Source organism: Nerophis ophidion, linkage group LG01 (genome assembly GCF_033978795.1).
Source record: "Nerophis ophidion isolate RoL-2023_Sa linkage group LG01, RoL_Noph_v1.0, whole genome shotgun sequence".
Lineage (NCBI taxonomy): Eukaryota > Metazoa > Chordata > Actinopteri > Syngnathiformes > Syngnathidae > Nerophis > Nerophis ophidion.
In genome coordinates this window covers 6,963,341-7,035,429 of record NC_084611.1, presented here as the reverse complement: position 1 = coordinate 7,035,429, position 72,089 = coordinate 6,963,341, and the positions used below count along the sequence as shown (strand labels likewise).

The following is a 72,089-nucleotide window of genomic DNA, read 5'->3' as shown; positions in this document are numbered from 1 at the left end:
GGGAGATTAAACACACTAATTTGATCAAAAAAGGCATTTCTACCCATAAATATTTTTGTACTAAAAACTCTGCAGACACTTTTTTTTTAAAATAATTTTTGAATTTGTGGATAAAAACATTTTGTCCTTGAAATAATCATTAAACTTCTTGAATGTGTTGGTACACAATATTTTACAGTACCTCAAGTTCGAACTGCACTTTAATGTACTTTTATTCAATTCAAAACTCCACAATCGATGCACCGCTTGCCTTTTTCCAAGCAATGGTAAAAAGTTCTGACATTTTCAAGTCATTAAAGAATATAAATCATTTATTGTTTGAAAATATTGTTTAGTAAATGTTAACTTGAAATAAAAGTATTCAGTACACAACTTTTAATTTATTTCCTGCTGAATATTTGTGATGACAAGCAAAAAAAGGGAAAAAAGGTTGTTCTTTTAACCCCCACAGAATGTACAGTAAAATACACAAAACTGTGGTCCTAAAACCAGGTACGGACCAAAGCGTGGGTTACCTGTACCGTTACACCTCTAGTAAACACAATTATGGATGTGAACAAAATGACAGTTGTCAGCTGTGAGCATATATTACCTCCATCAAACATGGCGGAAATGTCTGTTACAAGATACTGTGCTAGTAAATAGTAGGGATGCAACTGTACTCGCTGTTATCCTGCACGGGACAATCCGCCGTTATATAATTAAAAAAAATGATATTAATCGAGATTGGGTGGTATTTACTTTGTCATTTTTTTGTTTAGCACTTAGCAATGGTGCTTCTTGCTTTATCTGCTTATCACTCAGCTTCTAAAACTTGTAACTCATCCTCCTTATATTCAGGCTCAAAAATATGAGATTCTGGATCATAATTTTTTCACAAAGTATTCTTTGATGGCACTCATGAAGTCTGCCTTTATTATTAGTAGTTGGTGGTGTTGTTGAAGGAAATAGCGAGCGTTGTGATGAGTCTGTGAAAAGAATGCACCGCCATTTGCTTAATCTTAAAGGGGAACATTATCACAATTTCTGAAGGGTTAAAGGGGATCATTATCACAATTTCAAAAGGGTTAAAAACAATAAAAATCAGTTCCCAGTGGCTTGTTGTATTTTTGGAAGTTTTTTTTCCAAATTTTACCGGTCCCGGAATATCCCTAAAAAAAGCTTTAAAGAGCCTTATTTTCGCTATCTTCGAAACCACTATCCATTTCCCTGTGACGTCACACAGTGCTGCCAATACAAACAACATGGCGGTTACCACAGCAAGATATAGCGACATTAGCTCGGATTCAGACTCGGATTTCAGCGGCTTAAGCGATTCAACAGATTACACATGTATTGAAAGAGATGGTCGGAGTATGGAGGCAGATAGCGAAAACGAAATTGAAGAAGAAATTGAAGCTATTGAGCGAATAGCTATTGACGCTATTCGGCCATAGCGTGGGTGTACCTAATGAAGTGGCCCATAGCATGGCTGCCTTATTAGCATCGCCGGTAAAATGTGCGGACCAAACGATCAGGACTTTCGCATCTTGTGACACTGGAGCAACTTAAATCCGTCGATTGGTAAGTGTTTGTTTCGCATTAAATGTGGGTATCTAGTTTCAAATGTACATACAGCTAGCGTAAATAGCATGTTAGCATAGGTTAGCATAGCATGTTAGCATCGATTAGCTGGCAGTCATGCTGCGACCAAATATGTCTGATTAGCACATAAGTCAACAACATCAACAAAACTCACCTTTGTGATTTCGTTGACTATCGTTGCAAACGCATCTGCAGGTTATCCATACATCTCTGTGCCATGTCTGTCTTAGCATCGCCGGTCAAATGTGGAGACACTCTGGTACATTCAATGGGGGTCTGGCGGCAGATTTCTTGCCAGTGGTGCAACTTGAATCCCTCCCTGTTAGTGTTGTTACACCCTCCGACAACACACCGACGAGGCATGATGTCTCCAAGGTTCCAAAAAATAGTCGAAAAAACGGAAAATAACAGACCTGAGACCCGGTGTTTGTAATGTGAAAATGAAAATGGCGGGTGTGTTACCTCGGTGACGTCACATTCTGACGTCATCGCTAAAAGACCGATAAATAGAAAGGCGTTTGATTTGCCAAATTCACCCATTTAGAGTTCGGAAATCGGTTAAAAAAATACATGGTCCTTTTTCTGCACCATCAAGGTATATATTGATGCTTGCATAGGTCTGCTGATAATGTTCCCCTTTAAAACCAATAAAAATAAGTTCCCAGTGGCTTAATTTATTTTTCGAAGTTTTTCTCAAAATTTTACCCATCACGCAATGTCCCGAAAAACGGCTTCAAAGTGCCTGATTTTCTCCATCGGTAAATCCACCCGTCCATTATCCTGTGACGTCACAGCGTGAAACTACCAGAAACTAACTTGGCGGGTAGCACAGAAAGGTATAGCGATAGTAGCTCGGATTCAGACTGGGATTTCAGCGGCGTAAACGATTCAACAGATTACCCATGTATTGAAACGGATGGTTGGAGTTTGGAGGCAGGTAGCGAAAACGAAATTGAAGAAGAAACTGAAGCTATCGAGCCATTGCGCTTCTAACCGTATACAAGCGAAACCGACGAAAACGACACGACAGACAGCGACACGGGAGGAAGCGAGGACGAAAAATAAGCCATAGCCATATAACATACAGATAGTGTGTCATGAGATATACATTGAATTAAGAGGACTTAAAGGAAACTAAATGAGCTCAAATATAGCTACAAATGTGGCATAATAATGCACACTACGAAGGTCCTGAGTAGTCCTGGGTTCAGTCCCGGGCTCTGGATCTTTCTGTGTGGAGTTTGCATGTTCTCCCCGTGAATGCGTGGGTTCCCTCCGGGTACTCAGGCTTCCTCCCAATTCCAAAAACATGCACCTGGGGATAGGTTGACTGGCAACACTAAATGGTCCCTAGTGTGTGAATGTGAGTGTGAATGTTGTCTGTCTATCTGTGTTGGCCCTGCGATGAGGTGGCGACTTGTCCAGGGTGTACACCGCTTTCCGCCCGATTGTAGCTGAGCGGCGCCGGGGGAGGGAGCGAGAGAGACACACACACAGTGACAGAGAGAGCAAGCAGGCGGGCGAGCGAGGAAGTGAGGTAGAGTGCATGCGGGTCTAGTCCAAAAGCGGCAAAACATTTCTCTGCTTGCATCATGCAAGTGACGTCAATGTTCGTCCCTCGAGAGCCACATACCACACCGTGATTGGTAGATTCCTTCAGCTCCGCACACAACGCTGTTAAGGGGCATTCATAAAAAACTTGCGGGGCGCGCTAACATTAAACTTTCATATTAAGGTGGGGGCCGCAGAATAACGTCTCGCGGGCTGCATGTTTCAAATCGCTGTTGTAAGGCAACCCTGGCAGAGCGGTGCAGAGCGGCGGCTCCCTGTTTAAAGTCTCACCTTTATTGTTAGTTTAGAAGCCCAAATACCTCCATATTGCACTTCACACACCCTCTTTATTAACCAGTAGAATTGTCCTTTGTTGCCTTTCTTCCTCTCCATGATGTTATTGCTTGTATGCACTTTGTGTGTGCGTTTTGACACACTCAACATCATGCGCCTCGGCTCTGTTCAATTTTTAGTACCAAAATACTTTATTAGTAGCAGTATACTGTACAACACTACTACACACACATACAGTACATTGAAGAAAGTGTGTTTTTGTTGTTTGTGTCTTGCAGACGTCCAGCAGCTGATGGGTAATCCAGAAGAAGTTTCCCCTCAGTCAGGGGGGAGCTCCACTTTGAAGCAGGAGACTCCACAACCACCCTGCATTAAAAAGGAAGAGGAGGAACTCTGCATCACTCAGGAGGGAGAGTGTCTTCTAGGACGAGAGGAAGCTGATTACACCAAGTTGCAACTGACTGTTGTCTCTGTGAAGACTGAAGATGATGAAGAGAAACCACAAGTAGACAACCTCTTAGCTCCACTATCAGATAGTGAGGCTGAAGACGAGGTTGAAGAACCTTTGAGCAGCGATACAGACTGTGAAGGTGATATGAGGACTCACACTGACAACAAACACTCTGAATGCTCCTCAAAGAAGAGAGGTAAAACATGTTTGAGCTGCTCAGTTTGTACTGAAAGTTTTGCTAAAAAGAGACATTTTACTCAACACATGAGAACACACGCAGGAAAAAAAACATTTAACTGTTCAATCTGTGGCAAAAGCTTTTCTAAAAGTAGCCAATTGACTCAACACATGAGAACACACACAGGAGTAAAACCGTTTAAGTGTTCAGTTTGTGGCAAAAGCTTTTCTCAAAATAGCTCTTTGACTCAACACATGAGAACACACACAGGAGAAAAAACATTCATTTGTTCAGTTTGTGACGAGAGCTATTCCCGAAATACCTCTTTGACTCAACATATGAGAACGCACACAGGTGAAAAACCATTCAATTGTTTAGTTTGTGGTAACAGCTTCTCTCAAAATAGCTCCTTGAAGCGACACATGAGAACACACACACGAGAAAAACCCTCTAATTGTTCAGTTTGTGGCGATAGCTTTTCTCAAAAAAGCCATTTAACTCGACACATGAGAACACACACAGGAGAAAAACCATTTAAGTGTTCAGTTTGTGGCAAAAGCTTTTCTCAAAATACCAATTTGACTAAACACATGAGAACACACACAGGTGAAAAAACATTCATTTGTTCAGTTTGTGACGAAAGCTTTTCCCGAAATACTGATTTGACTCAACATCTGAGAACACACACAGGTGAAGAATCATTTAATTGTTCAGTCTGTGGCGATAGCTTTTCTCAAAAAAGCCATGTTACCCGACACATGAGAACACACACAGGAGAAAAACCATTTAAGTGTTCAGGTTGTGGCAAAAGCTTTTCTCAAAATAGCTCTTTGACTCAACACATGAGAATGCACACAGGAGAAAAGCCATTTATTTGTTCAGTTTGTGACGAAAGCTTTTCCCGAAATTCCTATTTGACTCAACATATGAGAACACACACAGGTGAAAAACCATACAAGTGTTCAGTTTGTGGCAAAAACTTTTGTCGAAATATCCATTTGACTGTACATATGAGAACACACACAGGTGAAAAACCATACAAGTGTTCAGTTTGTGGCAAAAGCTTTTCTGTGAAGAGAATATTGACTCGACACATGAGAACACACTGGACTAAGACCATTTAATTGTTTAGTTTGTGGCAAAAGCTTTCCTGTAAACAGCTCTCTGTGTCGACACACAACAACACACGCTGTAGAAAAACATTTTAGTTTTTTCAGTGTGCCGTAAAAAGTTCCCACATAATGCAGACCCAGCAAAAAACATAAGAACACTAAGGGAAAATAAGCAATTAGCTGTTTAGTTTGTGGTATGTTGCTCATATGTGGCGACATCCACCCTACCCAGGACCTCCTCACTGCTTCTTTCACAAATATCTGAGGTATTCATACAAACTTGGATTATTTGAAGTATAATCTTATCCACTCATGTCCCCATGTCTTCTCTGTATCTGAAACCTTCCTAAACAGTAAGATAAATGATGCTTCAAGTGCTTGGTTACTCTTTCAGTTTAGAGACCCGGACTAAAGTGTAAAGTTTGTGCACGCTCAAAAACCTGCGCTACACCCTTTATCACTGCAAATTTGAGACGTGAAAATGTGCACTGCTTCACGGCAGCTGCATAGCTCTCATACGCACACTTCTACAGGCTGTGGATACTTAATGGGGAACATTATCACAATTTCTGAAGGGTTAATTCCAATAATTATCAGTTCCCTGTGGCTTATTTTATTTTTTTTATGTTTTTCCAAAATTTTACCCATCCTGGTATATCCCTAAAAAAATCTTTAAAGTGCCTGATTTTCATTATCTGTGAAGCCATCGTCCATTTTCCTGTGACGTCATCCAGTGATGCCAGTACGGATAGCACAGCAAGATATAGCGACATTAGCTCGGATTCAAGCTCGGATTCAAACTCGGATTTCAGCGGCTTAAGCGATTCAACAGATTACGCATGAATTGAAACGGATGGTTGGAGTATGGAGGCAGATAGCGAAAAGGAAATTGAAGAAGAAATTGAAGCTATTGAGCGAATAGCTATTGACGCTATTCGGCCATGTTTGCCTTAGCATCGCCGGTAAAATGTGCAGACCAACGATCGGAAGATGCGCATCTTGTGAAACTGGCTCAACTTAAATCCGGCGATTGTCAAGTGTTTGTTTGGCATTAAATGTGGATGTAAATATAGTTTCAAATGTACATACAGCTAGCCTAAATAGCATGTTAGCATTGATTAGCTGGCAGTCACGCCGCGACCAAATATGTCTGATTAGCACATAAGTCAACAACATCAACAAAACTCACCTTTGTGATTTAGTTGACTATCGTTGGAAATGCATCTGCAGGTTATCCATACATCTCTGTGCCATGTCTGCTTTAGCATCGCCAGTAAAATGTGAAGACACTCCGGCACATTCAATGGGGGTCTGGCGGCAGATTTCTTTGACTTTATCGTTGAAAATGCATCTGCTTTGAGTGTCGCAGGACATCCACACAATCTTGCCATCTCTGTGGTAGCATAGCTTTTGTCGGTAAAGTGTGCGGAACAAACGACTGACCATTTCGTTGGCTTTCCCCACACCCTCTCATTTTGAACACATTTCGTCCAATTTCTTGCCACTTTCGCATCTTCGGGCCAGTGGTGCAACTTGAATCCCTCCCTGTTAGTGTTGTTACACCCTCCGACAACACACCGACGAGGCATGATGTCTCCAAGGTTCCAAAAAATAGTCGAAAAAAACGGAAATTAACAGATTTGAGAGCCGGTGTTTGTAATGTGTTTGAGAAAATGGCGGCTTTATTACCGAGGTGACGTCATGTTCTGACGTCATCGCTCCCAGAGCGATAAACAGAAAGGCGTTTAATTCGCCAAAATTCACCCATTAAGAGTTCGGTAATCGGTTAAAAAAATATATGGTCTTTTTTCTGCACCATCAAGGTATATATTGACGCTTACATAGGTCTGCTGATAATGTTCCCCTTTAAGTGATGCTGGGTAACTGTTCGCATAAAAAAAATGTCAACTTTTACTCCTCAAACTGATTGATGTGCAAATCAGAGACATATGAACAATCATAGTTGGTGAAAATAAATAAACACAATGCTTAACGATAAGTTCTTATGGTGGTATTTCCTTGGATTAATTCATGCAAGTTTATTTTAACTACATTTTTATTACAAACCCATGTCAATTGAGTGGGGAATATAACTTGGTCACGTTGTTGGGGGGACAATTAATATGTGAGGGAATTAAGGAAGCAGCATGAGACAACAAGTGTTTGATGTGGAAGACGTTAATGGAGTCTCGGATTGAAAATAAACTTTATCTCCTTGGAGTTTATGAAGCCAACGAGGTATGATTACTTCTGATATGTTTGTCAAATCTATGTGTTTTCTTTTTTTGGATGTCAGACTAATTGTAAGTTTTGTTTGCTTATTTTATTACTTCTGACGGCATTATATTTGGCATCGTTGGTAACGTGAAGAAGACGTGGCTGAAATAAATGTCTGTGAGAAAAACGAACAACTTGAGCCTTGATGAAGACCTCGGAGGGAGTAAGTCTGCAGCTCAATAGTTCAAAAACAGTGGTCATTAAAATAGGTACCCCACACCTGATCAACACAAGCCCACAGCTTTGATCTAAATTCTCTGCCTTCTTTTTTTTAATTGCACTGCTTGGCTATCTGTTTTATCCAGTGATGTCATGTTTTTATTTCTATTTTGTCTCTGTTTCTGTTCAATCTAGTGTTTTTCATGGTTTTATTTCAAGATACAAGATTGTTTGTTGTCATATGCACAGTTAAACAGACAGTTTGCCGTATAATGAAAATCTTACTTTGCTAGTCCACCCTTCAACAAGTCAAACGGTACTTAGCTAAAAACGAAAAATGTTATATACAAGGCACAGCGAGGAACATTATATTATTGCATATTCTGATTCACAGTCAACAGTATAAATATGCAGGTGACACCGTGACCCCAAAGGGAATAAGCGGTAGAAAATGGATGGATGGCATTGAGTCACAGCAGCAATTAAAAGTGTCTTTAGTGATCTAAGGTGAAAAGTGTCTACAGTGATGGTTCATGGTTCCGGGGTGAAGCTTTTTCTCTAGTGACTCTAAGCACTTTACATAGTGAAACCCAATATCTAAGTTACACTTAAACCAGTGTGGGTGGCACTGGGAGCAGGTGGGTAAAGTGTCTTGCCCAAGGACACAACGGCAGTGACTAGGATGGCGGAAGTGGGGGTCGAACCTGGAACTCTCAAGTTGCTGGCACAGCCACTCGACCAACCGACCTGTACCCCATGGGTGGCCATGGTAGCTGTGTTTTGGTGAAGTGAAGTGAATTATATTTATATAGCGCTTTTCTCTAGTGACTCAAAGCACTTTACATAGTGAAACCCAATATCTAAGTTACATTTAAACCAGTGTGGGTGGCACTGGGAGCAGGTGGGTAAAGTGTCTTGTTCAAGGACACAACGGCAGTGACTAGGATGGCAGAAGCAGGATTCGAACCTGCAACCCTCAAGTTGTTGGCAGGGCCACTCTACCAACCGAGCTAAACCGAGCTAAATGTTCAGTAACTGTAAATGGAAAGTAACTCTAAGGTAACTAAATGTTCAGTAACTATAAATGGAAAGTAACTTTAAGGTAACTAAATGTTCAGTAACTGCAAATGGAAAGTAACTGCAAGGTAATTGTAAATGGAAAGTAACTATCCATAAGGTAACTGTAAATGGAAAGTAAGTGTATCTAGGAAGTAATTGTAACTGGAAAGCAACTAGCTGGAAAGTAATAGTAACTGCAACATAGCTATAACTGGAAAGTAACTGTAACTGGAAAGTAATTATTACCGGAAAGTAATTATTACCGCAAAATAACTACTTGCAAAATAGATGTAACTGGACAAAAGCTACTTGGATGTTAATGGTAACTGGAAAGTAACTGTAACTGGAAAGTAAATAGCTGGAAAATGACTAACTCTAAGGCAATTGTAACTGAAAAGTAATACTTTAACTGGAAAGTATTTGTAACCGGAAAGTAGCTAACTATAAAGTAACTAATTGGAAAGTAACTGACTGGAAAATAACTAACTTTAAGGCAATTGAAACTGGATAGTCATGGTAACTGTAACTGGATAGTAATGATAACTGTAACTGGAAAGTAATTGTTAACGGAAAATAATGGTAACTGGAAAGTAACTAACTGGTCAAAGGATAAAACTAGAATTTCAATTTTAATTTTCTATTATATATTCAAACTTTTTTTATATATATCTATATACTTTGTAGCGCTTTGAGATTTAAAAAAATGTAAAGTGTGTTCAAAATTCATTATTATTATTATTATTATTTGTGATGAGGTGGCGACCTGTCCAGGGTGTAAGCGCACCTTCCGCCCGAATGGAGATGAGATAGGCTCCAGCTCCCCCCGCTACCCCAAAAGGGACTAGCGGTAGAAAACGGATGGGCGGATATTATTATTATTATTATTATTATCAATACAACATTGTCGATTTTTGTTTAATTTCTATCTCCAAAGTATTTTGATATCAAAAATGTTTTCGCGATAAGGAGCACTTCAGTAATGAGGCAGAAATGTAAGAAAAGATGAAAAGGCCCGCTGCTTATTTTTAAAATGTGTTTTTTTTTTAAAGCGCAGTTGTCGATTGTGTGTGACCGGAAGTTGCACATTTCTGGCGCATGCGTAAACACATCGAAAGCGGAAGTTCCAAGATGGCGGACTAAGCGGCGTGGCTTTCCGGAGAAGTTTCACATTTACGATCTTATAGATTCAAAAATAGCATCAAATACCTCAACTATTCGCCTTTTCTTAAGCCCAGGAAACGGACTTTGAGTGTGGGGCGACGGCGTGTTAGCTGAAGTGAAGATTGAAGACGTGATAGAAGATGGACGACTACTGCTATGCTAAGATGGTGACGTCATGTCAAAGAGAAAGTGAAAGAGAATCAGCGCCACCAACGGAGAACAATCTGAAAAGCGAAGATGAAGGTGAGTGTGTTGCGTTCACTCATTTGAAAGCTATTTGACTTCCAAGCCCTAAAAACAGAAATTATCCGACTTTGTTGAACAATGTAAACAAAGAACCTCGATCCAAAATGGCGGAAATGTCTGTTAGAAGTTACCGCAGTAGTAAACAGTAGGCAAGCAACGATACTTGGTATAATCCTGCGTGAATCCGCCTTTATTGATTGTGATCCTGTGTGTGTGTGTGTGTGTTAGTGAACTACTGTGTTCGTCCTCACTGGGAGATGAAACACCCACTAATTTAATCAGTAAAAGGCATTTTTACATGTAAATATTTTCGTACTAAAAACTCTGCAAACAATCTTTTTTAAATATTTATTTTAGTTTGTGGATAAAAACATGTTCCCCTGAAATAATCATTAAACTTGTTAAATGTGTTGGTACACAATATTTTACAGTACCTCAAGTGAACCTCATTGGCACACATGTTTGTAAGCTAGAAACTGACATTTGGGCTTTATGTTGTTGTTTTTTATTATTTTGTTTTTTAGTGGTTTAGTGTTTTGTTTTTAATGTTTTGTATTGTGTTTTTATGTGTTTAATGGATCTTAAAGGCCTACTGAAATGAGATTTTCTTATTCAAACGGGGATAGCAGGTCCATTCTATGTGTCATACTTCATCATTTCGCGATATTGCCATATTTTTGCTGAAAGGATTTAGTAGAGAACATCCACGATAAAGTTCGCAACTTTCGGTGCTAAAAGAAAAGCCCTGCCTCCACCAGAAGTCGCAGACAATGACGTCACACGTGTGAGGGCTCCTCACATCCTCACATTGTTTTTAATGGGAGCCTCCAACAAAAAGTGCTATTCGGACCGAGAAAACGACAATTTCTCCATTAATTTGAGCGAGGATGAACGATTCGTGTTTGAGGATATTGATAGCGACGGACTAGAAAGAAAAATGATTAAAAAAAAACAAGTAAAAAAAAAAAACGCGATTTCATTGGGACGGAGTCCGATGTTTTTAGACACATTTACTAAGATAATTCTGGGAAATCCCTTATCTTTCTATTGTGTTGCTAGTGTTTTAGTGAGTTTATCTTACCTGATAGTCGGAGGGGTGTCTCCACGGGTGTCTTGACGCCAATGTCTTAGGGGAGTCGCTTTATGGACGGCACAAGCTCAGCTTTTCTCCGGTAAGAAGCGACTTTTTACCACAATTTTTTCACCGAAACCTGCTGGTTGACATTCCGTCGTGATTCATGTTTGCTTGACCGCGCTCTGATCCATAGTAAAGTTTCACCTCCAGGAATTTTAAACAAGGAATCACCGTGTGTTTGTGTGGCTAAAGGCTAAAGCTTCCCAACTCCATCTTTCTACTGTGACTTCTCCAATATTAATTGAACAAATTGCAAAAGATTCAGCAACACAGATGTCCAAAATACTGTGTAATTATGCCGTTAAAGCAGACGACTTTTAGCTGTGTGTGTGTGCAGCGCTCATATTTCCTTAAAACCTGTGACGTCTCGCGTACACGTCATCATTACACAACGTTTTCAAGACGAAACTCCCAGGAAATTTAAAATTGTAATTTAGTAAACTAAAAAGGCCGTATTGGCATGTGTTGCAATGTTAATATTTCATCATTGATATATAAACTATCAGACTGCGTGGTGGGGGCCTTTAAAGGGGAACATTATCACAATTTCAAAAGGGTTAAAAACAATAAAAATCAGTTCCCAGTGGCTTGTTGTATTTTTTGAAGTTTTTTTCAAAATTTTACCGGTCTCGGAATATCCCTAAATAAAGCTTTAAAGTGCCTTATTTTCGCTCTCTGCGAAGACACTGGCCATTTCCCTGTGACGTCACACAGTGCTGCCAATGTAAACAAACAATGGGAATACCACAGCAAGATATAGTGACATTAGCTCGGATTCAAACTCGGATTTCAGCGACTTAAGCGATTCAACAGATTACGCATGTATTGAAACAGATGGTTGGAGTATGAAAGTATTGAAGAAGAAACTGAAGCTATTGAGCGAATAGCTATTGACGCTATTCATAGCCATAGCATGGCCGAATAGCTGCGTTAGCATCGCCGGTAAAATGTGCGGACCAAACGATCAGGACTTTCTCATCTTGTGACACTGGAGCAACTTAAATCCGTCGATTGGTAAGTGTTTTTTTTGCATTAAATGTGGGTGGAAGGAAACGTAATATAGTTGCAAATGCATCTGCAGGTTATCCATACATCTCTGTGCCATGTCTGTCATCGCCGGTCAAATGTGGAGACACTCTGGCACATTCAATGGGGGTCTGGCGGCAGACACTTTGGCATCTTGGGGCCAGTGGTGCAACTTGAATCCCTCCCTGTTAGTGTTGTTACACCCTCCGACAACACACCGACGAGGCATGATGTCTCCAAGGTTCCAACAAATAGTCGAAAAAACGGAAAATAACAGAGCAGAGACCCGGTGTTTGTAATGTGTTGAAAATGCAAATGGTGGGTGTGTTACCTCGGTGACGTCACATTCTGACATCATCTCTTCTAGCGTGATAAACAGAAAGGCGTTTAATTTGCCAAAATTCACCCATTTGGAGTTCGGAAATCGGTTAAAAAAATATATGGTCTTTTTTCTGCACCATCAAGGTATATATTGACGCTTACATAGGTCTGCTGATAATGTTCCCCTTTAACTACAGTTCCCAGTAGTGTGGCGTTAGTCTCGCTCCTGGGAACCCGTACTGATTCCTGTAGCTTAGCTCTTTTTCGACCCATGTAGTGACGTAGCGTCCATCAAACGCTACAAAGAGAGAAAATAGACTACTAATCAAGGGCTTTCGGAAAAAATATTTCTATAATCATTTTAATTTATTGTTACTATGATTGTTATTTTACGTATTATTTATTTGTTACTAATGTATATCTGGTTGTTCTTTTAAATTACACTTAAAATTGAGTATCGGTGGTACTGTTTTTAAGTTTTCAAATCAATAAACAATGGTGTTATTTATCGTGATTCCAAAATCACACAAAATAATTGTGATTATTATGTTTTGCCATAATTGTCCAGCCCCAGGCGAGGTATTGGCAAGGACTTCGCGATAAACTTTGTATCACAGTACTTGAGTCACGATACAATAGTCTATTGTAATATTGTGACATGGAGTTTTACTGCCATTTTTACAATGTTTCTGAAAAATGTAAATTTAAAGAACTTAAATGAAATGTGGTAAATACGTACACTAGATACCAGTTATAATTTATTGGATGAATTGTGTCAAAAATAAAGTAAATTAAATGATAATTATGTTTCTTCCATTTAAAAGTTCTCTACTTCTTGACTACAGATAGATATTATATTTTTTAATCTAACAAATCTGTATTTTAGTATTGTCGAAGCAGATGTTTTCTACTTTCTGTGATTCTAGCTGAACTTTTCTGAGTCAAAGCCAAGTCATGTAAACATTGATCCATCATTCTGGCAAGGCACTAAATGAATGGCCATGAAACACTACACACCAGGGTGGTCCCCATACCAGTCATTTAGTACCGGTACTAAATGTATAGATACTTTTCCAGATAAAGGGAACTCGGAAAAATGGCTTTATTCTAAACAGAAAATCTTACACTACATTAAACACTCACAGTCACAGAAGAATTTGACAAGGTTAAAATATAAATTAAAATGTATTAAACACATTGGACTTTTCTTCTTGCACTCTTAAGAACAATCTACAATTTTCCATATTACATATAATCTGCTATAATTAAGGATTAGAATAGTATATGAATTAAGTTTTACTGACATATTAAATGATTCTTGATTTATAGTTGCCACTCCTGGTCTGTGCTTTAAGAAAAATACACTTATTAACTAAGTACTAAAATTGAAACTGTGGATAAATGTACACAGATAAGCCATGTAGCAGGTAAAACACATTTATTAAATACAAAACACAAATTGTAGGAATTTGTTACAAAATGTAGTCATTTGACTTGCATTAGTTGACTGCTAATTGGTCAGTTTTAACTGTGCTAATATTTGTCATCAAGTTCTACGTATCTACATGTGCACAGCAGGGGAGCTGGTTAACTTCTGAGAGTAGTATGTGTGTTTGTGACAATGTCAACCTGTTGTCTGAGTGACGTCAGTGAGTGAGCGGGCGAGTGAAGAGAGAGCAGCAGGACAGGTGTAACAACTACATTATACCTGTCACTATTTAAACTCCTTGTGCAGATCTGAATGCTTATTATTTAAATGTTGACCTAAGTCTGAAGCAAAGGTGCTAATACTAATCACCACATTTGGTGAGGTGTGTTTTAAAGCAGCTGTTGTGAGAGTAGCATATGTGTGTATGCACCTTTAAAGGGGAACATTATCAGCAGACCTATGTAAGCGTCAATATATACCTTGATGGTGCAGAAAAAAGACCATGTATTTTTTTAACCGATTTCCAAACTCTAAATGGGTGAATTTTGGCAAATTAAACGCCTTTCTGTTTATCGCTCTTTTAGCGATGACGTCAGAACGTGACGTCATCGAGGTAACACACCCACCATATTCATTTTCAACACATTACAAACACCGGGTCTCAGCTCCGTTATTTTCTGTTTTTTCGACTATTTTTTGGAACCTTGGAGACATCATGCCTCGTCGGTGTGTTGTCGGAGGGTGTAACAACACTAACAGGGAGGGATTCAAGTTGCACCACTGGCAAGAAATCTGCCGCCAGACCCCCATTGAATGTACCAGAGTGTCTGCACATTTTACCGGCGATGCTAAGACAGACATGGCACAGAGATGTATGGATAACCTGCAGATGCATTTGCAACCATTAAGTCAACGAAATCACAAAGGTGAGTTTTGTTGATGTTGTTGACTTATGTGCTAATCAGACATATTTGGTCACGGCATGACTGCCAGCTAATCAATGCTAACATGCTACGCTAATCGATGCTAACATGCTATTTACGCTAGCTGTATGTACATTTGAAACTAGATACCCACATTTAATGCGAAACAAACACTTACCAATCGACAGATTTAAGTTGCTCCAGTGTCACAAAATGCGGAAGTCCTGATCGTTTGGTCCGCACATTTTACCAACGATGCTAATAAGGCAGCCATGCTATGGGCCACTTCATTAGGTACACCCACGCTATGGCCAAATAGCGTCAATAGTTATTCGCTCAATAGCTTCAATTTCTTCTTCAATTTCGTTTTCGCTATCTGCCTCCATACTCCAACCATCAGTTTCAATACATGCATAATCTGTTGAATCGCTTAAACCATCGAAATCCGAGTCTGAATCCGAGCTAATGTCGCTATATCTTGCTGTGGTAACCGCCATGTTGTTTGTATTGGCAGCACTGTATGACGTCACAGGGAAATGGATAGTGGTTTCAAAGATAGCGAAAATAAGGCACTTTAAAGCTTTATTTAGGGATATTCCGGGACCGGTAAAATTTTGAAAAAAATGTCAAAAAAATACAGCAAGCCGCTGGGAACTGATTTTTATTGTTTTTAACCATTTGAAATTGTGATAATGTTCCCCTTTAAGACTGGCAGTGTGTGGGGTGAGTGACTTCAGTAAGTAAGGAGATGTAGTGGTAGCATGTGCAGGAGTGTTAATAGCATGGTGGATGTCCGCTTGTGCCCTGTGGAAATAATAAATAAAGTGAGCAAGTTGTAACTAATCGACGGCCTCGTCCTTCCGACCAAAGAGCGGAGCTTTATGGACCCAGTGTTACCCCCGACAAAACATGGGCCCTGGAGAGAACGTCTCCCCTGCGCTCCTCGACCACGGTCTGGGAGCCCACAAACAGGAAAGGTGTAAAGCAGGGGTCTCAAACTCAATTTAAATGGGGGCCACTGGATGCAAGGTCTAGGTGAGGCTGGGCCGCAAAAAATATTTAAAAAATATATTTTTAAATGTCTTTTTTTATTTTCAACAATGAATCAAATCAATATATAAATGAACAAAATGAGAATTAAGTCATGTGAGGCGATGCAAATTAAACAATAATAATTTAAAAATAATAACGGTTTGAATTGGTCCAGGTTATCGGGGACTTTTATTACTGACGGACAGGTGTCGTGGTGTGACTGCAGCCAGGCACGTAACAAAACCCTCGTCTCCATGGCAATGTTTCTGTCGCTTTCACTCATCTGCCGCTTTTCTACTATCACAGGGGTAGGCAACCCAGAACGTTGAAAGAGCCATTTTGGACCCAAATAACAAAAACTGTCTCCGTCTGGAGTCAATGGGAGGGGGTGGAGTTTACAGTTATGGTAGCACAATTAGCCCCGAACTGGCTAACATATCAAACTAACGTGATACACGTCCGATTCGCCCAGCGACTCTCTGTCCGAGTATCAGCGCTGGGGTTCAGTACACCACAGTTTTGTATTGTCGCTCGGTCCTTTGACGGAGTGCTTCGGAAGCTATCAAAACCCTGGTCTCCCCGGCCTGGACTGTTTACAGCGGTGCCGGGGGAGGGAGCGAGAGAGACACACACACAGTTACAGAGAGAACGAGTAGGCGGGCGAGCGAGGGAGGGAGGAAGGAAGGAAGGAAGGAAAAGCGTGTGCGGCAAAACATTTCTCTGCTTGCATCATGCAAGTGACGTCAATGTTCGTCCCTCGAGAGCCACATACCACACCCTGATTGGTAGATTCCTTCAGCTCCGCACACAACGCTGTCAAGCACCATTCATATAAAACTTGCAGGCCGCAACTAACATTAAACTTTCATATTAAGGTGGGGTCGCAGAATAACGTCTCGCGGGCCGCGTGTTTGAAACCGCTGTTGTAAGGCAACCCTGGCAGAGCGGCGGCTCCCTGTTTAAAGTCTCACCTTTATTGTTAGTTTAGAAGCCCAAATACCTCCATATTGCACTTCACACACCCTCTTTATTAACCAGTAGAATTGTCCTTTGTTGCCTTTCTTCCTCTCCACGATGTTATTGCTTGTATGCACTTTGTGTGTGCGTTTTGACACACTCAACATCATGCGCCTCGGCTCTGTTCAATTGATTAGTACCGCCATACTTTATTAGTAGCAGTATACTGTACAACCCTACTACACACACATACAGTACATAGAAGAAACTGTGTTTTTGTTGTTTGTGTCTTGCAGACGTCCAGCAGCTGATGGGTCATCCAGAAGAAGTTTCCCCTCAGTCAGGGGGGAGCTCCACTTTGAAGCAGGAGACTCCACAACCACCCTGCATTAAAAAGGAAGAGGAGGAACTCTGCATCACTCAGGAGGGAGAGTGTCTTCTAGGACGAGAGGAAGCTGATTACACCAAGTTTCCACTGACTATTGTCTCTGTGAAGACTGAAGATGATGAAGAGAAACCACAAGTAGACAACCTCTTAGCTCCACTATCAGATAGTGAGGCTGTAGACAAGGTAGAAGTACCTTTGAGCAGCGATACAGACTGTGAAGGTGATATGAGGACTCACACTGACAACAAACACTCTAAACGCTCTTCAAAGAGAGGTAAAACATGTTTGAGCTGCTCAGTTTGTACTGAAAGTTTTACTAAAAAGAGACTTTTGACTCAACACATGAGAGCACACACTGGTGAAAAGCCTTTTAATTGTTCCATATGTGGAAAAATCTTTTCTAAAAGTAGCCAATTGACTCGACACATGAGAACACACATAGGTGAAAAACCATATAAGTGTTCAGTTTGTGGCAAAAACTTTTCTGATAAGAGCCATTTGACTCGACACATGAGAACACACACAGGTGAAAAACCATATAAGTGTTCAGTTTGTGGCAGTAGCTTTTCTGAAAAGAGCCATTCGACTCGACACATGAGAACACACACAGGTGAAAAAACGTGTATTTGTTCAGTGTGTGGCAAAATCTTTTCTCGAAATGCCTCTTTGACCGAACACATGCGAACGCACACAGGTGAAAAACCATTTAATTGTTCAGTTTGTGGCAAAAGCTTTTCTGTGAAGAGCCATTTGACTGGACACATGAGAACACACACAGGTGAAAAAACATGCAAGTGTTCAGTTTGTGGCAAAAGCTTTTCTGATAAGAGCCATTTGACTCGACACATGAGAACACACACAGGTGAAAAAACTTGTAATTGTTCAGTTTGTGGCAAAATCTTCAATCGAAATGCCTCTCTGACTGAACACATGAGGACACACACAGGTGAAAAACCATATAAGTGTTCAATTTGTGGCAAAATATTTTCTGTTAAGAGCCATTTGACAGGACACATGAGAACACACACAGGTGAAAAACCATATAAGTGTTCATTCTGTGACAAAAGCTTTCCTGATAAGAGCCGTTTGACTCGACACATGAGAACACACACAGGTGAAAAACCATTTAGTTGTTCAGTGTGCTGTAAAAGGTTCCACATTAAAGCAGACACAGTAAAACACATGAGAACACACAAGGGAAAATAAGCAATTAGCTGTTTAGTTTGTGGTATGTTGCTCATATGTGGCGACATCCACCCTACCCAGGACCTCCTCACTGCTTCTTTCACAAATATCTGAGGTATTCATACAAACTTGGATTATTTGGTGCATAATCTTATCCACTCATGACATCATGTCTTCTGTGTATCTGAAACCTTCCTGAACAGTAAGATAGATGATGCTTCAAGTGCTTGGTTACTCCTTCTTCAGTCCAGGGACCTGGGGCCTCATGTGTCAAGTTTGTGCACAAGGTCAAAAACCTGCACTACACCAATTTTCACGGCAAAGTTGAGATGTGTCAAAACTGAGAAAATGTTTTTGTATTTTAAAAGGATGGACTCTTATAATGGTGAAAATGTATACTGGGGCAGTGTGACTTTCACACTTTCACAAGACTTACTTTGGCAAACAACTTGCCGTTTGCTTGAACCCACTAGTGTTGTCCTGAAGTCAGATGTTACTATTATTTACATAATTAATTGATGATATGTTTGTATTAGTGACTGCAATGCTTTAATTTGGAGCTAAAGTAGTTTTTATCGAATGTATGCTATAATTGGTAAACAGTGATGTCACTTCTGCTAAATTTCTTCCTGATGGTTGACTTACGGTATTTGTTCGAAAGCAAGTCGCACATGTTGCGGTCGTCAGCAGTATTTTCTGTTGCCATCCTACACAAAGCAGCGAAGAATCAATGCCGTATGTTGTCTTCAACAAGTTAACAACACGTCAGACACGTTAGGAAAGTGTAATCGTGCCGATACGTTGAAGAGAATTGTCGAATTAGATACAATGTGTACAAGTCATTCGGGCAGACATGAGTCTCCCTCTGCTGGACATTTTGAAACATTACAGTCACATTTTGTACGTCATTGTAGACAAATATATACGGAGGTAATAAGTGTGTGTTTCTCTTTGTTCAGTTTGTGTATGAAAAAGAAATATCAAAAGTAAAAGGTCAATCTTACTACGACGTTCTCTTCATTGACTCCGGTTTGGCTCACGACAACACTAAACAAATAAAAGAATACAACAATTTTGAATACAACAAATGTTTTTTCGCGACAAGGAGCAATTTAATAATGAGCCAGAAATGGAAGAAAAGACGAAAAGGGTCGCTAGTTATTTAAAAGGTATTTTATTTAAAGGGGAACATTATCAGCAGACCTATGTAAGCGTCAATATATACCTTGATGGTGCAGAAAAAAGACCATCTATTTTTTTAACCGATTTCCGAACTCTAAATGGGTGAATTTTGGCAAATTAAACGCCTTTCTGTTTATCGGTCTTTTAGCGATGACATCAGAACGTGACGTCACCGAGGTAACACACCCGCCATTTTCATTTTCAACACATTACAAACACCGGGTCTCAGCTCTGTTATTTTCCGTTTTTTCGACTATTTTTTGGAACCTTGGAGACATCATGCCTCGTCGGTGTGTTGTCGGAGGGTGTAACAACACTAACAGGGAGGGATTCAAGTTGCACCACCGGCAAGAAATCTGCCGCCAGACCCCCATTGAATGTGCCAGAGTGTCTTCACATTTGACCGGCGATGCTAAGACAGACATGGCACAGAGATGTATGGATAACCTGCAGATGCATTTGCAACGATTAAGTCAACGAGATCACAAAGGTGAGTTTTGTTGATGTTGTTGACTCATGTGCTAATCAGACATTTGGTCACGGCATGACTGCCAGCTAATCGATGCTAACATGCTATGCTAATTAATGCTAACATGCTATTTACGCTAGCTGTATGTACATTTGAAACTAGATACCCACATTTAATGCGAAACAAACACTTACCAATCGACGGATTTAAGTTGCTCCAGTGTCACAAGATGCGAAAGTCCTGATCGTTTGGTCCGCACATTTTACCGGCGATGCTAATAAGGCAGCCATGCTATGGGCCACTTAATTAGGTACACCCACGCTATGGCCGAATAGCGTCAATAGTTATTCGCTCAATAGCTTCAATTTCTTCTTCAATTTTGTTTTCGCTATCTGCCTCCATACTCCGACCATCTGTTTCAATACATGCGTAATCTGTTGAATCGCTTAAGCCGCTGAGATCGGAGTCTGAATCCGAGCTAATGTCGCTATATCTTGCTGTGCTATTCGCCATTGTTTGTTTACATTGGCAGCACTGTATGACGTCACAGGGAAATGGCCAGTGGTTTCGAAGATAGCGAAAATAAGGCACTTTAAAGCTTTATTTAGGGATATTCCGGGACCAGTAAAATTTTGAAAAAAAATTCAAAAAATACAACAATCCACTGGGAAGTGATTTTTATTGCTTTTAACCCTTTTGAAATTGTGATAATGTTCCCCTCTAAAGTGTAGTTGTCGATCTGAAGTTGCAAACCTCTGGCGCATGCGCAAACATCGAACAGTGATAAAATCTAAAAGTCCAAGATGGCAAACTAAGGGACGTGGCTTTCCAGAGAAGTTTCACATTTACGATCTTATAGATTCAAAAATATCATCAAATACCTCAACTGTTCGCCTTTTCTTAAGCCCAGGAAACGGACTTTGAGTGTGGAGCGACGGCGTGTTACCTGAAGTGAAGATTGAAGACGTGATAGAAGAAGGGCGACTACTGCTATGCTAAGATGGCGACGTCATGTCAAAGAGAAAGTGAAAGAGAATCAGCGCCACCAACGGAGAACAATCTGAAAAGCAAAGATGAAGGTGAGTGTGTTGCGTTCCCTCATTTGAAAGCTATTTGTCTTCCAAGCCCTGAAAATAGAAATTAGCCGACTTTGTTGAACAATGTAAACAAAGAACCTCGATCCAAAATGGCGGAAATGTCTGTTAGAAGTTACCGCAGTAGTAAAAAGTAAGCAAGCAACGATACTTGGTATAATCCTGCGTGAATCCGCCTTTATTGACCGTGATCCTGTGTTTTAATAGTTTTCAATCAGACTATTTGTTTGTGTCTGCAAAACACCCTTTTTCACCGCTAAGGTGAGATGTATGAAGTTGACGTGAAAATGTGCAGTGTCTAACGGCAGCTTCATAGCTGTTACACGCACACTTCTACAGGCCTTCGATACTGTGGAAAACACACATAAGTGATGCTGGGTAACTGTTCCCATAAAAAAGTGACAACTTTTACTCCTCAGACTGATTGATGTGCAAATCAGAGACATATGAACAATTAACCCCCAACACCCACAACCCAACCCCCACCTCCCTTGACATTCGGGCATAACAGCTTCAATCCGGAAACTGCTGTTCTAATTGTGTCCACTGGATGTCACAATAACAATTCTGTTAGGCAAGCAAATAGTTTATATAAGCATTCATTTCATACCGGGGCGAGCAAGTAGACCAAGCAAGAGGTACACGGTAAAGCGGGGCTGTGACTCCTCCCCTTCCACCCAATGTAAAAGAGGAGTGAAATAATCAATCCCCTCTTTGGACCAGTTGATCTGCCGTTTCTTTTCTTTTCCACCTCTGTCCCCCTCTCCCTTGTGGAGTGGGGGCGGGAGGGGACACAGGTCCGGTGGCCATGGATGAAGTACTGGCTGTCCAGAGTCGGGACCCAGGATGGGTGTATCAGCTGGGGACATCCCTGCGCTGCAAATCCGCCTCCGCTTGGGATGGTTTCCTGTTGGCTCCACTATGGACGGGACTCTCGCTACTATATTAGATCCACTTTGGACTGGACTCTCACGGTTATGTTAAATCCTCTATGGGTTGGACTTTCACATTATCATGTTAGACCCGCTCGACATCCATTGCTTTCGGTCCCCTGGTCCTCTCCAAGGTTTCTCATAGTCGTCATTGTCACTGTCACTGACGTCCCACTTGGTGTGAGTCTTTCCTTAATGACCGAGGATGTCGTTGTGGTTTGTGCAGCCCTTTGAGACACTTGTGATTTAGGGCTATAAACATTGATTGATTGATTGATTGATGAGGGCTTTCTGCTGGTGAGTGATTAGCACTACAGTTAGAGCCACCTATCGCCAGGTAGAAATGAGCAGTTTCACCAACATTTTGATGTGAAACCATATTACTAACTGTCTGCTGTTTTACAGGATTCATGGAAGTTTATTGTCATAGCAGCACACGATACACATGAGATGGCACACAATTTAGTAGCAGGTGAACAATAGGATTGGTCCTGGTGGAGATCTACACTCTGAGTACTTTTTTCTTTACTCAGAGTCATGATTTGAATAAAACAATCTTTGTCAACACAGTTCAATTATTGTCTGTCGAGACAATTTACGTACAGGAATTCCGTCATTCACTTAATTGAGCAAAACATGGGTAAAACATGAGTAAAAAAACTTTTATCTACAAAAAATTGTAATTTTCTGCCATAAAACAACAAAGTCCGTTGAAAAGTATTTCTGTGTTTCTTGCAGTATTTAAAATGTATGATTTTTTTTCTTCAGTGTATGCTCTTTTTCTGGTTTGAACAACAGCCATTGATTGATTGATTTTTTTGATTGATTGATACTTTTATTAGTAGATTGCACAGTTCAGTACATATTCCGTACAATTGACCACTAAATGGTAACACCCCAATAAGTTTTTCAACTTGTTTAAGTCGGGGTCCACCTTCATCAATTCATGGTACAAATATATACTATCAACATAATACAGTCATCACACAGGTTAATCATCATAGTATATACATTTACATTATTTACATTATTTACAATCCGGGGGGTGGGATGAGGAGCTTTGGTTGATATCAGTACTTCAGTCATCAACAATTGCATCAACAGAGAAATGTGGACATTGAAACAGTGTAGGTGTGACTTAGTAGGATATGTACAGCCAGCAGAGAACATCGAAAAAGTCTGTGCACGTACTTGTATGTATAAACATTTTTTTAATTTTCAAACAGTAGTTGTCGATTTTTTGATGTTAGATACAAGATTAAAATGCTTTTATTTTGAAAAATAACTGCTGTGGTGTAGGAAACGGAAGTTGTTGGCTTCCAGCGCATGCGCAAATGTACGCAAAGCGAAGCAATAAGAGGAAGACCGTAGGCTGTGGTTTTCCAGAGTCTTCGAATTCACGATCTTAATGTCACATATCAACACATTTCTCAATTTGCATTTTCCAAAGCCGCGGAACGTGCATTGAGTTTGGAGCGATATCTGAAGTGAAGATTGAAGACGTGATAGAAGATGGACGACTACTGCTATGCTAAGATGGCGACGTCATGTCAAAGAGAAAGTGAAAGAGAATCAGAAACTTCCAGCAAATCACCAACGGAGATAAAGACCAAAGATGAAGGTGAGTGAGTTGAAGTTTCCTCATTTGAAAATAATTTAAATCCCTTAAAAAAAGAGACCTTTGCCGACTTTTCAACAATGTAAAGAAAGAGCCGCCATGATTGTTAGCTTGAAGAAGGCAGTGGAGTTCACATCAGAGGAGATGGAAGTACGCAAAAGTCCAAATTTAGGAACTAAAATAAAAACAACAACTCTGTTAAGTAAGGAGAGCATTTTGTCAGATTTAACAAAGCCTCTGCACAGTTTGTGGTGTCGTCAAAGAACAGAAAAGAATGGAAGTCTTGAGCAACGACTCGTTAGCAGCGTGTTTTGCAGACTAGCCTACAGTTGTTTGGTCGCTCTCTGGATTGTTTAAGTCACAACGGAAGAGTTCCTCTTGCCACTGTTGTAAGCACAATACCAATGGCGCGCATTTTGCAATTTTAATGTCAAATCAAATCAATTGTTTATTGGATTCATCACTATCAATCAATCAATCAATGTTTACTTATATAGCCCTAAATCACTAGTGTCTCAAAGGGCTGCACAAACCACCACGACATCCTCGGTAGGCCCACATAAGGGCAAGGAAAAACTCACACCCAGTGGGACGTCGGTGACAATGATGACTATGAGAACCTTGGAGAGGAGGAAAGCAATGGATGTCGAGCGGGTCTAACATGATACTGTGAAAGTTCAATCCATAATGGATCCAACACAGTCGCGAGAGTCCAGTCCAAAGCGGATCCAACACAGTCGCGAGAGTCCAGTCCAAAGCGGATCCAACGCAGCAGCGTATACAGTGTACGTCCACGACTAAACTACTGACTAAACTACTACCAAGTGTGGATTCAGGCCGGGTGGCCTATTTTAAGTTCCAGGTAACCCTACATTATTATATTTTATAAATAGTAACCCTACATTATTATATTTTATAAATAGTAAACCAGGGCTTCACGGTGGCAGAGGGGTTAGTGCGTCTGCCTCACAATACGAAGGTCCTGCAGTCCTGGGTTCAAATCCAGGCTCGGGATCTTTCTGTGTGGAGTTTGCATGTTCTCCCCGTGAATGCGTGGGTTCCCTCCGGGTACTCCGGCTTCCTCCCACTTCCAAAGACATGCACCTGGGGATAGGCCCCTCCCACCTCCAAAGACATGCACCTGGGGATAGGCCCCTCCCACCTCCAAAGACATGCACCTGGGGATAGGCCCCTCCCACCTCCAAAGACATGCACCTGGGGATAGGTTGATTGGCAACACTAAATGGTCCCTAGTGTGTGAATGTTGTCTGTCTATCTGTGTTGGCCCTGCGATGAGGTGGCGACTTGTCCAGGGTGTACCCCGCCTTTTGCCCGATTGTAGCTGAGATAGGCGCCAGCGCCCCCTGCGACCCCAACAGGGAATAAGCGGTAGAAAATGGATGGATGGAAATAGTAAACCAAGTTGTGGTAGTAGTTTAGTCAGTAGTCTGTCACGTGCGGGTCGCATTTTAATGCGGGATCGTTCCTCCAACGCAAACATAGACACTCCGGACAACAACTAAAAGGTAAGAATGATTTAATAACAAAACACTGGTACAAAAACAGACGAAAAGAAACGTGTGGCGAAAGCACAGAAGCTAATGCTAACACTAGCACAGGATCAGGTAACAAGAAATCTAGTAATTACCAAGGAAACAGTTGCATACCGCAAACAAGGGACCAAGACCGACTGACGGGACAAGGCAGGCTTAAATAAGGAAGTAATTAACAAAAACAGGTGTGCGTCTGGAACCCTCAGCAGGTGAAATTAATATGTTACCATGGTGACCAAACTGACTCACAAAAGGTACACAAACAACAAAGGGAGTCCAAACTAACAGAAAATAACTAAACTAAACATGATCCAGACTACGGATCATGACAGTCTAGTCGTAGATGTACACTGTAAAGTGATAACTCCAATCAACATTTGATTTGATTTGACATTAAATTTGCGCACCATTGGTATTGTGCTTACAATACCACTAATAAAATATTTAGCTCGCATTTTACTAAGCTGAATTATTCATCGGGTCCAAGGATGGATTTTTGAATCATCATCATCCTGCTAGTGAAAGATTAAAAGGATGTTGTTGAGCCAGGATCTGATTTTGAGCATTTTTTAATCGTATTCTTGTAGAAATCAAAGACACTCACACACTGTCCACTTAAGTGAAGTGAATTATATTTATATAGCGCTTTTCTCTAGTGACTCAAAGCGCTTTACATAGTGAAAACCCAATATCTAAGTTACATTTAAAGCAGTGTGGGTGGCACTGGGAGCAGGTGGGTAAAGTGTCTTGCCCAAGGACACAACGTCAGTGACTAGGATGGCAGAAGCGGGAATCGAACCTGCAACCCTCAAGTTGCTGGCACGGCCACTCTACCAACCGAGCTATACCTTAAGTGGTGTAAACTTTACTGAACCAACTGCGCATGCGCCAAACATCCATACACAACTACGGATGCTCATCCTCTACATCTCCCCTTCTCCAATATACAACAAAGTAGGGCTGGGCGATACGGCCTTTTCTTAATATCCCGATATTTTTTAAGCTATATCACGATACACCATTTATATCTCCATATTTGGCCCTAGCCTTGAATGAACACTTGATGCATATAATGACAGCAGTATGATGATTCTATGTGTCTACATTCAAACATTCTTCTTCATACTGCATTAATATATGCTACTTTTAAACTTTCATGCAGAGAGGGAAACCACAACTAAAAGTGTATTTATGAAACAGTTATTGGCCCATTGGCACAAACATTCATGTCATTTCCAAAACAAAAGTGCAAGATTGTCAGAGACATTTTAAAATGAGCTGTGAGTGCACTTTTGTGCATGATGTCACTAAGATGACATACCGAAACAAAGCTAAATTAAAGTGCACATTCTGTGCAGAACGCCTACAATAGTTAAAAACAAAAAAAGTGCACCTTTGTGCATGATGTCACACAAGATATTTCAATAAGTGTCACATAAAAATGAGCTGCACATTAAATAATGTATGTCCTACGGTGTTGATCTGGAAATGGTTGCTTCGGCATTTTGTGGGTGTGGCACCGAGCAGAGATGTTGACATGCGGAGTTTCAAGCCCTCTTCATTCTCTTGCGGGTGACTTTTCAAATGAGCAGTGGTGCTACTTTTGATAGCAGTGGTGCTACTTTTGATAGAAACGCTTCTGTCACATAAATGTTCAACATATTCCCGCATGAAGCCAGACGATGGACCCCGTGCTGATTTTCTTGGGAATTAATTCTTCCTCCATTAGTTACCAGGTTCCTCACCTTCTCACCCTCGTATTACCACCCGCACCACTCCGCTAGCATCACAGCTAATGTTACAATGTCGATACCTCTCTGCTCCGCGGGAGCGTATGACGTTGCTCACGTGACAGTATGTGACGTGTGTAAGAAGGTGCGCTTGTTTTAAGTCTCTGTGAGAAGGAGAGACAAGAAAGAGGGAGAAACGCATGCCGTGTAATGCCCGCAGCCAAAAGCAACTGCGTGAGAACGTATACTCCAATATCACCATTTACAAACCCCGTTTCCATATGAGTTGGGAAATTGTGTTAGATGTAAATATAAACAAAATACAATGATTTGCAAATCATTATCAACCCATATTCAATTGAATGCACTACAAAGACAACATATTTGATGTTCAATCTCATAAACTTTGTATTTTTTTTTGCAAATAATAATTAACTTAGAATTTCATGGCTGCAACACGTGCCAAAGTTGTTGGGAAAGGGCATGTTCACCACTGTGTTGCATCACCTTTTCTTTTAACAACACTCAATAGTTGTTTGGGAACTGAGGAAACTAATTGTTGAAGCTTTGAAAGTAGAATTCTTTCCCATTCTTGTTTTATGTAGAGTTTCAGTCGTTCAACAGTCCGGGGTCTCCACTGTCCTATTTTACGCTTCATAATGCGTCACACATTTTCCATGGGAGACAGGTCTGGACTGCAGGCGGGCCAGGAAAGTACACGCACTCTTTTTTTACGAAGCCACGCTGTTGTAACACTTGTCTTGCTGAAATAAGCAGGGGCGTCCATGAAAAAGACGGCACTTAGATGGCAGCATATGTTGTTCCAAAACCTGGATGTACCTTTCAGCATTAATGGTGCCTTCAAAGATGTGTAAGTTACCCATGCCTTGGGCACTAATGCACCCCCATACCATCACTTAGTCTGGCTTTTGAACTTTGCGTCGATAACAGTCTGGATGGTTTGCTTCCCCTTTGGTCCGGATGACACCATGTCGAATATTTCCAAAAACAATTTGAAATGTGGACTTGTCAGACCACAGAACACTTTTCCACTTTGCATCATTCTACCTTAGATGACCTCCGGCCCAGAGATGCCGGCGGCGTTTCTGGATGTTGTTGATAAATGGCTGTCACTTTGCATAGTAGAGCTTTAACTTGCACTTACAGATGTAGCAACGAACTGTATTTAGTGACAGTGGTTTGCTGAAGTGTTCCTGAGCCCATGTGGTGATATCCTTTAGAGATTGATGTGGGTTTTTGATACAGTGCCGTCTGAGGGATCGAAGGTCACGGTCATTCAATGTTGGTTTCCGGCCATGCCGCTTACGTGGAGTGATTTCTCCAGATTGTCTGAACCTTTTGATGATATTAAGGACCGTGGATGTTGAAATCCCTAAATTTCTTGCAATGGCACTTTGAGAAAGGTTGTTCTTAAACTGTTTGACTATTCGCTCACGCAGTTGTGGACAAAGGGGTGTACCTCGCCCCATCCTTTCTTGTGAAAGACTGAGCATTTTTTGGGAAGCTGTTTTTTTTACCCAATCATGGCACCCACCTGTTCCCAATTAGCCTGCACACCTGTGGGATGTTCCAAATAAGTGTTTGATGAGCATTCCTCAACTTTATCATTATTTATTGCCACCTTTCCCAACTTCTTTGTCACGTGTTGCTGGCATCAAATTCTAAAGTTAATTATTATTTGCAAAACAAAAAAATGTTTATCAGTTTGAACATCAAATATGTTGTCTTTGTAGCATATTCAACTGAATATGGCTTGAAAATGATTTGCAAATCATTGTATTCTGTTTATATTTACATCTAACACAATTTCGCCCAGCCCTACAACAAGGAATGAACAATCATTGCAATGTATTAGTAAATAAGCATCACCATGTATAATGAATCAACCTAACACCATATAAAAGCTTTATGTATGAGAATTGCATAACAAATTCCTAACCATCCCCCCAAAAAAACAACAGTGTTGCAAACTTACAATCAAACAGTAAGTACATTTTAGGCTTCAACATTAAACCAGGTGTGTTTTGTTATGTCCTGTCCTTTCACGAGACACGGTCTTTAAAGGGGAACATTATCAGCAGACCTATGTAAGCGTCAATATATACCTTGATGGTGCAGAAAAAAGACCATCTTTTTTTTTAACCGATTTCCGAACTCTAAATGGGTGAATTTTGGCGAATTAAACGCCTTTCTGTTTATCGCGCTGGAGGCGATGACGTCAGAATGTGACATCGCCGAGGTAACACACCCGCCATTTTCATTTTCAACACATTACAAACACCGGGTCACAGCTCTGTTATTTTCCGTTTTTTTGACTATTTTTTGGAACCTTGGAGACATCATGCCTGGTGGGTGTGTTGTCGGAGGGTGTAACAACACTAACAGGGAGGGATTCAAGTTGCACCACTGGCCCCAAGATGCCAAAGTGTCTGCCGCCAGACCCCCATTGAATGTGCCAGAGTGTCTCCACATTTGACCGGCGATGCTAAGACAGACATGGCACAGAGATGTATGGATAACCTGCAGATGCATTTGTAACTATATTACGTTTCCTTCCACCCACATTTAATGCGAAAAAAACACATATCAATCGACGGATTTAAGTTGCTCCAGTGTCACAAGATGCGAAAGTCCTGATCGTTTGGTCCGCACATTTTACCGGCGATGCTAACGCAGCTATTCGGCCATGCTATGGCTATGAGTAGCGTCAATAGCTATTCGCTCAATGGCTTCAGTTTCTTCTTCAATACTTTCATACTCCAACCATCTGTTTCAATACATGTGTAATCTGTTAAATCGCTTAAGTCGCTGAAATTGGAGTTTGAATCCGAGCTAATGTCACTATATCTTGCTGTGGTATTCCCATTGTTTGTTTACATTGGCAGCACTGTGTGACGTCACAGGGAAATGGCCAGTGTCTTCGCAGAGAGACGAAAATAAGGCACTTTAAAGCTTTATTTAGGGATATTCCGAGACCGGTAAAATTTTGAAAAAAACTTCAATAAATACAACAAGCCACTGGGAACTGATTTTTATTGTTTTTAACCCTTTTGAAATTGTGATAATGTTCCCCTTTAAGCTTTACTTGCCGTCTTGGAGCATCTCTTGCTCTACTACTAACTATGCCGTCACGTATTTACTCCTCCCGAAGTGCTCCAAAGTTAGTGTTCAGGCAGTTTACGTACTGCTGTTCTAAAGCTATCTGCTGACTCAGCGGGCTCCTGTTTCCGTACATTAAACCGCGCACGCTCAAATTTGACATTGTGTCTCCCGACGAAATAACCACCAAAACTTTTGGCATAGTTCTGTGGAGAAGCATCCAAAATGTCCTGCTCATCCTCTCCCATGAAGCAAATCAGCCTGTTGACCTGGAAAGCGTCCCTTTTCTTGTCCAGTCCTGACGCCACTCCATACCTCTCGGATCTTTTGCTCCATCTCGACCATTTCTTCCCGTCCCCGCAGTCAAACTTTTCTGGCGGGAAAAACCAAACAAAAAATATTGCTAAAATCATTTTAATTTATTCCTACTATGTTTTTTATTTTACGTGTTATTCATTTGTTACTAATGTATATCAGGTTGTTTTTTTTAGATTATATTTAAAATTGAGTTTTAGTGGTACTGTTCCAAAATCACTCAAAAATAATTGTGATTGTTATTTTTTGCCCGTTGACGCTTGTCCAGCACAAGGGATGGACAATTATGGTAACGGGCTTTCTGCCTCGCTGCTCCCAGTCTGTGGAACGCTCTCCCTGACCACCTGAGGGCACCTCAGACTGTGGATGCTTTTAAAAAAGGCTTAAAAACCCTTCTTTTAAAAAAAGCCTTTCTATAGATATATGCATACTAGTTGTAGCTCTTAGACTGTTGTAGTTTTTTATATTATATTTGATTTATTTTTATTATATTATTATTATTATTATTATTTATTTAATGTTTTAATTTTTTTATTTTTTTTAATACACTGTAGCACTTTGAGATTGTTTGCTCAATGTGAAGTGCTTTTTAGAAGTAAAATCTATTATTGGCAACTATGTATCACAGTACTTAAATCACAATACAATATTGTGACATGGAGTTTTACTGCGATTCTTACAAAGTCAAAGAAAAATGTAAAAAATGAACACCTTAATATAAAATATGTACACTAGAAGCCAGTAATAATTTATTGGCCAAGTTGTGTCGAAAACAAAGTAATTCCAATGATCATTACAGTTGTACAGACAGCACATTTCTTGCATTTAAGTTCTAAAAAAAACTCTACTTCTTAACTGTAGACTTCTTTGAGATAAATATGATTTTTTATTTTGTTTTGTGATGTATTTCAATATTGACTTTTCCCTCACTGTTAGTTTGTAATATCCTAATGTCCATGGAAGCAGATGTTTTCTACTTTCTGTGATTCTAGCTGAGCTTTTCTGAATCTATGAGAAGTCATGTAAACATTGATCCATCATTCTGGCAAGGCACTAAATGAATGGCCATGAAACACTACATGCACATACAGTACATAGAATAAAGTGTGTTTTTGTTTGTTTGTGTCTTGCAGACGTCCAGCAGCTGATGGGTAATCCAGAAGAAGTTTCCCCTCAGTCAGGGGGGAGCTCCACTTTGAAGCAGGAGACTCCACAACCACCCTGCATTAAAAAGGAAGAGGAGGAACTCTGCATCACTCAGGAGGGAGAGTGTCTTCTAGGACGAGAGGAAGCTGATTACACCAAGTTTCCACTGACTGTTGTCTCTGTGAAGACTGAAGATGATGAAGAGAAACCACAAGTAGACAACCTCTTAGCTCCACTATCAGATAGTGAGGCTGAAGACGAGGTTGAAGAACCTTTGAGCAGCGATACAGACTGTGAAGGTGATATGAGGACTCACACTGACAACAAACACTCTGAATGCTCTTCAAAGAAGAGAGGTAAAACATGTTTGAGCTGCTCAGTTTGTGCTAAAAGCTTTTCTGTTAAGAGGTATTTGACTCAACACATAAAAACACACACAGGTGAAAAACCATTTAATTGTTCAGTTTGTGGTAAACGCTTTCCTCAAAATTGCCGTTTGACTCAACACATGAGAACACACACTGGTGATAAACCATTTAACTGTTCAATTTGTGGTAAAAACTATTCTTTAAAGAGCCGTTTGACTCGACACATGAGAACACACACAGGTGAAAAAACTTGTAATTGTTCAGTTTGTGGCAAAATCTTTTATCGAAATACCTCTTTGACTGAACACATGAGAACACACACAGGTGAAAAACCATATAAGTGTGCAGTTTGTGGCAAAAGCTTTTCTGTTAAGAGCCATTTGACTCGACACATGAGTACACACGCTGGAAAAAAAACATTTAGTTGTTCAGTGTGCTGTAAAAGGTTCGCACATAATGCAGCCGCAGTAAAACACATTAGAACACACATGGAAAATAATCAATTAGCTGTTTAGTTTGTGGTATGTTGCTCATATGTGGCGACATCCACCCTACCCAGGACCTCCTCACTGCTTCTTTCACAAATATCTGAGGTATTCATACAAACTTGGATTATTTGGAGCATAATCTTATCCACTCATGTCCCCATGTCTTCTCTGTATCTGAAACCTTCCTGAACAGTAAGATAGATGATGCTTCAAGTGCTTGGTTACTCCTTCTTCAGTCCAGGGACCTGGGGCCTCATGTGTCAAGTTTGTGCACACTCAAAAACCTGCACTACACCCTTTTTCACGGCCAAGTTGAGATGTATAAAAACTGACGTTGACGCATAAGTGATGCTGGGTAACTGTTTGCATAACAAAGTGCCAACTTTTACTCCTCAGACTGATTGATGTGCAAATCCGGTCCATGAGATGAGTTATTAAACTGTAAAGTTCAGCTGCATTTTCAAATGAAATAAACTGCTGTTATGATCTTGTCCACTGGATGTCGCAATAGCAATTCTGTTAGGCAAGCAAATAGCATAGCAAGTATACCAAGCAAGAGGTACACAGAAAAGCGGGGCTGTGACTCCTCCCCCTCCAGCCAACGTAAAAGAGGAGTAAAATAATCAATCAGTAACCCCACTTCAAATGCAGCATGAGACACTGCACACTGATATAGTTCTGTGAAAATGATTGTCTTCTGTGCAAATGTAAAGAAAGTGAACAGTGTGTGATTTACTGCAATACTGTCACTCTTTCTACTTTTTATTTGTGCTTTGTTGAAATTGTTCACACATTGCACTGCTTTTATTTTTCTGTCAATACACATTATGTCTAGAAGACAGGAAGTAACTCAACACTCTTGAATAGTTTCTACCTCAGTGTGTATGGTTTGTTGAGTTAGCACAGGATTAATATGTGGAAATGACAAATGAGGTAGTTGATCCAAAGAATACATTTTAATTCAAGCTTTTTTTTTGTTTTTTGTTCAATCCTAGATGGGCTGTGACTTAAATTGTATTTGCTTTGTAGAAACAATGAGATTAAGTAGTTCATTGTGTTCTTCAAGGTGTTTTTGAAAATGCACCAATTTGTTCCTCTAAATTTTGAAGTGTTTTGTCGAGAGGATTATTTGTGATATGTACATTTTCAGATTGCGCTTGTTCTATTTTAGGTCAAAGTAAAATAAAGAAATTAATATGAAGTTGTCGTAGTCATATTTTTAAGTGATCATGCCATGATTTTACCCGTCCCGCCCGCGTGGAAATAGATTTTCCTCCATGCGGCCCCTGAGCTAAAATGAGTTTGACAGCCCTGCTGTAATCTGACTCATGTGAGCAGGTTACTGTATAAACACATTTTGTTATAAGTTATAAAAATGTGTTCAGTTCTCAGAGACACATCAATGTCAGGCTGACAATCGCTCTTCCGCTTTCTCCAAACACGAGAACAAAGCAGCTCCTACTGACTTGTGATTGGTCAGACCGTGCCGATCTTAATCACATGGCTAATTGCAATATAATAAATTGCAACACAATTGAATATCTTATATGCTCAGACAGTAATGTGTTTATATAAGTTTAGATTGTGTTATGATGTTTGTAATGGGGAAAGACGTTAATGTGTCTTGTTTTCATGTTTGCATTTAAGATAGTTGACATTTGTTAACTGGTGATTAGTGATGTTAAGTGCCTAAGATGGTAATTATTGATTAGCAGTGCGATGAGGGCTTTCTGCTGGTGAGTGATTAGCACTACAGTTAGAGCCACCTATCGCCAGGTAGAAATGAGCAGTTTCACCAACATTTTGATGTGAAACCATATTACTAACTGTCTGCTGTTTTACAGGATTCATGGAAGTTTATTGTCATAGCAGCACACGATACACATGAGATGGCACACAATTAAGTATTTTAGAACAATTGCAAAAAGACCAGGGCTCAGCAAATCTGCAAAGACTCCTCCCACCCCCACCAAGGACTGTTTTCACTGCTGTACTCTAGAAAGAGGTTCCACAGCCTCCGTAGCAGAACCTCCAGGTTCTGTTACAGCTTCTTCCCTCACGTCGGAAGACTCTTGAACGCATCATAATAATTCGCTCAATTTCCCCCAAAATGGATTAACTGGCTGGAGTATAAAAAGACGATATAACATACATCCATAAACCTGGATGCATATGCAAAAGTACAATGTTTATCCGTACAGTAATCTATGTGAGGATGCGTTGACATGAACACGGCAAGAGGTAAGATATAATAACATGTATTCTAAATAACAAAAAGGAGCTCTGAACAGAAACACTGGAGCTAATACAAAGGCAAACCAAAACGCTAGTATGAGAACTAGGAAACACAAAAATAGGAAATTAAACTGGCATGTGGGCACACAAAAAAAGAATAAATAAAACATTTAGCATGAGAGCTAATAACAATGTGCGTAGCGTGAGAGCTAGCGAGAATAGAAATGATTGCGTGAAAGCAAACGATCAAAAACCGGCCGTACAGTTGCATGAGAGCAAACTATGAACCCAGACCGAATGGACAGAAAAGGCTGGCTTAAATAGGAGGGTGATAATTAGTAGCAGGTGCGTGGGGAGAGACTAGCAGGTGGACTGATGAGTAACCATGGTGACAAAGCAAACAGGAAATAAGGAGTCAGATGGAGAAATATACAAAATGGAAAAATAAATAATGTGTAGATCCGAGCAGCGGCTCGCAACAATCTATTTATTTATATCTGCACCTTTTTGGTTCTTTTATCCAGCACTACCATGAGCTAATGCAACAAAATGTTGTTTTTATTAAATTTGAAAGACAATAAAAGAAAGTGCCCTGCGATGAGGTGGAGACTTGTCCAGGGTGCACCTCGCCTTCCGCCCAAATGCAGCTGAGATAGGCTCCAGCACCCCCAACGGGACTAGCGGTGGAACATGGATGGATGGATAGAATAAAAGGAAGTTTTAAGTCGGCGTGGCGCAGTGGGAGAGTGGCTGTGCGCAACCCGAGGGTCCCTGGTTCAATCCCCACCTAATACCAACCTCGTCACGTCCGTTGTGTCCTGAGCAAGACACTTCACCCTTGCTCCTGATGGGTGCTGGTTAGGGCCTTGCATGGCAGCTCCCTCCATCAGTGTGTGAATGTGTGTGTGAATGTGGAAGTAGTGTCAAAGCGCTTTGAGTACCTTGAAGGTAGAAAAGCGACATACAAGTACAACCCATTTACCATATTCGGATTGGTCCTGGGGGAGATCTACACTCTTAGTGATTGTCTTGTTTATTCAGAGTCATGACTTGACTTTCTGAAGGCTTTGAGCTAAAACAACTCAGTAGGTTGAAAACTTTCTGTTTCTTGTAGTATTCAAACAATCAATCAATCAATCAATGTTTATTTATATAGCCCCAAATCACAAATGTCTCAAAGGACTGTACAAATCATTACGACTACAACATCCTCGGAAGAACCCACAAAAGGGCAAGGAAAACTCACACCCAGTGGGCAGGGAGAATTCACACGCAGTGGGACGCCAGTGACAATGCTGACTATGAGAAACCTTGGAGAGGACATCAGATGTGGGCAACCCCCCCGCCCCCCCTCTAGGGGACCGAAAGCAATGGATGTCGAGCGGGTCCAACATGATACTGTGAAAGTTCAATCCATAGTGGCTCCAACACAGCCACGAGAGTTCAGTTCAAAGTGGATCCAAGACAGCAGCGAGAGTCCCGTCCACAGGAAACCATCCCAAGTGGAGGCGGATCAGCAGCGTAGAGATGTCCCCAACCGATACACAGGCGAGCGGTCCATCCTGGGTCCCGACGAGCGGTCCATCCTTGGTCTCAACTCTGGACAGCCAGTACTTCATCCATGGTCATGGGACCGGACCCCCTCCACAAGGGAGGGGGGGACATAGGAGAAAAAAGAAAAGAAGCGGCAGATCAACTGGTCTAAAAAGGGAGTCTATTTAAAGGCTAGAGTATACAGATGAGTTTTAAGGTGAGACTTAAATGCTTCTACTGAGGTGGCATCTGGAACTGTTACCGGGAGGGCATTCCAGAGTACTGGAGCCCGAACGGAAAACGCTCTATAGCCCGCAGACTTTTTTTGGGCTTTGGGAATCACTAATAAGCCGGAGTCTTTTGAAGGCAGATTTCTTGCCGGGACATATGGTACAATACAATCGGCAAGATAGGATGGAGCTAGACCGTGTAGTATTTTATACGTAAGTAGTAAAACCTTAAAGTCACATCTTAAGTGCACAGGAAGCCAGTGCAGGTGAGCCAGTACAGGCATTTAAAATGTATGATGTTTTTCTTCAATGTATGCCCTTTTTCTGGTTTGAACAACAGCCATCAAAAAAGTCTATGCACGTGCTTCTGTGTGTGTGTGTGTGTGTGTGTGTGTGTGTGTGTGTGTGTGTGTGTGTGTGTGTGTGTGTGTGTGTGTGTATATATATAATTTTAATTTCAAAGAGTAGGTGTAGATTGTTTAATGTTAGATACTTTTGCCAATCATTGGTTTAAAACAAGATTAAAATGCCTTTATTTTGAAGAACCACTGCTGTGGAATAGGAAACGGAAAGGACTGACTTCTAGCGCATGCGCAAATGTACTCGAAGCGAAGCTAAAAGACGAGGACTGCATGCTATGCTTGTTCAGAGATCCTTCGAATTCGGGATCTTAAAGTCATATGATTCACAGCAAATATAGCAACACACATATCTTTATTTGCATTTTACAAAGCTAGGAAACGTGCATTGAGTTTGGAGTGTTAGCTGAAGTGAAGATTGAAGACGTGATAGAAGATGGACGACTACTGCTATGCTAAGATGGTGACGTCATGTCAAAGAGAACATTCCAGCAAAACACTAACGGAGATAAAGACCAACGATGAAGGTGAGTGAGTTGATGTTTTGTCGTTTAAAAACTATTTCAAGCCCTTTAAAATGAGACCTTTGCCGACTATTCAACAATGTAAAGAAAGAGGCGCCATGATTGTTAGCTTGAAGAAGAAAGTGGAGTTCACATCAAAGGAGATGAAAGAATGCAAAAGTCAAATTTAGCAACTAAAATCCAAACAGCAACTCTGTTTTTTGTATTCATCATGTCGTGGTTTTGAGGTAGAGTATTTTGTCACATTTTACCAAAGTCTCTGTACAGTTTGTGGTGTCAAGTAACAGAAAAGAATGGACGTGTTGAAGTCTTGAGCAACGACTCGTTAGCAGCGTGTTTTGAAGACTAGTTTACAGTTGTTGGGTCGCTCTCTGGATTGTTTAATCAAAACAGACGAGTTCATCATTCATGAATTTTATTTCTTTGTCCGTTGTAGATAAAGGGAACTTCAAAAATGTCAATACTGGCTTTATTGGTAGTCTTACACTACATTAAACACTCACAGTCAAAGAACCATTTTACAAGGTTAAAATATACATTAAAAGGCATTTAACACATTGGACTTCTCTTGTTGCACCCAAAGAAAAATGTACAATTTTCCATATTACATATAGTTTGCTATAATCAAGGATTATATTAGAATAGAACATAACGTTTTACTGACGTATTCCATTATTCGTTATTTATAGTTGCCACTCCTGGTCTGTGCTTTAAGAAAGATACAATTATTAATAAATTACTAAAAACAAAACTATGGATAAATGTACACAGATAAGCCATGTAGCAGGTAAAACACATTTATTAAAGACAAAACACAAATTGTAGGAATTTGTTACAAAATGTAGTCATTTCACGTGACTGCTAATTGGTCAGTTTTAACTGTGCTAATATTTGGCATCAAGTTCTACATATCTACATGTGCACAGCAGGGGAGCTGGTTAACTTCTGAGAGTAGTATGTGTGTTTGTGACAATGTCAACCTGTTGTCTGAGTGACGTCAGTGAGTGAGCGGGCGAGTAAAGAGAGAGCAGCAGGACAGGTGTAACAACTACATTATACCTGTCACTATTTAAACTACTTGTGCAGATCTGAATGCTTATTATTTAAATGTTGACCTAAGTCTGAAGCAAAGGTGCTAATACTAATCACCACATTTGGGAAGGTGTGTTTTAAAGCAGCTGTTGTGAGAGTAGCGAATGTGTGTGTGTGTGTGTGCACCTTTAAGAGTGGCAGTGTGTGGAGTGAGTGACTTCAGTAAGTAAGGGGAGGTAGTGGTAGCATGTGCAGGAGTGTTAATAGCATGGTGGATGTCCGCTTGTGCCCTGTGGAAATAATAAATAAAGTGAGCAAGTTGTAACTAATCAACGGCTTCATCCTTCCGACCAAAGAGCGGAGTTTTATGGACCCAGTGTTACCCCCGACAAAACATGGGCCCTGGAGGGAAGGTCTCCCCTGCGCTCCTCGACCACGGTCTGGGAGCCCACAAACAGGAAAGGTGTAAAGCAACCCTTGCAGAGCGGCGGCTCCCTGTTTAAAGTGTCACCTTTATTGTTAGTTTAGAAGCCCAAATACCTCCATATTGCACTTCACACACCCTCTTTATTAACCAGTAGAATTGTCCTTTGTTGCCTTTCTTCCTCTCCACGATGTTATTGCTTGTATGCACTTTGTGTGTGCGTTTTGACACACTCAACATCATGCGCCTCGGCTCTGTAGTCACCGCCACACAGCAGTATTCAGATGAAAGTACGGTGCCGGAACTTCTCAAAAGTGCTAATAGTATCGATTTCAATTGATTACAACCGCAATACTTTATTAGTAGCAGTATACTGTACAACCCTACTACACACACATACAGTACATAGAAGAACGTGTGGTTTTTTTTGTGTTTGTCTTGCAGACGTCCAGCAGCTGATGGGTAATCCAGAAGACGTTTCCCCTCAGTCAGGGGGGAGCTCCACTTTGAAGCAGGAGACTCCACAACCACCCTGCATTAAAAAGGAAGAGGAGGAACTCTGCATCACTCAGGAGGGAGAGTGTCTTCTAGGACGAGAGGAAGCTGATTACACCAAGTTTCCACTGAGTATTCTCTCTGTGAAGACTGAAGATGATGAAGAGAAACCACAACCAGACAACGTCTTGACGCTACTATCAGATAGTGAGGCTGAAGACGAGGTTGAAGAACCTTTGAGCAGCGATACAGACTGTGAAGGTGATATGAGGACTCACACTGACAACAAACACTCTGAATGCTCTTCAAAGAAGAGAGGTAAAACATGTTTTAGCTGCTCAGTTTGTGCTGATTTTTTTACTAAAAAGAATCATTTGACGCAACACATGAGAACACACACAGTAGAAACATTATTTAAGTGTTCAGTTTGTGAAAAAAGATTTTCTCAAAATAGCCGTTTGACTCGTCACATGAGAACACACACAGGAGAAAAACCATTCAATTGTTCAATTTGTAGCGAAAGCTTTTCTCAAAATAGCCATTTGACTCGACACATGAGAACCCACACAGGTGAAAAACCATTTAATTGTTCAGTTTGTGGAGAAAATTTTTCTCAAAATAGCCATTTGACTCAACACATGAGAACACACACAGGTGAAAAACCGTTTTGTTGTTCATTTTGCGGAAAAAGCTTTTCTCAACATAGCTCTTTGACCCAACACATGAGAACACACACAGGCGAAAATACATTTAATTGTTCAGTTTGTGGCAAAAGCTTTATTATTAAGAGGTATATGACTGAACACATGAGAACACACACAGGTGAAAAACCATTCATTTGTTCAGTTTGTGGGAAAAGATTTTCTGTGAGGAGCACTTTGACCGAACACATGAGAACACACACAGGTGAAAAACCATTTTGTTGTTCAGTTTGTGGCAAATACTTTTATAAAAATACCTCTTTGACTGAACACATGAGAACACACACAGGTGAAAAACCATTTAATTGTTCAGTTTGTGGCAAAGGCTTTTCTGTTAAGAGGAATTTGACTCAACACATGAGAACACACACAGGTGAAAAACCATTTAATTGTTCAGTTTGTGGCAATAGTTTTCCTCAATTCAGCTCTTTGTGTCGACACATGAGAACACACACTGGAGAAAAAAACATTTAGTTGTTTATTGTGCTGTAAAAGGTTCCCACATAATGCAGACGCAGTAAAACACATGAGAACACACAAGGGAAAATAAGCAATTAGCTGTTTAGTTTGTGGTATGTTGCTCATATGTGGCGACATCCACCCTACCCAGGACCTCCTCACTGCTTCTTTCACAAATATCTGAGGTATTCATACAAACTTGGATTATTTAGAGCATAATCTTATCCACTCATGACCCCATGTCTTCTCTGTATCTGAAACCTTCCTGAACAGTAAGATAGATGATGCTTCAAGTACTTGGTTACTCCTTCTTCAGTCCAGGGACCTGATAATCATGTGTGATATATACTTTTCGGAATGTGCTTGTCCTATTTTAGTCAAATTAAAATAAAGAAAATTATCTGAAGTTGTTGTAGTCGTATTTTTAAAGGGGAACATTATCAGCAGACCTATGTAAGCGTCAATATATACCTTGATGGTGCAGAAAAAAGACCATATGTTTTTTTAACCGATTTCCGAACCCTAGAAGGGTGAATTTGGCGATTGAAACGTCTTTCAATTGTTCGCTGTCGGAGCGATGACCTTTCACCCGTGACGTCACAACAGGAAGCAATCCGCCATTTTCTCAAACACATTACACACACCAAGTCAAATCAGCTCTGTTACTTTCCGTTTTTTCGACTGTTTTCCGTACCTTGGAGACATCATGCCTCGTCGGTGTGTTGTCGGAGGGTGTAACAACACCAACAGGGACATATTCAAGTTGACTTACGTGGAGTGTGCTAATCAGACATATCAATGGTCACGGCATGCTAATCGATGCTAACATGTTATTTAGGCTAGTTACATCATTATGCCTCATTTGTAGCTATATTTGCATCCAGCCTTTCCCTCCACCCACATTTAATGCCAAACAAACATATACCAATCGACGGATTTAAGTTGCACCAGTGGTCAAAAGATGCAAAAGTCCCTCGTTTGTTCTTCACACTTTACCGATGATAGCGATGCTACGACAGAGAAGGCACAGAGATGTGTGGATATCCTGCGACACTCAAAGCAGATGCATTTAACGATAAAGTCAACGAAATCACAAAGGTGAGTTTTGTTGATGTTATTGACTTATGTGCTAATCAGACATATTTGGTCACGGCATGACTGCAAGCTAATCGATGCTAACATGCTATTTAGGCTAGCTGTATGTACATATTGCATCATTATGCCTCATTTGTAGCTATATTTGCATCCAGCCTTTCCCTCCACCCACATTTAATGCCAAACAAACACATACCAATCGACGGATTCAAGTTGCACCAGTGGTCAAAAGATGCAAAAGTCCCTCGTTTGTTCTTCACACTTTACCGATGATAGCGATGCTACGACAGAGAAGGCACAGAGATGTGTGGATGTCCTGCGACACTCAAAGCAGATGCATTTAACGATAAAGTCAACGAAATCACAAAGGTGAGTTTTGTTGATGTTATTGACTTATGTGCTAATCAGACATATTTGGTCACGGCATGACTGCAAGCTAATCGATGCTAACATGCTATTTAGGCTAGCTGTATGTACATATTGCATCATTATGCCTCATTTGTAGCTATATTTGCATCCAGCCTTTCCCTCCACTCACATGTAATGCCAAACCAACACACACCAATCGACGGATTCAAGTTGCACCAGTGGTCAAAAGAGGCAATCGTTGGTTAGAAGGCGATCGCCGAATTCGTCCTCGTTGCCGCTGTCTGTCGTGATATGGCTCAATAGCTTCAGTTTCTTTTTCAATTGCGTTTTCCGCTATCTGCCTCCACTCTCCAACCATCCGTTTCAATACATGCGTAATTTGTTGGATCGCTTAAGCCGCTGAAATCCGAGTCAGAATCCGAGCTAATGTCGCTGTATCTTTCTGCTCTATCTGCCATGTTTGTTTGTATTGGCATCACAGGAAAATGGATGGGTGGATATAACGATGGTGAAAATCAGGCACTTTAAAGCCGTTTTTAGGGATATTGCGTGATGGGTAAAATTAAAAAAGAAACTTCGAAAAATAAAAAAAGCCTTTGGGAACTGATTTTTATTGGTTTGAACCCTTCAGAAATTGTGATAATGTTTCCCTTCTAAGTGATCATGGCATGATTTGACCCGTCCCGCCCACGTGGAAATAGATTTTCCTCCATGCGGCCCCTGAGCTAAAATGAGTTTGACAGCCCTGCTGTAATCTGACTCATGTGAGCAGGTTACTGTATAAACACATTTTGTTATAAGTTATAAAAATGTGTTCAGTTGTCAGAGACACATCAATGTCAGTGTAGCTGCTGACAGAAGCAACATGTATATTTGATATATGATGTCATACTTGGTGAGAATAAATACATATAATGCATAAAGATAAGTTCAGTTATAAGTTTGGGGCGGTATAGCTCGGTTGGTAGAGTGGCCGTGCCAGCAACTTGAGGGTTGCAGGTTCGAATCCTGCTTCTGCCATCCTAGTCACTGCCGTTGTGTCCTTGAGCAAGACACTTTACCCACCTGCTCCCAGTGCCACCCACACTGCTTTAAATGTAACTTAGATATTGGGTTTCACTATGTAAAGCGCTTTGAGTCACTAGAGAAAATCGCTATATAAATATAATTCACTTCACAATAAGTTCATATAAAAAAAGGTATTTCCTTGGGCTAATTCATGCAGGTTTATCAATCAATCAATTAATCAATCAATGTTTACTTATATAGCCCTAAATCACTAGTGTCTCAAAGGGCTGCACAAACCACTACGACATCCTCGGTAGGCCCACATAAGGGCAAGGAAAACTCACACCCAGTGGGACGTCGGTGACAATGATGACTATGAGAACCTTGGAGAGGAGGAAAGCAATGGATGTGGAGCGGGTCTAACATGATACTGTGAAAGTTCAATCCATAATGGATCCAACACAGTCGCGAGAGTCCAGTCCAAAGCGGATCCAACACAGCAGCGAGAGTCCCGTTCACAGCGGAGCCAGCAGGAAACCATCCCAAGCGTAGGCGGATCAGCAGCGCAGAGATGTCCCCAGCCGATACACAGGCGAGCAGTACATGGCCACCGGATCGGACCGGACCCCCTCCACAAGGGAGAGTGGGACATAAGAGAAAAAGAAAAGAAACGGCAGATCAACTGGTCGAAAAAGGGAGTCTATTTAAAGGCCAGAGTATACAAATGAGTTTTAAGGTGAGACTTAAATGCTTCTACTGAGGTGGCATCTCGAACTGTTACCGGGAGGGCATTCCAGAGTACTGGAGCCCGAAATGAAAAAGCTCTATAGCCCGCAGACTTTTTTTGGGCTTTGGGAATCACTAATAAGCCGGAGTCCTTTGAACGCAGATTTCTTGCCGGGACATATGTCAGTAATGCAGCCACAAACTTTCTTATCTTAGGCACACATCAAGTTTAAAATAGAATCAAAGAATCAGGACGCACTTTGTCCTGTATGTTTATTAAGTAAGTGGCCAACAGAGACCATTATTTAGTTTTCATGTTGGTGTCAAAGAAAAAGGTCAATGGTGACGTCACAGGCCAGTTTTGACCCAGCAGTTTGGCTCCAGTCGCCAACACGCACCGAGCAGGCATCTTGTCAGTGCAGCAGATAACTAAAGTCAGTGTACAAAAGTGAAAGTAGAAGTCTTCTGCTGTCTATGGTTGCAATAAGAGCAATATTTATGTTTGTTTCCTCACCGAGTGCAGTTGGTCCGAGGTCGAGTACAAGTCATCCTTCAATGAGGATATTACTGATAAAAGTCAAGATTATAATGTTGAACATGTATACTGGGGTAGTGTGACTTTCACACTTTCACAAGACTTACTTTGTCAAACAACTTGTACAATCTACAAACAGTAGATGACTTAGAACACACTAACATTTGATGTATTAACTCTGGACTATTGAAACTACAGCAGCTAGTGAAGCTACAGACATTGTGTGTCATGTTTAAGGCTAGAAGTAAAACATTACCAGCAAATTTACAAAACAAATGTTTGTCATCACTTCTGAGAATACAGAGCATCGAAGAAAAGGTCATTTCAAACAACAATATTCAAGGACAACTTTAAAACAAATGTGTACATCAGTGGTGGGGGTAAAATTGTGGAATTCTCTTTACAACGAGATAAAAAACTGTAAAAATATATAAAGATAGAACCATAAGATCATATGGACAGCCATAAGTGTTTACATTTTGTTTTTTATTTCTTATTTTACTTATTTTTTGTCTGGTTTTGTATTTGCTCCGTATCATTCCGTGAGGTGTATATTATATTATTACTATTATTTTCTTGGTTTGGTTTATAGTGAAGTGAATTATATTTATATAGCGCTTTTCTCAAGTGACTCAAAGCGCTTTACATAGTGAAACCCAATATCTAAGTGACATTTAAACCAGTGTGGGTGGCACTGGGAGCAGGTGGGTAAAGTGTCTTGCCCAAGGACACAACGGCAGTGACTAGGATGGCGAAAGCGGGAATCGAACCTGCAACCCTCAAGTTGCTGGCACGGCCGCTCTACCAACCGTGTTGTGTTTTTTCTTTTTGATTGTTTCATTACATTTGGATATATGTGTCGGCTTAAATGATATTCATGAAGGACGGCGTGGCGCAGTGGGAGAGTGGCCGTGCGCAACCCAAAGGGACCCTGGTTCAAATCCCACCTAGTACCAACCTCGTCATGTCCGTTGTGTCCTGAGCAAGACACTTCACCCTTGCTCCTGATGGGTGCTGGTTGGCGCCTTGCATGGCAGCTCCCTCCATCAGTGTGTGAATGTGTGTGTAAATGTGGAATTAGTGTCAAAGCGCTTTGAGTACCTTGTAGGTAGAAAAGTGCTATACAAGTACAACCCATTTATTTATTTATTTATCATTTAAGTAAGATAATGTATTTTGTCAAAGGGGGCAGGAAATTATAAGATTTACTTCATCCTGCTCCTTCTCAGGAATTGTGTGAATTTAAATGGTATAATAGTGATATAATTATTTATCGTTCTAAATGCACATCAATGAATGAGATAAATAAAAATGAAATTAAATGAAAAAAACAACTTGCCGTTTGCTTGAACTCACTTAAAGACAGAATACAACATTGTCCATTTTTGTTGGATTTTTGATATCAAACATGTTTTCGCGATAAGGAGCACTTCAATCATGAGCCAGAAATGTAAGAAAAGTTATGTAAAAGGTATTTTATTTTTTAAATTGCAGTTGTCGACCGGAACTGGCAAAGGTCTGGCGCATGCGCAAACACATCGTCCAAGTCCAAGATGGCGGAGTAAGTGGCGCGGCTGTCCGGAGAAGTTTCACATTTACGATCTTATAGATTCAAAAATAGCATCAAATACCTCAACTTTTCTTAAGCCCACCACACGGACTTTGAGTGTGGAGCGACGGCGTGTTATCTGAAGTGAAGATTGAAGACGTGATAGAAGATGGACGACTACTGCTCTGCTAAGACGGCGACGTCCGGTAAAACAACAATCAGTTGAGGAGTAACAGTTGTCAGTTTGTTATGTCGTGAAAAGTGTGAAGTGCAGCTTTTTGAGCGTCCATCAAACGCTACAAAGAGAGAAAATAGACTGCTAATCAATGGCTGGAAGAAAAACTAAATTGCCAAGATGATTTTTTTTTTACTATCATTGTGTTATTTATTTGTTACTAATGTATATCTGGTTGTTCTTTTATATTATATTTCAAACTGAATTTTGATGGTACTGTTTTTACGTTTTCAAATTAATAGATAATGGTGTTATTTATCGTGTTTACAAAATCACTCAAAATAATCATTATCATTATGGTTTGCCATAATTGTCCAGCCCTAGACGAGGTATTGGCAAGGTCTTTATGATAAATCAATCAATCAATCAATCAATCAATGTTTACTTATATAGCCCTAAATCACTAGTGTCTCAAAGGGCTGCACAAACCACTACGACATCCTCGGTAGGCCCACATAAGGGCAAGGAAAACTCACACCCAGTGGGACGTCGGTGACAATGATGACTATGAGAACCTTGGAGAGGACGAAAGCAATGGATGTGGAGCGGGTCTAACATGATACTGTGAAAGTTCAATCCTCAATGGATCCAACACAGTCGCGAGAGTCCAGTCCAAAGCGGATCCAACACAGCAGCGAGAGTCCCGTTCACAGCGGAGCCAGCAGGAAACCATCCCAAGCGGAGGCGGATCAGCAGCGCAGAGATGTCCCCAGCCGATACACAGGCGAGCAGTACATGGCCACTGGATCGGACCGGACCCCCTCCACAAGGGAGAGTGGGACATAGAAGAAAAAGAAAAGAAACGGCAGATCAACTGGTCTAAAAAGGGAGTCTATTTAAAGGCTAGAGTATACAAATGAGTTTTAAGGTGAGACTTAAATGCTTCTACTGAGGTGGCATCTCCAACTGTTACCGGGAGGGCATTCCAGAGTACTGGAGCCCGAACGGAAAACGCTCTATAGCCCGCAGACTTTTTTTGGGCTCTGGTAATCAATAATAAGCCAGAGTCCTTTGAAGGCAGATTTCTTGCCGGGACATATGGTACAATACAATCGGCAAGATAGGATGGAGCTAGACCGTGTAGTATTTTATACGTAAGTAGTAAAACCTTAAAGTCACATCTTAAGTGCACAGGAAGCCAGTGCAGGTGAGCCAGTATAGGTATATATGTATGTATATATGTATATAAAGGTATATACAGTATAGGTATATATGTATGTATATATGTATATAAAGGTATATACAGTATAGGTATATATGTATGTATATATGTATATAAAGGTATATACAGTATAGGTATATATGTATGTATATATGTATATAAAGGTATATACAGTACAGGCGTAATGTGATCAAACTTTCTTGTTCTTGTCAAAAGTCTAGCAGCCGCATTTTGTACCAACTGTAATCTTTTAATGCTAGACATGGGGAGACCCGAAAATAATAAACTATGTATCACGATACTTGAGTCACGATGCTATAGTCCAGGGGTAGGGAACCTATGGCTCTAGAGCCAGATGTGGCTCTTTTGATGACTGCATCTGACTCTCGGATAAATCTGAGCTGACATTGCTTAAGACGATAAGTAATGAATAATTCCACAGTGTTAAAAATAACGTTCAAAATATAAAACATTCTCATGCTTTTTTATGTTCAAGAAGTTGCGTTAATGGTAAGAAGTAATTTATTTATTATTGGTTAGTGTTGGGCTTGCCCTCCTTTGGGTTCTTCAAACCACCAAGAGCCTGTTTTAGGGTTACAATATTGTTTTATTTTATTTTTCTCTCAGTTGCTTTCCAGCAATTGTCTTTTTCTCTTTCGTCCTCACTCGCGCTCTGGCTCCAGCCTCAATCCCGTCTCTCCTCCTGGCTGCTGCTTATAACAGGGCGACAGGTGATTAGCTAACAAGGCCCAGGTGGGCCATCTACGCACCTGTCGCTGATTTTGAGGCCGGTCCTGGCAACATCCCGCTTTGCTGCAGGCCACGCCCCCTCCACAGTTAACTTCAGAATAACAATGTTGATACAAAGAATAAGAGACCTATTATACTCTGGAAATGTTGGTCTTACTTAAAAATGCACGCTTTTAATTGTGTTCAGTGTTAAAAAAAATATAATATGGCTCTTAGGGAAATACATTTTAAAACATTTGGCTTCTTGGCTCTCTCAGCCAAAAAGGTTCCCGACCCCTGCTATAGTCCATTGTAATATTGTGACTGGGCAGCACGGTGGCGGAGGGGGTTAGTGCGTCTGCCTCACAATACGAAGGTCCTGGGTTCAATCCCGGGCTCGGGATCTTTCTGTGTGGAGTTTGCATGTTCTCCCCATGAATGCGTGGGTTCCCTCCGGGTACTCCGGCTTCCTCCCACCTCCAAAGACATGCACCTGGGGATAGGCCCCTCCCACCTCCAAAGACATGCACCTGGGGATAGGCCCCTCCCACCTCCAAAGACATGCACCTGGGGATAGGTTGATTGGCAACACTAAATGGTCCCTAGTGTGTGAATGTTATCTGTGTTGGCCCTGCGACTTGTCCAGGGTGCACCCCGCATTCCGCCCGATTGTAGCTGAGATAGGCACCAGCGCTCCCCGTGACCCCAAAGCAGTGGTCCCCAACCACCGGGCTGAGGCCGGGCCGCAGAATAATTTTTTATTAGAAAAAATATATATATATATATATTTTTATTTTTATTTTTATTAAATCAACATAAAAAACACAATATACACTTACAAATAGTGCACCAACCACAAAAAACTCCCCTTTTCATGACAAAAACGTCCCTTTTTCATGACAAAGAAGAAAAAAAAAAAGAAAAAAAAAAAGGACACCCCCCCCCCCGGGCCGCGGGACAAATTATTAAGCGTTGACCGTTCCGCGGATACAAAAAGGTTGGGGACCACTGCCCCAAAAGGAATAAGCGGTAGAAAATGGTTGGAGTTTTACTGCCATTTTTACAAAGTCATTGAAAAATGTAAAAAAAAAAACCCAAAAAACCCGACTTTAAATAAATGCATATAAATGAACTAGATGCCAGTAATAATTTCTTGGACAAACTGTGTCAAAAACAAAGTAAATAAAATGATTATTGCAATTGTACAGAAAGTGGTTCAAATTTCTAACATCTAAAAATGTCCTCTTCTTAACTACAGACTTCTTTGAGATAGATATTATCATTTTTAGTTTTTTTATATATTTCAATATTGACTTTTTCCCCCCTGTTAGTTTGTAGTATCCTAATATTCATTGAAGCAGATGTTTTCTACTTTCTGTAATTCTAGCTGAACTTTTCTGAGTCTATGACAAGTCATGTAAACATTGATCCATCATTCTGGCAAGGCACTAAATGAATGGCCATGAAACACTACACACACATACAGTACATAGAATAAAGTGTGTTTTTGTTTGTTTGTGTCTTGCAGATGTCCAGCAGCTGATGAGTAATCCAGAAGAAGTTTCCCCTCAGTCAGGGGGGAGCTCCACTTTGAAGCAGGAGACTCCACAACCACCCTGCATTAAAAAGGAAGAGAAGGAACTCTGCATCACTCAGGAGGGAGAGTGTCTTCTAGGACGAGAGGAAGCTGATTACACCAAGTTTCCACTGACTCTTGTCTCTGTGAAGACTGAAGATGATGAAGAGAAACCACAAGTAGACAACCTCTTAGCTCCACTATCAGATAGTGAGGCTGAAGACGAGGTTGAAGAACCTTTGAGCAGCGATACAGACTGTGAAGGTGATATGAGGACTCACACTGACAACAAACACTCTGAATGCTCTACAAAGAAGAGAGGTAAAACATGTTTGCGCTGTTCAGTTTGTTCCAAAAGCTTTTCTGTTAAGAGTAGTTTGACTCAACACAAGAGAACATACACAGGTGAAAAAACATTTAACTGTTCGATTTGAGGTCAAAAATATTCTGTTAGGAGGAATTTGACTGAACACATGAGAACACACGCTGGTCTAATTCCAGTTTGTGGTAAGAGCTTTGCTAAAAACAGGTCTTTGTGTCACCACATGTGTTGTGGAGAGTTATAAAGGACTGTATGGTTCTATAAAGGTAGTCTCATTTACCCCCGGGGTGTCGGTCAGGACACAATGGACAGGACAGTTTGTTTGGCATATGGCAGTTTACTTGTTTAGTAGGCAGGTTGACAGGCATGGCAAGTTACATTGGATTGGCTGAATGGTACAACACTGTTAAGTATTGGTGGTTGTGCAGTAAACAGATAAGAACATCATAACCAATTAGTATAGAATAACATAGCCTACGTAGTAATAGTACATATCACCTTAGTGCAATAATACATCATGGATACACAATATAGCATATACCAGTAATAATTGGCATTTAGTACACATTAACTTCACCAGTAAACAGTAAGCCCTGCCATATACACTACAGGATAGCATCAAACTAAACACTCAAATAACATCATACCAACATTTAACTGAACTTAAATGTCTTAACTAGACCAGAAGGTGTCACTGTAGGCTACAGAAGGCACATAAATGTGGTGCTTGTCACCTGCCGTGCAGGATAAGGTGCTCGCTTGCATGTACAAAGGCACAAAATGTCCGAAATTATCCATGATGGATTGAACTTTCACAGTATCATGTTAGACCCGCTCCACATCCATTGCTTTCCTCCTCTCCAAGGTTCTCATAGTCATCATTGTCACCGACGTCCCACTGGGTGTGAGTTTTCCTTGCCCTTATGTGGGCCTACCGAGGATGTCGTAGTGGTTCGTGCAGCCCTTGTGATTTAGGGCTATATAGGTAAACATTGATTGATTGATTGATTGAAATGTTCTCTTTGAAGAGATACAGGACTGGTACATGAAATACATTGTCTAGACGCTGTAAACAAAGCATGCTGCGCGCCAAACAACTATATAATGAACTTACATTCGTCAGTGACGCACCAGGTACCGCAGTGCTATACAATCTTACAACTTGTAGATATATATATACAGGCAGCAAATGTAAAGGACTGGCATCCACCACTCTGTGCTCTGTTTTCCATCCATCCATTTTCTACCGCTTATTCCCTTTCGGGGTCGCGGGGGGCGCTCGCGCCTATCTCAGCTACAATCGGGCGGAAGGCAGGGTACACCCTGGACAAGTCGCTACGTCATCGCAGGGCCAACACAGATAGACAGACAACATTCACACACTAGGGACCATTTAGTGTTGCCAATCAACCTATCCCCAGGTGCATGTCTTTGGAGGTGGGAGGAAGCCGGAGTACCCGGACGGAACCCACGCATTCACGGGGAGAACATGCAAACTCCACACAGAAAGATCCTGAGCCTGGATTTGAACCCAGGACTGCAGGAACTTCGTTTGGTTGGAATGAATAAGCGTGCCCCACAATGCCTTGCGCTCTTAAGGTGAACTGCTCACAATAGTCTCTTAAGGTGAACTGCTCACAATAGTCTCTTAAGGTGGACTGCTCACAATAGTCTCTTAAGGTGGACTGCTCACAATAGTCTCTTAAGGTAGCACAGAGTTTGGGAACCTTTCTAACAACATGAGAACACACGCTGGAGAAAAAAACATTTTGTTGCTCAGTGTGCTGTAAAATGATCAGAATCAGAATAGTTTTTTATTGCCATAGTTTGAGAACGGATTCACAAATTCGGATTTTCTTTTGTGTACAAAGATGTTTAGTCGCTCTTCGCGGGTGTAAGAGCATCCCCCACTTTGATGGTGGGCGAGTTAAGGATAGCTCCTAGTTCACTCTGTACTAGTTGTCTCGGCTGGCCATATTTGTCTTGAAAAGTCCCTAGCGCAGCTGTGTACGGGTTTTGGGTCATAAGGACTTGGCTAACTGCAGAGCGTTAAGGAGTTTGAGCTGATTTAGTAGAACTTGATATTTATCCTGCTCGCTGAGGTGAGGATGACTATTCATCAAGTTTTCTCTTGCGCCATCTTGGAAGTGCTGGTTTAGGAATGCCATAGTATGTAGCGATCAGCGTCTCGATGCCTGGGTCGGACCAGGGTGGTGCTGCCGGGGCCGGAGTAGCAGATGGTAAGGTGTATTGAACACAGTGCCCAGCTGGAGGAGGTGCAGAAGTTTGCATGGTTTGTGGCACTGCGGCTGCATGTGTCATTGTTGGTGCATAACTAGATGTGGGCAAGACTGGAATATGTTGACTTGTGAAAGACACAGATGCAGGCAGGGTGACAGAGACAGGAGCTGGAGTGGGGGCTACTAAAGTTATTGAGCTATTGATGGGAGCTGAAGCATGTCAGCAGAGGGCGGCGCTGACATTAACATTGAATCATCTTCAGAGTCTGACAGGAAAAAGACTTGACAATATGGGCAATGTGTGTCTTTCTCCAGTTTATTTAAGCGTCTGCGCCGTTCCATTTCCCTTGGCATACTCTCCTTGGTAAGGTGAGCATCCTCTTGTAGTTTTTGTCCTTCTTTAGCTTGTGCATCTATTCTCTTCGCCTCCAAGTCAGCTTTCCTTTACTCCTCTATTTCTTGCTGTAGGTAAGCAAACGCCAAACCTTTAATTTGCTCCTGTAGCGCAGCTGTTTAAACATCAGGAATACTGATGTCAGAAATGCAAGTACCAAATTGAAGGGTCGGGAACATTACAAAACTAGTTAACTGCACATGATAGGCTTTCGTACAGTGACCAAGTTGTAACTAATCGATGGCCTCGTCCTTCCGACCAAAGAGCAGAGCCTAAGCTCTGTTTATTAGTAGTACTTTATTAGTAGCGGTATACCTTACAACCCTACTACACACACATACAGTACATAGAAGAAAGTGTGTTTTTGTTGTTTGTGTCTTGCAGACGTCCAGCAGCTGATCTTTAATCCAGAAGAAGTTTCCCCTCAGTCAGGGGGGAGCTCCACTTTGAAGCAGGAGACTCCACAACCGCCCTGCATTAAAAAGGAAGAGGAGGAACTCTGCATCACTCAGGAGGGAGAGTGTCTTCTAGGACGAGAGGAAGCTGATTACACCAAGTTTCCACTGACTATTGTCTCTGTGAAGACTGAAAATGATGAAGAGAAACCACAAGTAGACAACCTCTTAGCTCCACTATCAGATAGTGAGGCTGAAGACGAGGTCGAAGAACCTTTGAGCAGCGATACAGACTGTGAAGGTGATATGAGGACTCACACTGACAACAAACACTCTGAATGCTCTTCAAAGAAGAGAGGTAAAACATGTTTGAGCTGCTCAGTTTGTGGAAAACGCTTTTCTCGAAATAGCTTTTTGACTGAACACATGAGAACACACACAGGTGAAAAACCGTTTAACTGTTCGGTTTGTGGCAAAAGCTTTTCTCAAAATAGCTCTTTGACTCGACACATGAGAATACACACAGGTGAAAAAACATGTAGTTGTTCAGTTTGTGGCAAAAGTTTTTCTCAAAGTGGCTCTTTGACTCAACACATGAGAACACACACGAGAGAAAAAGCATTTCCTTGCTCAGTTTGTGGCAAAAAACTTTCACGAAATAGCCACTTGATGCAACACATGAGAACACACACTGGTGAAAAACTATTTAACTGTTCGATTTGTGGTAAAAACTATTCTTTTCAGAGCACTTTGACTCAACACATGAGAACACACACAGGTGAAAAAACATGTAATTGTTCAGTTTGTGGCAAAATCTTTTCCCGAAAAACCTCTTTGACTCAACACATGACAACACACACAGGTGAAAAACCATTTAAATGTTCAGTTTGTGGGAAAAGCTTTCCTCATAAAAGCTCTTTGTGTCGACACATGAGAACACACACAGATGAAAAACCATATAGGTGTTCAGTTTGTGGCAAAAGCTTTTCTGTTAAGAGCCATTTGACTCAACACATGAGAACACACACCGGTGAAAAACCCTTTAATTGTTCAGTTTGTGGTAAAAGCTTTCCTCAAAACAGTTCTTTGTGTCGACACATGAGAACACACGTTGGAGAAAAAACCATTTAGTTGTTCAGTGTGCTGTAAAAGGTTCACACATAAAGCAGACGCAGTAAAACACATGAGAACACACAAGGGAAAATAATCAATTAGCTGTTTAGTTTGTGGTATGTTGCTCATATGTGGCGACATCCACCCTACCCAGGACCTCCTCACTGCTTCTTTCACAAATATCTGAGGTATTCATACAAACTTGAACTATTTGGAGCATAATCTTATCCACTCATGACCTCATGTCTTCTCTGTATCTGAAACCTTCCTGAACAGTAAGATGGATGATGCTTCAAGTGCTTGGTTACTCCTTCTTCAGTCCAGGGACCTGGGGCCTCATGTGTCAAGTTTGCGCATGCTCAAAAACCTGCACTACACCCTTTTTTACTGCAAAGGTGAGATGTATCAAAACTGACGTTGGGTAACTGTTTGCATAACAAACTGCCAAAATAAGATCAGTAAAATGAATATCTATATGTAACTGAGATCAAATCTTTTAACTGTGTAGGGTGAGTACAAACAATTCCCTATCTGTAGGAAATATCTAAACACATCACAGTACAGCTAGAAAAAAATACTATCTCTCCAAATAAATCCCACGTACATTTTTATTTTCTTACTGCACATACTTTGGATCGCGTCTACAAACTCGACCTGCACGTGTCGTGTAAGCTGTGTCAGTCTGCGTCGAATTGGCGATGCACTTTCCGATTGCCTAATCCAGGGATAGGGAACCTATGGCTCCAGATATGGCTCTTTTGACGACTGTATCTGGCTCTCAGCGTCAGACTGTATCTGGGATTGTTTAACACGATAAGTAATGAATAATTCCGCTGGAAATAACAGTGTTATAAATAGCGTTCAAATAATAAAACATTCTCATGCATTTTAATCCATCCATCCGTTTCCTACCGCACCTGTTCTAGGTTGCGGGTGGCTCAGCCAACCCCAGCTGTCCTCTGGGGTACAGGAGGGTCGCAATAATGGAAATGAGTATTTTATTTATAATTGGTCAGCTTCAGAATAACAATGTTATTAAAAAGAATAAGAGACTTATTCTAAAAATGTTTGTCTTACTTAAAGGGGAACATTATCAGCAGACCTATGTAAGTGTCAATATATACCTTGATGGTGCAGAAAAAAGACTATATATTTTTCTAACCGATTTCCGAACTCTAAATGGGTGAATTTTGGCGAATTAAACGCCTTTCTGTTTATCGCTCTGGAGGGGATGACGTCAGAATGTGACGTCACCGAGGTAACACACCCACCATTTTCATTTTCACATTACAAACACTGGGACTCAGCTCTGTTATTTTCCGTTTTTTCGACTATTTTTTGGAACCTTGGAGACATCATGCCTCGTCGGTGTGTTGTCGGAGGGTGTAACAACACTAACAGGGAGGGATTCAAGTTGCACCACTGGCAAGAAATCTGCCGCCAGACCCCCATTGAATTTGCCAGAGTGTCTTCACATTTGACCGGCGATGCTAAGACAGACATGGCACAGAGATGTATGGATAACCTGCAGATGCATTTGCTACGATTAAGTCAACGAAATCACAAAGGTGAGTTTTGTTGATGTTTTTGACTTATGTGCTAATCAGACATATTTGGTCACGGCATGACTGCCAGCTAATCGATGCTAACATGCTATGCTAATCGATGCCAACATGCTATTTACGCTAGCTGTATGTACATATGAAACTAGATTACCACATTTAATGCGAAACAAACACTTACCAATCGACGGATTTAAGTTGCTCCAGTGTCACAAGATGCGAAAGTCCTGATCTTCAATGGACGCGTGAAAGTAAACAATGTGATAAAGAACATTTTGTATGTTTCTTTTTCTTCCAGAAGCAACAACTCAAGCGGTTATCTATGTACATGTTTTGCATCATTAATCAACATCTGATACACACCGAAATTTTGGTTGATGTCTCCATGACCAGGTTGACTCATCAACCATTGTTTATCCTCTGAGTTGGCGGCCATACTCAGCTTAGATTTCCTCCATGTCTCCAAGTCTGTCACGTTGGCAAGCAGTAAGCTTTACTGTTCCTTTAACTCCATCGCCGGGTTCATCAGGGACGGCCGAGAGGAGGAGTTTCGGAGCCTGGAGAGGGACTTTGCTGTCTGGTGCCACAGGAACCTCTTGCAGCTCAATCTGTCAAAGATCAAGGAGCTGGTCATTGACTTTGGGAGGTCGAGTCCAAAGTCACAACCAATTGTGATCGAGAGAGTTGAGGTACAGACCGTGGACTCATTCTAGTATCTCGGGGTGGGTGGACAACAAGCTGGACTGAACTGTTAAGATGGACCACTGGTACAGGAAAGGACAGAGCAGTCTGTACTTCCTCAGGCGGCTGCGCTCCTTCAACATTTTCCAAAAACTCTTGTGGATGTACTACCAGTCTTTGGTTGCCAGTGTTCTGTTCTACAAGGTTGTGTGCTGGGGGTGGTTTTTCCAGACTGATGAAACTGATCAGGTGGAACAAAACTGGACTCACTGGTGACGGTGGCAGAGAAGAGGACTGTGGAAAACCCAGTGAGCATCCTGGATGATGCCAGTCACCCTCTGCATAGCGTTATCAGCAGCCAGAGGAGCCTGGTCAGTGCTAGACTGCTTCATCCGAAAGTGCAGGACTAATAGACTCCAAAACTCCTTTGTCCCACAAGCCATTAGACTGTAGAATTCTACTCCGGGGGAGAGGGGGGAACTAGGATTGTAACCCCAGTATTTACTTTTTAATTTATACCTCAATTCTGTATACTGCTGCTGAAATTAAAATGTTCCTGAGGTAACTCTCCTGAAGGACTCAATAAAGTACTATCTATCCATCTATCCATCTATCTATCTATCTATCTATCCATCTATCTATCCATCTATCTATTATTAAATGGGTTGACCATATATTGGTAGACACAACTCAACTTCATTTTGATTTTCATCCATTTTAAATCATTTTATATCACCCTCCATCCATCCATTTACTACCGCTTGTCCCTTTCGGGGTCGCTGGAGCCTATCTCAGCTGTATTCGGGCGGAAGGCGGTGTACACCCTGGACAAGTCGCCACCTCATCGCAGGGCCAACACAGATAGACAGACAACATTCACACTCACATTCACACACTAGGGACCATTGTAGTGATGCCAATCAACCTATCCCCAGGTGCATGTCTTTGGAGGTGGGAGGGGCCTATCCCCAGGTGCATGTCTTTGGAGGTGGGAGGAAACCGGAGTACCCGGAGGGAACCCACGCAGTCACGGAGAGAACATGCAAACTCTAACACAGAAACGAACCCAGGACCTTTGTATTGTGAGGCAAACACACTAACCCCTCTACCACTGTGCTACCCCATTTTATAACCTACTCAGTGGCCTAGTGGTTAGAGTGTCCACCCTGAGATCGGTAGGTTGTGAGTTCAAACCCCGGCCGAGTCATACCAAAGACTTTAAAAATGGGAGCCATTACCTCCCTGCTTGGCACTCGGCATCAAGGGCTGGAATTGGGGATTAAATCCCCAAAAATGATTCCCAGGCGCAGTACCGCTGCTCCTCACTGCTGCCTACTGCTCCCCTCACCATCAAGGGGATGGGTCAAATGCATTGGTACTTTAACTTTAACTTATCACACAAAACCACAAATATGTTTCAAAAAACACACCAATAGTTTTTCGACATAGTCCACTTTAATAATAATAATAATAATAATTAAAGCTGCAAGCAGCATTGGTCGGGTCCGCCTTTGGCCGCTGCCAAGCCCTGGTCTAAGTCAGACCTACATAGAGGTCTTTGTTCATGTCTCTACGACATTCCTAACAGAAGTTACAAGCAGTTTTGTCTGGGTTTTTTCCTAGGGGGCGCTGGAGCGCAATTTTGACTTTTGGGGTTTGTTTTTTTATTAGATGGCAATTTTCGCCAGTCCTGATGTGTGTGCAAAATTTGGTGAGTTTTGAAGCATGTTAAGGGGGTCAAATTACAGATCAGCGTTTCTGGATGTTGTTGATAAATGGCTTTCGCTTTGCATAGTAGAGCTTTAACTTGCACTTTGAAGCATTTTAAGGGGGTCAAATTACAGCTCAAAGAGGCAAAAATGAAATTTTTTAGGAAACTTTGCGCAGGGGGTTCTTTGAAGGCGCGTAAAATCAAAACCGGAGCAGTAATCAAAACTTTGTTGGATAGTTTTAATCAAAAGGGTTCAATCTCTCTCCTGTGCGAGTTTGAAGCCGAAACGACAAACGCACTCGGAGGAGTTTACGTTTGAAAAAGGTGACGGGTTTTTACAAAACTTTTATTTTGAAGGGGTAATTTTTAACTTCCTGTTGATTTTTGCGGAAGAATGTCAATTATATAAATGTAGGTCTAAGTGAGACCTACATAGAAGTTTTCGTTTCATGTCTTTCCGGCATTCCTACTGGAAGTTACAAGCACTTTTGTTTGTGTTTTCTTCCTAGGAGCAGTTTTTTCAGTTTTATTAAAAAAATTGCGCTAGAGCGTATTTTTTGATTTTGGGGTTTTTTTTTTCATTAGATCACAATTTTCGCCAGTTCTAATGTGTGTGCCAAGTTTGGTGAGTTTTGAAGCATTTTAAGGGGGTCAAATTACAGCTCAAAGAGGCAAAAATAGCATTTTTTGCGGAAATTTGGCTTTGAATGGGTTTTTGCAAAATTTTTGTTGATTTTTGACCAAGAAAGTAATGAAATCTATGAAATCTAATTCTAAGTCAGTTCTACATAGAGGTTTTTGTTTCATGTCTCTACGACTTTCCTAATGGAAGTTACAAGCAGTCTGTTTTTTTTTTTCTTCCTAGGGGGCGCTACCGCGCAATTTTCAATTTTAGGGTTTGGTTGCTTAATAAGTTGGGAAGGCATGCCAGACCGACGGGTGTGTCAAATTTGGTGAGTTTTGAAGCATGTTAAGGGGGTCAAATTACAGTGCATAGGTGCGGAATGATAATAAAACGCACCAGTTTCAATAGGGTCCTTGGCGGTCCCTAATAACTTGGATTTATTTCGCGCTTTTCGAAACACTCAAAGCGCTCACAGAGAAGTGGGACTCAACATTCATTCACACGATGGTGGTGGTAAGCTACATCTGTAGCCACAGCTGCCCTGGGGTAGACTGACGGAAGCGTGGCTGCCAGTTTGCACCTACGGCCCCTCCCCCCCGACCACCACCTGTCATTCATTCATCATTCATTCACCAGTGTGAGCGGCACCAGGGGCAAAGGGTGAAGTGTCCTGCCCAAGGACACAACGGCAGCGATTTGGATGTCAATAGGTGGGAATCGAACCTGCAACCCTCAGGTTTCTGGCACAGCCGCTCTACCAACTACGCCATGCCGCCCCCAACTGTCTGGTTTTAACTTAAAGGGGAACATTATCAACATTTCAAAAGGGTTAAAAACAATAAAAATCAGTTCCCAGTGGCTTGTTGTATTTTTTAAAGTTTTTTTCAAAATTTTACCGGTCTCAGAATATCCCTAAATAAAGCTTTAAAGTGCCTTATTTTCGCTCTCTGCGAAGACACTGGCCATTTCCCTGTGACGTCACACAGTGCTGCCAATGTAAACAAACAATGGGAATACCACAGCAAGATATAGTGACATTAGCTCGGATTCACACTCGGATTTCAACGATTTAAGCGATTCAACAGATTACGCATGTATTGAAACAGATGGTTGGAGTATGAAAGTATTGAAGAAGTAACTGAAGCTATTGAGCGAATAGCTATTGACGCTATTCATAGCCATAGCATGGCCGAATAGCTGCGTTAGCATCGCCGGTAAAATGTGCGGACCAAACGATCAGGACATTCGCATCTTGTCATAATGGAGCAACTTAAATCCCTCGATTGGTAAGTGTTTTTTTTCGCATTAAATGTGGGTGGAAGGAAACGTAATATAGTTGCAAATGCATCTGCAGGTTATCCATACATCTCTGTTCCATGTCTGCTTTAGCACCGCCGGTAAATAGCATGTTAGCATCGATTAGCTGGCAGTCACGCCGCGACACAATATGTCTGATTAGCACAAAGGTCAACATCAACAAAACTCACCTTTGTGATTTAGTTGACTTAATCGTTGCAAATGCATCTGCAGGTTATCCATACATCTCTGTGCCATGTCTGTCATCGCCGGTAAATAGCATGTTAGCATCAATTAACGTAGCATGTTAGCTTTGATTAGCGTAGCATTTTAGCATCGATTAGCTGGCAGTAACGCCGCAACAAAATATTTCTGATTAGCACATAAGTCAGAAAAAAAACTCATCTTTGTGATTTCATTGAGTTTATCGTTGCAAATGCATCTGCAGGTTATCCATACATCTCTGTGCCATGTCTGTCATCGCCGGTAAAATGTGAAAACACTCTGGTACATTCAATGGGGGTCTGGCGGCAGACACTTTGGCATCTTGGGGCCAGTGGTGCAACTTGAATCCCTCCCTGTTAGTGTTGTTACACCCTCCGACAACACACCGTCGAGGCATGATGTCTCCAAGGTTCCAAAAAATTGTCGAAAAAACGGAAAATAACAGAGCTGAGACCCGTGTTTGTAATGTGTAGAAAATGAAAATGGTGGGTGTGTTACCTCGGTGACGTCACATTCTGACGTCATTGCCACCAGAGCAATAAACAGAAAGGCGTTTAATTCGCCAAAATTCACCCATTTAGAGTTCGGAAATCGGTTAAAAAAATATATGGTCTTTTTTCTGCACCATCAAGGTATATATTGACGCTTACATAGGTCTGCTGATAATGTTCCCCTTTAACACCAAAAGCACAATCCCCAAACATTTTTAAAAAACACACCAATAGTTTTTTGACATAGATGGTTGGGATGGCGTGGCGAAGTTGGTAGAGTGGCCGTGCCAGCAATCTGAGGGTTACTGGTTCAATCCCCACCTAGTACCGACCTTGTCACGTCCGTTGTGTCCTGAGCAAGACACTTCACCCTTGCTCCTGATGGGTCCTGGTGAGCGCCTTGCATGGCAGCTCCCTCCATCAGTGTGTGAATGTGTGTGTGAATGTGGAAATACTGTCAAAGCGCTTTGGGATCCTAAAAAATGGGTAGAAAAGCGCTGTACAAGTACAACCCATTTACCAAAGATAGTCCACTTTAACTGTCTCGTTAGCACAATCCCCAAACATTTTTAAAAAACACACCAATTGTTTTTCAACGTAGTCGACTTTATCGGTCCTGTTTTAACACCAAAGCTTTGGGTTTTAAACGCTCAGTTTTTTTTTCTTGTGTGCACACTTTTTTCTCTTTAAATGGCCGTGCGTTGCTTGTGGAGTTGACTCCATTTACCTTCGCTCCTTTGTGGCTCACCACTCCTCGTTGTTGCGCCGGCGGTGTTCCGGCTGCCGCGGCATTCCTCGATCCCCCGCTTGGCCTCGCCACGCCGCTGGCCTGGCTTGCGCCCGCTGCCCTCCCATTCCTTTCTTCTTGTGCATAACTCAAAAGAGCTTGTTTTTTACTTAAATTATGGAGATGCACTTCTGTCATGGCTTTCTGCAGGCTTTCCTTCTTATAACAAACTTGTACCATTAAGTCACTAAATAAAGGAATAAACAAAAGTTCCTGTGTAATACGAAAATCCATTATAATTCCTTCTTAAACAAAGCATTAACTCTTATAACACAAAAACCGTCAGCCTGCGGTCGAAAACAATATGTCTCTGGTGCGCCACACCTGAGTGCAATCAGTGCACACCTACATGTCCTTTGCTTCGGGCTCCACAGCGCAACTCAGGCATCTGGGCAAAATGGCTCCACCATCAACTGTCTTAAATGCAAACATGAAAACAAGACACATTAACGTCTTTCCCCATTACAAACATCATAACACAATCTAAACTTATATAAACACATTACTGTCTGAGCATATAAGATATTCAATTATGTTGCAATTTATTATATTGCAATTAGCCATGTGATTAAGATCGGCACGGTCTGACCAATCACAAGTCAGTAGGAGCTGCTTTGTTCTCGTGTTTGGAGAAAGCGGAAGAGCGATTGTCAGCCTGACATTGATGTGTCTCTGAGAACTGAACACATTTTTATAACTTATAACAAAATGTGTTTATACAGTAACCTGCTCACATGAGTCAGATTACAGCAGGGCTGTCAAACTCATTTTAGCTCAGGGGCCGCATGGAGGAAAATCTATTTCCACGCGGGCGGGACGGGTAAAATCATGGCATGATCACTTAAAAATACAAGTAAGACAACTTCAAAGTGTTTTCTTTGTTTTACTTCGGCCCAAAATAGAACAAGCACATTCTGAAAATGTACATATCACAAATAATTCTCTTGACAAAACACTTTAAGTTAGTTGAAAATTCAGAGGAAAAAAATGGTGCGGTTTCAAAAACACCTTGAAGAACACAATGAATTTAGACCAAATTTCAGTGTTTCTGCAAAGCAATTAAACTTTAAATCACAGCCCATCAATGATTAAATAAAAAATCAAATAAAGCATGAATAAAAGCTATTCTATGTATCAACTACCTCATTTGTCATTTCCACATATTAATCCTGTGCTAACTCAACAAACCATACACACTGAGGTAGAAACTATTCAAGAGTGTTGAGTTACTTCCTGTCTTCTAGACATAATGTGTATTGACAGAAAAATAAAAGCAGTGCAATGTGTGAACAATTTCAACAAAGCACAAATAAAAAGTAGAAAGAGTGACAGTATTGCAGTAAATCACACACTGTTCACTTTCTTTACATTTGCACAGAAGACAATCATTTTCACAGAACTATATCAGTGTGCAGTGTCTCATGCTGCATTTGAAGTGGGGTTACTGATTGATTATTTTACTCCTCTTTTACGTTGGCTGGAGGGGGAGGAGTCACAGCCCCGCTTTACTGTGTACCTCTTGCTTGGTATACTTGCTCGCCCCGGTACAAACTATTTGCTTGCGTAACAGAATTGCTATTGCGACATCCAGTGGACACAATAGGAACAGCAGTTTCTTTCATTAAAAAATGCAGCTGAATTTTACACTTGGCAAACTTATCTAGCGGGCCGGATTGAACCTGTTATGCCCGAATGTCGAGGGAGGTGTGGGTTGGGTTGTGGGTGTTGGGGGTTAATTGTTCAAATGTCTCTGATTTGCACATCAATCAGTGTGAGGAGAGAAAGTTGGCACTTTGTTATGCAAACAGTTACCCAGCGTCTCTTATACGTCAACGTCAATTTTGATACATCTCAACTTTGCAGTGATAAAGGGTGTAGTGCAGGTTTTTGGGCGTGCACAAACTTGACACATGAGGCCCCAGGTCCCTGGACTGAAGAAGGAGTAACCAAGCACTTGAAGCATCATCTATCTTACTGTTCAGGAAGGTTTCATGGGGTCATGAGTAGATAATACCCCACATATAGGATTATACTCCAAATAATCCAAGTTTGTATGAATGCCTCAGATATAGGGACGGCGTGGCGCAGTGGGAGAGTGGCCGTGCGCAACCCGAGGGTCCCTGGTTCAAATCCCACCTAGTACCAACCTCGTCACGTCCGTTGTGTCCTGAGCAAGACACTTCACCCTTGCTCCTGATGGGTGCTGGTTGGCGCCTTGCATGGCAGCTCCCTCCATCAGTGTGTGAATTTGTGTGTGAATGTGGAAGTAGTGTCAAAGCGCTTTGAGTACCTTGAAGGTAGAAAAGCGCTATACAAGTACAACCCATTTATCATTTATATTTGTGAAAGAAGCAGTGAGGAGGTCCTGGGTAGGGCGGATGTCGCCACATATGAGCAACATACCACAAACTAAACAGCTAATTGCTTATTTTATGTTGTGTGTTTTCATGTGTTTTACAGCGGCTGAAGTATATGCAAACCTTTTACAGCACACTGAACAACTAAATGTTTTTTCTCCCGTGTGTGTTTTCATGTGTTTAGTCACTTGGCTGTTAACAGAAAAGCTTTTGCCACAGACTGAACAACTAAATGGTTTTTCACCTGTGTGTGTTCTCATGTGTTTATTCAAACGGTTCTTTAAAGAACAGGTTTTACCACAAATTGAACAGTTAAATGGTTTTTCACCTGTGTGTGTTCTCATGTGTTGAGTCAAACGGCTCTTTAAAGAAAAGTTTTTACCACAAATTGAGCAGTTAAATGGGTTTTCACCTGTGTGTGTTCTCATGTGTTGAGTCAAACGGCATTTTTGAGAAAAGCTTTTGCCACAAACTGAACAATCAATTGTTTTTTTACCTGTGTGTGTTCTCATGTGTTGAGTCAAATGGTTATTTCGAGAAAAGCCTTTGCTACAAACTGGACAATTAATAGTTTTTTTACCTGTGTGTGTTCTCATGTGCCGAGTCAAACGGTAATTTCGAGAAAAGCTTTTGCCACAAACTGAACACTTAAATGGTTTTTCACCTGTGTGTGTTCTCATGTGTCGAGTCAACATGCCATTAACAGAAAAGCTTTTAGCACAAACTGAGCAGCTGAAACATTTTTTACCTTTTATCTTTTTAGAGGATTCAGAGTGTTTGTTGTCAGTGTGAGTCCTCATATCATCCTCACAGTCTGTATCGCTGCTGAAAGATTCTTCAACCTCACTATCTGATAGTGGAGCTAAGAGGTTGTCTGCTTGTGGTTTCTCTTCATCATCTTCAGTCTTCTCAGAGAGAATACTCAGTGGAAACTTGGTGTAATCAGCTTCCTCTCGTCCTAGAAGACACTCTCCCTCCTGAGTGATGCAGAGTTCCTCCTCTTCCTTTTTAATGCAGGGTGGTTGTGGAGTCTCCTGCTTCAAAGTGGAGCTCCCCCCTGACTGAGGGGAAACTTCCTCTGAACTACCGATCAACTGCTGGACGTCTGCAAGACACAAACAACAAAAACACACTTTATTTTATGTACTGTATGTGTGTGTAGTAGGGTTGTATGGTATACCACTATTAATGAAGTATTGTCGTAGCAATAAAATGAAATCAGTACTATTCCACCTTTAAAAAGTACCGGTACCGTTCTTTCATCTGAATGCCGCTGTGCGGCGGTGACTACAGAGTCGAGGCGCATGCCTAAAAAAACTCTAAACAATATCCAAAAGCTTCCAGCAACTCCGTAAATACACACTGCAAGTATATATGTACTGTAATAACAGGCACATTCGTAATAACACGTGGTATTTAGGTATTTTCATTATTTTGTATCATTTTAAGCAAATGGCAGCACATTATTTTCACAGACGCATCACAAGGTTTGCTATTTCCTTCAACAACACCACCAATTATTACTAATAAAGGCAGACTTCATGAGTGCCATCAAATAATACTTTGGGACAAATTATGATCCACAACCTTATATTTTTGAGCCTGAGTATAAGGAAGATGAGCTACTAGTTTTAGAAGCTGGGTGATAAGCAGATCAAGCAATTAGCACTATTGCTAAGCGCTGGAAAAAAAAATTCAGAGTATGAGCATAAGTCATTTCTGTAGAAACTGCCTGAATGCTGAAACTGAACTAAAATGTTGATGGAATAGGGCTGGGCAATATGGCAAAAAAAAAAAATGATCGCGGTTATACCATTTGATCTCGATTAAAATCACTTTGTTTTTTAATTCAAAGGCGGATTGTCCCGTGCAGGATAACAGCGAGTACAGTTGCATCCCTACTATTTACTAGCACAGTATCTTGTAACAGACATTTCCGCCATGTTTGATGGAGGTAATATATGCTCACGGCTGACAACTGTCATTTAGTTCATATCCATAATTATGTTTACTAGAGGTGTAACGGTACGGTCCGTACCTGGTTTTAGGACCACAGTTTTGCTTCTTTTTTTTTCTCGTACATTTTGTGGGGGTAAAAAGAACAACTTTTTTTCCTTTTCTTTTTGCTTGTCATCACAAACATTTCGGTAGGATTTTTATTTCAAGTTAAAATGTACTAAACAATATCTTCAAATAATAAAATGTATAATTCTGCGATGAGGTGGCGACTTGTCCAGGGTGTACGCCGCCTTCCGCCCGATTGTAGCTGAGATAGGCACCAGCGACCCCAAAGGGAATAAGCACATGTGTAGATTCCTAAAGTAGCCTTAAGCTTGACGCTCCTCTACTATCACATTCACTCCGCTTGCTGCGGCAACAACAAAACAAAACTCCAGACGTTCTTCTTGGTTTGTATGTTTTACTTGTGATATTAATAATTCCAAACATAAAACAGTCACAATGTGGGAACAAATGAATGACAAAATAAAGAGAGTTTGTTGCAGTACTAGTTAGAAAAAGTATGAATGAGAATAAGTATGAGTGAGGTCATGTATGATCAGTGCCAGAACATAGTCCACTCCCTGTATGATCAGTGCCAGAACATAGTCCACTCCCTGTATGATCAGTGCCAGAACATAGTCCACTCCCTGTATGATCAGTGCCAGAACATAGTCCACTCCCTGTATGATCAGTGCCAGAACATAGTCCACTCCCTGTATGATCAGTGCCAGAACATAGTCCACTCCCTGTATGATCAGTGTCAGAACATAGTCCACTCCCTGTATGATCAGTGCCAGAACATAGTCCACTCCCTGTATGATCAGTGTCAGAACATAGTCCACTCCCTGTATGATCAGTGTCAGAACATAGTCCACTCCCTGTATGATCAGTGTCAGAACATAGTCCACTCCCTGTATGATCAGTGTCAGAGCTTGGTCCGCATTGCTGGCAGTAAGTCGGACACATTTCCAGTGAGGGTTGGACTCCGCCAAGGCTGTCCTTTGTCACCAATTCTGTTCATAACAACACCGTTGCTTGCCTACTGTTTACTGCGGTAACCTCTATTTTGGATCGAGGTAAAAAGGCTAATAGCCTCTTTGTTTACATTATTCAACAACGTTGGCTACTTTCTGTTTTTAGGGCTTGGAAGACAAATATCTTTCAAATGAGGGAACGCAACACACTCACCTTCATCTCCGCTTTTCAGATTGTTCTCCGTTGGTGGCGCTGATTCTCTTTCACTTTCTCTTTGACATGACGTCGCCATCTTAGCATAGCAGTAGTCGTCCATCTTCTATCACGTCTTCAATCTTCACTTCAGATATCGCTCCAAACTCAATGCACGTTTGGTGGCTTTGGGAAATACTAATTGAGACATTTGTTGCTATATTTGCTGTGAATCATATGACTTTAAGATCGTGAATTCGAAGAATCGCCGAAAGACCACAGCCTGACGTCTTCATCTTTTTTTTTTTTTTTTTTGCTTGGCTTCAAGTACATTTGCGCATGCGCTAGATATTCAGCAACTTCCCTTTTGGACTCCACATCAGTTGTTTTTCAAAATAAAGGCATTTTAATCTCGTTTTAAAACAATGGTTTGCAAAAAAGTATGTAACATTGAACAATTGACAACTACCTTTTGAAAAATAAATAAATATATATACATATATATCCATCCATCCATTTTCTACCGCTTATTCCCTTTCGGGGTCGCGGGGGGCGCTGGCGCCTATCTCAGCTACAATCGGGCGGAAGGCGGGGTACACCCTGGACAATATATATATATATATATATATATATATATATATATATATATATATATATATATATATATATATATATATATATATATATATATATATATATATATATATATATTGGGCTTCACGGTGGTAGAGGGGTTAGTGCGTCTGCCTCACAATACGAAGGTCCTGCAGTCCTGGGTTCAAACCCAGGCTTGGGATCTTTCTGTGTGGAGTTTGCATGTTCTCCCCGTGAATGCGTGGGTTCCCTCCGGGTACTCCGACTTCCTCCCACTTCCAAAGACATGCACCTGGGGATAGGCCCCTCCCACCTCCAAAGACATGCACCTGGGGATAGGCCCCTCCCACCTCCAAAGACATGCACCTGGGGATAGGCCCCTCCCACTTCCAAAGACATGCACCTGGGGATAGGTTGATTGGCAACACTAAATGGTCCCTAGTGTGTGAATGTGAGTGTGAATGTTGTCTGTCTATCTGTGTTGGCCCTGCGATGAGGTCACGACTTGTCCAGGGTGTACGCCGCCTTCCGCCCGATTGTAGCTGAGATAGGCGCCAGCGCCCCCCCGCTAACCCGAAAGGGAATAAGCGGTAGAAAATGTATATATATATATATATATATATATATAATTTTTAAAGAGTAGATATCCATTGTTTGATGTGAGATATTTTTGCAAACCATGGTTTTAAAACAAGATTAAAATGTCTTTATTTTGAAAAAACACTGCTGTGGAGTAGAAAACGGAAGTTGTTGGCTTGCAGCGCATGCGCAAATGAACTTGAAGCCCAGTAAAAAGACGGAGACCGAAGTCCATGTTTTTTTTTTTTTTGAGATCCTTCGATTTCACGATCTTAAAGTCATATGATTCACAGCAAATATAGCAACAAATATCTCAATGCTTATTTCCCAAAGCCACGAAACGTGCATTGAGTTTGGAGCGATACCTGAAGTGAAGATTGAAGACGTGATAGAAGATGGACGACTACTGCTATGCTAAGATGGTGACGTCATGTCAAAGAGAAAGTGAAAGACAATCAGAAACTTCCAGCAAATCACCAACGGAGATAAAGACGGAAGATGAAGGTGAGTGAGTTGAAGTTTTGTCATTGGAAAACTATTTCAAGCCCTTAAAAAATCGAAATGAGCCGACCTTGTTGCAGAATGTAAAGAAAGAGCCGCCATGATTGTTAGCTTGAAGAAGGCAGTGGAGTTCACATCAGAGGAGATGAAAGAATGCAAAAGTCACATGAAGAAAGTGGAAGAGCAAAATAAATAATGATGTGAAAGAAGAGATGTTGTGGAAGAGAAGACTGGACCACATGTCTACATCAGTGTGTGAAGAGAAGACTGGACCACATGTCTACATCAGTGTGTGAAGAGAAGACTGGACCACATGTCTACATCAGTGTGTGAAGAGAAGACTGGACCACATGTCTACATCAGTGTGTGAAGAGAAGACTGGACCACATGTCTACATCAGTGTGTGAAGAGAAGACTGGACCACATGTCTACATCAGTGTGTGAAGAGAAGACTGGACCACATGTCTACATCAGTGTGTGAAGAGAAGACTGGACCACATGTCTACATCAGTGTGTGAAGAGAAGACTGGACCACATGTCTACATCAGTGTGTGAAGAGAAGACTGGACCACATGTCTACATCAGTGTGTGAAGAGAAGACTGGACCACATGTCTACATCAGTGTGTGAAGAGAAGACTGGACCACATGTCTACATCAGTGTGTGAAGAGAAGACTGGACCACATGTCTACATCAGTGTGTGAAGAGAAGACTGGACCACATGTCTACATCAGTGTGTGAAGAGAAGACTGGACCACATGTCTACATCAGTGTGTGAAGAGAAGACTGGACCACATGTCTACATCAGTGTGTGAAGAGAAGACTGGACCACATGTCTACATCAGTGTGTGAAGAGAAGACTGGACCACATGTCTACATCAGTGTGTGAAGAGAAGACTGGACCACATGTCTACATCAGTGTGTGAAGAGAAGACTGGACCACATGTCTACATCAGTGTGTGAAGAGAAGACTGGACCACATGTCTACATCAGTGTGTGAAGAGAAGACTGGACCACATGTCTACATCAGTGTGTGAAGAGAAGACTGGACCACATGTCTACATCAGTGTGTGAAGAGAAGACTGGACCACATGTCTACATCAGTGTGTGAAGAGAAGACTGGACCACATGTCTACATCAGTGTGTGAAGAGAAGACTGGACCACATGTCTACATCAGTGTGTGAAGAGAAGACTGGACCACATGTCTAGAAGAATAGAATAGAATAGAATAGAGTTTTGATTGCAGTGAACAGGTTCAAATAACAACGAAATTGGAGCAGATCCCCTAAGGTGCATATACAATATGGTAATAGAAATAGTAAAAAAAAAAAAAAAGGTAGAAATGAGAGATGTATCTATCTATATGTGTATATATATATCCACACGGACGCATATATGCATGCATATGAATATATATACACACATACATATAACATTATTGCACATTGTAGTCCAAAAATATAGACAAATATTAAAAACATTACACATGATGGACATATTGTGCTCACTCTGTGCCTGTTTAATGCTACCATGGCTTTTGGGTAAAAGCTGTTTTTTAGTCTATTTGTGCTCGCTTTTAGCACCCTGTAGCGTCTACATCAACCTGCAGGGGATTGGAGGTCATAAAGAAGAAGAAAAGACAAAATGTATGCTGTGTTCAAACACTAATAGTAAAATAAGCTAGCTGGTAGTGTTTTTGTTGTATTTCTGGTTTGAAAAATGTAAGTGAGAGCAAGTTGCAAACATCTGAGCCCCTTTAAATATTTGTATTTCTTTCCAGTTCTTATCTTCTTGTTTTTCTAAAAAAAAAAAAGTTGTATTGAATTCCTTTGGTGGTGGCTTGGTATGATATGTTTTAATAACAGATAGTTTATGTTAAAGGGGAACATTATCACAATTTCAAAAGGGTTAAAAACAATAAAAATCAGTTCCCAGTGGCTTGTTAAGTTTTTTTCAAAATTTTACCGGTCTCAGGATATCCCTAAATAAAGCTTTAAAGTGCCTTATTTCGGCTCTCTGCGAAACCACTATCCATTTCCCTGTGACGTCACACAGTGCTGCCAATGTAAACAAACAATGGGAATACCACAGCAAGATATAGCGACATTAGCTCGGATTCAAACTCGGATTTCAGCGACTTAAGCGATTCAACAGATTACGCATGTATTGAAACAGATGGTTGGAGTATGAAAATATTGAAGAAGAAACTGAAGCTATTGAGCAAATAGCTACTGACGCTATTCATAGCCATAGCATGGCCGAATAGCTGCGTTAGCATCGCCGGTAAAATGTGCGGACCAAACGATCAGGACTTTCACATCTTGTGACACTGGAGCAACTTAAATCCGTCGATTGGTAAGTGTTTGTTTCGCATTAAATGTGGGTGGAAGGAAACGTAATATAGTTGCAAATGCATCTGCAGGTTATCCATACATCTCTGTGCCATGTCTGCTTTAGCACCGCCGGTAAATAGCATGTTAGCATCGATTAGCGTAGCATGTTAGCATCGATTAGCTGGCAGTCAACATCAACAAAACTCACCTTTGTGATTTCGTTGACTATCGTTGCAAATGCATCTGCAGGTTATCCATACATCTCTGTGCCATGTCTGCTTTAGCACCGCCGGTAAAATGTGGAGACACTCTGGCACATTCAATGGGGGTCTGGCGGCAGACACTTTGGCATCTTGGGGCCAGTGGTGCAACTTGAATCCCTCCCTGTTAGTGTTGTTACACCCTCCGACAACACACCGACGAGGCATGATGTCTCCAAGGTTCCAAAAAATAGTCAAAAAAACGGAAAATAACAGAGCTGAGACCCGGTGTTTGTAATGTGTTGAAAATGAAAATGGTGGGTGTGTTACCTCGGTGACGTCACATTCTGACGTCGCCTCCAGCGCGATAAACAGAAAGGCGTTTAATTCGCCAAAATTCACCCATTTAGAGTTCGGAAATCGGTTAAAAAAAGTGTGGTCTTTTTTTCTGCACCATCAAGGTATATATTGACGCTTACATAGGTCTGCTGATAATGTTCCCCTTTAAAAATGTGTCTGAAATTAAACAAAGCCCCAAATTTGAAAAGACAACTTTCACGAGGGTGTGACAAGAATATCCAAATGAAATAGCAACATAGATAACACTTAAATACATAAGTAAAATAAACAAGTTCCAAACAATGTCAATAAATTTGCTGATTTTAACATAAACTAAATATTCTTAAAATGCAATCGAAGTGTTTGTGGTAATGAACCACAGCTTGAAAAAATGTAACTCTTTTTGGAAGGAAGGTAGATGGCCTTGTTTTTTGTGTGTGTGGTTTTGAGGTAACGTGAGTAGTGTTTCCCCCAGAAAATGTGTTATTTAAAATAGTGACTCTCTGGGGGGAGGGAATAGGGGGGGGGGGGGGCAATAGACTACAGACTGTGGTGAAGTAGGCCAGCTTCGTCGGAAGCCTACAACCTTTGGTTGTGTTTTCCGCTCCATTTGCCGAATGGCAATAAACGATTTGTATCTCCATAATTTTTCCAGAAAGTAAAAACAAAACAGTCCTAGTTACCTCAGATACTAAAATAATGACTTACAAAGTCAAA

General features: G+C 41.1%; 4 protein-coding genes and 1 pseudogene across 7 annotated transcripts in view; 4 read left to right on the top strand and 1 right to left on the bottom strand.

The window, feature by feature from the left end:
• LOC133548443 (gastrula zinc finger protein XlCGF57.1-like) overlaps positions 1–19,532 on the top strand; it is a 351,444-nt gene extending 331,912 nt beyond the window's left edge. For 2 of the 4 annotated variants that reach the window (XM_061896769.1, XM_061896199.1), the window contains exon 2: positions 17,192–19,532. In XM_061896769.1, the coding sequence (XP_061752753.1) occupies positions 17,192–18,489 (1,298 nt within the window). In that variant the 3' untranslated portion in view covers positions 18,490–19,532. Of the gene's footprint in view, positions 1–3,707; positions 7,164–9,751; positions 10,070–17,191 lie in introns of those variants that run through there. The other 2 variants (XM_061895375.1, XM_061894560.1) reach the window with 2 other exon arrangements.
• A 3,925-nt stretch (positions 19,533–23,457) lies between these two features.
• Positions 23,458–33,684, top strand: LOC133556813 (zinc finger protein 577-like). Its single transcript, XM_061907144.1, has 2 exons — positions 23,458–23,766; positions 31,615–33,684. The coding sequence occupies exons 1-2, from the start codon at positions 23,658–23,660 to the stop codon at positions 32,508–32,510; spliced, it is 1,005 nt and encodes a 334-aa protein (XP_061763128.1). The 5' UTR covers positions 23,458–23,657; the 3' UTR covers positions 32,511–33,684.
• A 3,377-nt stretch (positions 33,685–37,061) lies between these two features.
• LOC133553711 (zinc finger protein OZF-like) lies at positions 37,062–40,881 on the top strand. Its single transcript, XM_061902183.1, has 2 exons — positions 37,062–37,367; positions 39,265–40,881. Exons 1-2 carry the CDS (start codon positions 37,277–37,279, stop codon positions 40,488–40,490), a joined length of 1,317 nt encoding a protein of 438 aa, XP_061758167.1. The 5' UTR covers positions 37,062–37,276; the 3' UTR covers positions 40,491–40,881.
• A 4,839-nt stretch (positions 40,882–45,720) lies between these two features.
• On the top strand, positions 45,721–56,865 carry LOC133547775 (zinc finger protein OZF-like; annotated as a pseudogene).
• A 4,961-nt stretch (positions 56,866–61,826) lies between these two features.
• LOC133555166 (gastrula zinc finger protein XlCGF8.2DB-like) lies at positions 61,827–67,148 on the bottom strand. Its single transcript, XM_061904745.1, has 2 exons — positions 66,848–67,148; positions 61,827–64,763 (listed from the first exon to the last, which is right to left on the bottom strand). Exons 1-2 carry the CDS (start codon positions 66,948–66,950, stop codon positions 63,727–63,729), a joined length of 1,140 nt encoding a protein of 379 aa, XP_061760729.1. The 5' UTR covers positions 66,951–67,148; the 3' UTR covers positions 61,827–63,726.
• Between the last annotated feature and the right edge of the window lie 4,941 nt (positions 67,149–72,089).

What these genes read in the sequence shown, in the direction of transcription:
- LOC133556813 (XM_061907144.1), top strand. Translation starts at nt 23,658, where the DNA reads ATGGACGACTACTGCTATGCTAAGATGGCGACGTCATGTCAAAGAGAA. An exon ending in GATAAAGACCAAAGATGAAG is followed by an intron (nt 23,767 to 31,614) that starts GTGAGTGAGTTG and finishes TGTGTCTTGCAG; the next exon opens with ACGTCCAGCAGCTGATGGGT.
- LOC133553711 (XM_061902183.1), top strand. Translation starts at nt 37,277, where the DNA reads ATGGACGACTACTGCTATGCTAAGATGGTGACGTCATGTCAAAGAGAA. An exon ending in GATAAAGACCAACGATGAAG is followed by an intron (nt 37,368 to 39,264) that starts GTGAGTGAGTTG and finishes TTTGTCTTGCAG; the next exon opens with ACGTCCAGCAGCTGATGGGT.
- LOC133555166 (XM_061904745.1), bottom strand. Translation starts at nt 66,950, where the DNA reads ATGGACGACTACTGCTATGCTAAGATGGCGACGTCATGTCAAAGAGAA. An exon ending in TCTGAAAAGCGGAGATGAAG is followed by an intron (nt 64,764 to 66,847) that starts GTGAGTGTGTTG and finishes TGTGTCTTGCAG; the next exon opens with ACGTCCAGCAGTTGATCGGT.